Source organism: Hippopotamus amphibius, chromosome 1 (assembly GCF_030028045.1).
Source record: "Hippopotamus amphibius kiboko isolate mHipAmp2 chromosome 1, mHipAmp2.hap2, whole genome shotgun sequence".
NCBI lineage: Eukaryota > Metazoa > Chordata > Mammalia > Artiodactyla > Hippopotamidae > Hippopotamus > Hippopotamus amphibius.
Window position 1 is genome coordinate 15,457,815 of NC_080186.1, and position 71,051 is coordinate 15,528,865.

The 71,051-nt window shown below is 50.6% G+C and overlaps 1 protein-coding gene across 1 annotated transcript; it reads left to right on the plus strand.

Moving 5' to 3' along the window:
* The first annotated feature begins 17,107 nt into the window (after positions 1-17,107).
* Positions 17,108-57,918, plus strand: VWA5B1 (von Willebrand factor A domain containing 5B1). The gene is made up of 21 exons (XM_057705516.1): positions 17,108-17,246; positions 19,085-19,235; positions 20,491-20,763; positions 24,499-24,644; positions 25,557-25,688; positions 26,305-26,429; positions 30,003-30,179; positions 34,307-34,417; positions 36,684-36,886; positions 37,353-37,467; positions 39,580-39,765; positions 42,214-42,397; positions 43,260-43,450; positions 46,891-47,092; positions 47,530-47,844; positions 49,390-49,527; positions 52,178-52,291; positions 54,451-54,525; positions 55,150-55,219; positions 55,764-55,881; positions 57,424-57,918. Exons 1-21 carry the CDS (start codon positions 17,108-17,110, stop codon positions 57,916-57,918), a joined length of 3,660 nt encoding a protein of 1,219 aa, XP_057561499.1.
* Positions 57,919-71,051: the final 13,133 nt, after the last annotated feature.

A 71,051-nucleotide genomic window follows, 5' to 3' on the forward strand; every position in this document is an offset into this window, starting at 1 on the left:
GTCTGGGAAGGGGCTTAGACAATGCCAAGCAGAGGGTCACTGTAAACAAGAAGTCAACAGACTTCCCTCGGGGCATGGGGAAGAGCCTAGGGGGATCAGTGGACAAAATATGGCTCTGGGTCACCAGGGGTGCACAAATCTTTTCATCCCATTAAACTCCTTTAAGAGCATGTGCCCACTGGGCACTGCCTAGTGAAAATCCAGCTGGAACCCTTCCCTAACCTTGCTCTCTGGGGTTACTCACCCAGCAGAATGGCTGACCCATGAAACTCTCTGGGAGAGGGGCCTGGGGCTAGGGGTGCTCAATGTGAAGCCGAGAAGGCTTCCTGGAGGAGGTGATGTTACAGTGGGGACCTGGAGGAAGCGATGGAGGGATGTGGATACATGGATGGATAAAGAGGGGCAGGGAAGCTTTTATGTGTGGTCGGAGGTGTGAATACAGGCAGGGTTGGGAGGGACAGAAGGTCTTGGTCGGCTGGTATCAAGTGAGTCAGTTGGCATGAACAGAACAACCTAGGGTGGAAAGAGGGGAAGGAATGAAAATCATTCATCGCTGGGTGCCCACTTTACGCTAGGCTCTGTGCTGGGCATTGCGGTCTTAAGTGGGGAGATCAACATTAATCAGTTACCCAGGACAGCACCCATGACAAGAGCTCTTTGAGTTGAGTTCTCTTCAAGCCAGCCACGAGAGGAATGCCAAGGAGGCTTGTAACAACCTGAATCCCAGAGGTGAGGGCCAGGTGGAGATAGACAGCTGGGAGTCGTCTGCTCACACACTGGAGCAGAGCAGGGATCAGCCACTTTGGGAGGGAGCAGGGAGCAGAGAGCAGAGGAGAAGGCCTGAGATTGGACCTTGAGGAATTTTTGCCTCCAATGACCAGTCATATGCCTCACTTTAGCACTGGCCTTGAGGGATAAGCCTCCAAAAGAAACAGAGAAGAGGCAGCTGGAGGGAGGGGACCAGTCCTGAGTGTCCTTGCCTTGTGACGTCCCCTTTCCAGGTACCTTCCCAATGGTATTTTATTTCATCCCCATTTTACAGAAGATGAAACTGAGTCTTGGAGAGCTCAAAGAGCCTGGAGAGGAAGTGACACAATATGGGCCTCGTGCCATCCTTTAGAAGAGATGTTAGGACCACTCAACAGATGGTGATTCTCATAGCAGGATGTGGCTGAGTGAGGCTGTGTCCTAGGGGACTCAGAGGAGGGGGCAGTCACACCCAGATAGAGGGATCAGGAAAGGCTTCAGGGAGGAGGTGGGACTTGACAGGGCCAGGAGGGTAAGTAGGTTTAGAAACCTACTTATAGATGGCGCAATGGTTGAGGGGAAAGCATAGCAAGGACATGGAGTTGGAGGGGAGGGAAAGGGGAAGCAGCAAGTGTTCTGATTTTTCAGGAACATAGGAACATAGGGTAAGAGTGGAGGAGTGATACGGGACCAGGCTTCAGAGATAGATTGGGGGTGACTTTTACCAGGTCTAAGCTCATACTGCTTACAGCACGACAGGCCAATAATGCGAAATGAGTTGCTGGGGCAAGGAAAAATGACTTTATTTGGAAAGCCAGCAAACCGAAAAGATGGTGAACTCATGCCCCAAAGAGCCATCTTGCCTGAGTTAGAATTCAGCCTTCTTTTATACTACGAGGGGAGGGCATAAAGTCAAACACTTCCTGGTTCCCATCAGCCTCCAGAGTGAATGTGTTAATTTCTTCCTCCCTGCAGTCCTTCACAGGTGGACCTGGTCAGGATGTTTCCTGTGAGCTAAACAAAGATATTTCAGCTTAATGCTCATTACCGGAGAGGCAGGGTTTCCAGAGATGGGTCATTATGTATAATTTACACTTATGGGACTTCCCTGGTGGCACAGTGGTTAAGAATCTGCCTCACAATGCAGGGGACACAGATTCAGTCCCTGCTCCAGGAAGATCCCACATGCCTCGGAGCAACTAAGCCTGTGCACCACAACTACTGAGCCTGCGCTCTAGAGCCTGTGAGCCACAACTATTGAGTCCGTGTGCCACAACTACTGGAGCCCGCGTGCCTAGAGCCCATGCTCCGAAACAAGAGAAGCCACCACAAAGAGGAGCCCGTGCACCACAATGAAGAGTAGCCCCCACTTGCCACAACTAGAGAAAAGCCCGTGTACAGCAACAAAGACCCAACACAGCCAATAAATAAATAAATAAATTTATAAAAATAAAAAACAAAATAGCAGAAGAACTGAACAGACCTTTTTAAAAATAAATAAATAAACTTATAGGAACCTCCCTTTAGTGATTAACTTGTAATAGAATGCAAAGGTTCTTCCCTATTACATCAGGGAGATCGGGCTGACATGCAGTTGGGCTTCGGTTAAAGCTGTTGACAGTCTCGGAGCAGAGAGCACGGTGATCATGTCTGGACCTCAGGGAGGCAAACTGACAAATCTGAAGAGTTGAAATTTCACCACTTGAATCCTCACCAGGATCAGGGGGCATCCCAGTCCCTAGTCTGAAAACCCTTTGCTGAATTCTTCTCCCTCTTCCTACAACCACACTGGGGATCACGCTGCTGGACCCAGGACACCGGCTAAGTGGTTCCTTCCATGGGTGTTGCTCTGGAGATAGTGAAAGACACAGGGTCAGGACAGGCAGCTGGAGGGGGCCATGGGTGAGGGATCAGTCTACCTGGTTTTCTTGTGCAGACCCCATGCAGGGATCTGAGTAACCATTATCTGAGACCCCACACACGTGAGGCTGTAGGTTAAAAAAACAAAAGTTGTAATGGAAGAACGTTCATGAAACACCCACTTAAAAAGTAGTCCCTAGGTGAATATCTCTCCTTGCTCACCGCCAGCATCAATTCCTGCCCATCACTTAACGTCTGCCCATCAGGGCCTCTTTGGTAGCTGGGTGGGGTCAGCAGCTGACCATACGATGTTAACGGATAGCACAGTGAAACTGCAGTCCTAAGAAAGCTGTGGATTTTAATGATGCCAATCAAAGAGGCTGATGGAGGACTCTTCTAATCCCACACAAAGTCGCAGACAAAAGAGAACCTGGCAGAGGTAGGCCAGTTAGTAACATAAGGAGAGAAGATTGGCCACAATGAGTTCATGATAGGAAACTTTAATCATTATGCCGTGATAGTGACACACGAAATGAAGTCATATCATGCTAGCATATGATGTTCAAAAAAATTACCACCCTCAACCCATGCAAAACTTGCTTTGTTCTTTGTTCACTGAAAATTTTAGCATGTGGTTGTACTTAACAATCTTATTTTAATAATGTAAGTTTTTATTTTCATACTTTTAGTTTCATTTCTTTTTTTGGATAAATTTATTTATTTATTTAATTATTTATTGGCTGCATTGGGTCTTCGTTGCTGCACAGAGGCTCTCTCTAGTTGTGGTGAGCAGGGGCTACTCTTCGTTTCGGTGCACTGGCTTCTCATTGCGGTGGCTTTTCTCATTGTGCAGCAAAGGCTCTAGGTGCGTGCGGGCTCAATAGTTACGACACGCAGGCTCAGTAATTGTGGCACATAGGCTTAGTTGCTTCTCAGCATGTGGGATCTTCCCTGACCAGGGCTCGAACCCATATCCCCTGCATTGGCAGGCAGATTCTTAACCACTGCACCACCAGCAAAGTCCCTAGTTTCATTTCTTAAAATAAAATTCCAGTTGAAAACTTGTTTCCACTCACCATTTGCTATGAAAATTTCTACCCTGTCATAAGCAGATTCACTTGGCCTCTTTCTGGTCCAATTATTGGGGAATTATGTTTAATATTTGTAAAGTTTATGAATGAATGAATGAATGAGTGAATATCCCTGCAAGAGCCATGCACTTTGCTTTTTGAGTCTCTTGCTTCTGCATAGGCTGCCTCAGCTTGGGTCATTCCTTCATTTATTCAGCATTCACTGAGCTCTGCTGATTGCCAGGCACTGGGCATACAACTGTCTACAAAATATACAAAAATCTCTGCCTTCAAGGAGCTTATTCTAGTGGACTCACTGGCCGATCTCCCCTTCCCCCACCTCTTACTCCCTTCCCAGTTGTGAGGCTACTGTCCCTGGGACCTTATTTGCTTAGAGACCATGCATGGGTGGACTCGCTCAGTTAGATGAGGTGATGCTATAGTAACAAGCAGCAATGTTTTCATCCTTGCTTGTGCTCCACATCCTGGGGTCATACACATTGTCACAAAACACACTCACTTTTTGGTCCAGGACAACAGAGGCTCCTCGTGGACACATGTCTCCATGATCACCATGGCAGGGAACAAGGCATGGCCAATTACACACTGGCTTTTACAGCTTCCACCTGGAAGTGACCCACTTTACTTCCACTCAGTTCATTGGCTGAAGCAAGACACACAGCCACGCCTTCAGAGGGGCAGGGAAGTGCAGCCTGCTGAGTGCCCAGAGGAGGAGAACCAGAAATATCTGCGTAACAGCACGAAGATCACACTCTGGCTTCTCCAAGAGAGGGGCAGAGTAGCCTTTGTAAATTGCAGTTTATTCAATGCAGTTAAAATTTATTGTAGCCTTAATGCACAGAATAAAATGACTTCCAGGAAATTGGGGGAAGAGGAAAAAGGTTATCTTGGGTTGGATCCCTTTGAGCATCTTAGCCCCCAGCCCTGGCCACTAGCTCTGATCAGCAGATCTGATTACCTGGCTTCTGCAACTCTCAAGCCCCAGTTTAGCAAAGCTGTAGGTTGGTTTTAATGGTGTCTTAGTCAGCTTGTGCTGCTGTAACAAAAATACCATAGACTGAGTGGCTTAAGCAATTTACTTATAGTTCTGGAGGCTGGAATTCTGAGATCAGAGTGACAGCAAGGTCAAGTTTAGGGAGAAGGACTTATTCCTGCTTTACAGATAGCGGGCACCATCTTGCTGTGTGCTAATAGGGTGGAGAAAGAGAGCTTGGGTTTCCTCCTCCTGTATAATCTCATCATGGGGGCTCCACCCTCATGACTTCATCTAAATCTACTTATCTCTGGAAGGCCCCACCTCCAAACACCATCACATTGGGGATTAGGGCCTCACAATATGAACTTAAAGGGGGCACATTCAGTCCATAGCATAGAGGAAGCTCTGCTGCAGGAGCTCCAATTCTGTTGTGTTCCTTCCCCTCTGAGCCTCAGTCACCTGATCCTTAAAATGGGGATAATAATCTTTATTTTGCCCCTATTTAGAGAGCCCCAACTAATTCATGGTTGTGAATGTGCTTTGATTATAAATCACTTCATACAAGGCATGAATGCTCTTTACTATTACTTTTAAGGCTCAGTGGTGGATTTGAGAGGGTAAGTTGGTCAGGGATCAGAACCCCCTTCTACCTTTAATTCTATCGTTTTGATTCTTTGAACCTGGAAGCATTTTCTAAGATATCCCCTTTCTAAGAGATTCCTGACAAGCCTAATGGGAAGTCCGGCCTTAACCAGCTTTGTCCCTCATCCCATTTTCCCTGCCACAGGCCAGAGCTGCCCATTCACCTTTAAAAGTCAGTCCTGCTTTGTTCATACAGCTGTAGCTTGGCCCCTGACCCCCTAGCTGAGTCAGACACACTGTCCAGACTCGAGGAGCCCTTATCCCAGGCCAGGCACTGTGCTTGGCACTTCACACACATGGCTTCGTTTTGTCATACTGATGCTAGCTAGGAGGTAGGCCACTAATGTGCCCATTTTACAGATAAGAAAACTGAGGCTCAGAGAGGTAAAGTCACTTGTCCACGTTACTCAGAGATACAAGTCAGAGGCTGGCTTCAAACCTAACTCTGTTGGGACTTCAGAGCCTGAGCTCTTGACCCTCGGGCTGGGGACTCCCACTTACTTGCCTTTGGTTGGTTTCGTCTCCATTGCTGACAATCCCACTTTGTACCTTGGAGGGGCTTTTCTCTTGTTTCTGTGGATTTCATTAAGGCGGCATGGTAAATACAGAGGCACCGGAACCAGACTGCCACGGTTCAAGTCCCAGACCTATCACTTACTAGCTTTGTGACTTTGGGCAAGTTTCTTAACCTCTCTTAGGTTCCCCAGATCATCTGTTAAAAATAAAGAAATGAATAAAATAAAGTGACAGCTTGTTGTAAGTGTCAGGAGCCTCTAAATCCTCTCTGCTTGAGTCTGGTTGGCATGTCTGTATCCCAGACCCAGCTTCTTCAACTGTCTCCCTGCTCCCTGCTAACTGCCAGCTGGCTTTTTACCGCCTGGAATCCTCACAAGAAAAGAGACACTGCAGACCTCTGCCGAGGTTCTCCTGCAGTAAGTTGCCCCTTGAGATCCATGCGGAGGCCTCTGCATGGGTCCACTGTGGTCCATTTGCCTCTTGGTTCAGATGATTTCCAGTGGGAGTCGCCTCAATTGTGCTGACTCTGCAGGAGGAGAGCCCTGGGAGGCATCCACCATCTGTGCCCCATCCCCACTTCCGTCCCTACCCCCTCGTCCTGGAAGGGACAACAGTATAGCAGGAGCCAGTGGGATGTGGAACCTGGCGATTTTGCCCCAATCTGTGACGAGGGATCACAGCCACTCAGTAAGAGCAAGCAGGTTCCCAGGGATACTGACTGGGCCTTGGCACGTGGACCTGGCTATCAGGCAACAGGGGGACTCTGTCAACAATCCAGGTTTTGGAACCAGACTGCTGGGGTTAAAGTCTTGACCCTAACTTGACTGGCTATGTGACCTTGAGGTTTTACTTAACCTCTCTGGACCTTGGTTTCCTTTGCTATAAAGTGAAGATTATCTGCTTCATAGGGACTTTATGGGGATTAAGTGAGATAATCCTCCGAGGCACTGCTGAGATATTGAATGCTGGCTCTGGGCATAGGCTCAACCCTCAGACATGTGACCCCCTTCCACTGAGGAACCAGTGTCCAGCTTCAGTTGCCTTAGAACAGCCGGGAACCCTCAATTCCTTCTAGAGTGGACTGTGGATTGTCAATTTGGGAAAGGGGTAAGGGATTAATTCTCCAGCCTCACCTCTTCGTGCTGTTAGGTGAAGACCCCAAGACCCAGGTGGAGTTGGGAGGTGACTCATTTCATTCTGCAAGAAGTATTGGGGGGGTGATAAGGCCCTATGGCTAAGACATCAGTCTCTGAAGCTAGAGTCCAATTCCCAGCTCCACCCCTTGTATCACCTTGGGCAAGGGATGTAACCACTCTGGGGCTCAGTTTCCTCATCTGCAAAATGGGGATGAGTCGTGCCTACTTCACAGGGTTGTCCGGAGGGTTACCTGAGCGAATCATGAAAAGCATTTAGAATAACAGCTGGTAGGTACTCATTGTTCGATATATGTGAGTTGTTATTCTTTTTAAAGAACTGTTTCAGCCACTGCTCTGTGTGCTGGCAAATATAACAAAGGAACCAGATGGCTTTGGTCCCTACCCCCCGGGGCCCACACCCTCAGGGGTATTGGACAAAGACAGATACTAAGCCAACAACCGCGAGTGTTTCCGTCCTACTGGCTGTGCTGAGTGCCAGCCCTGAGAGGTGGGCACAGGCTGTGTGTGTGACAGTAGGGTCCCAGTCTGGGGCCCACATGGAGTGGGTGGCAGAGCTGGCAGTTAGGCCTGGGGGCCTTGACCTCCTGTCCAGTGGCCTCAGCCTACACAGCCTGTCTGTGCCATCCGAGGGGACAGCATGTTTAGGGGTGCAGCCTTGCAGCTCAACATAAACTGACCTTGGACCTCAGAGGGAGGCTAAGGCAATGAATATATTCTTCAGCCAACACGCAGGCTGGGCGCCCTGGGAAAGGGGGTCCCTGGGGTGGCTGGATGGCAGGGCCAGGAGCTGTGGGTGGCCATGGCCAACATGGGGAAATGCCAAAAAATGCAAGCCCAGATGCAGTCTAAGTTGGTGGGAAAGTAAAACTAGGAGGAAATCCTGACGGAAAAAGGCCATGAAAGCAATTGTCAACATTAGTTGAGGACAAGACACTGGGGTGAGCACCGTGTGTGCAGTATCTAACTTGTAATCCTCACAATAACCCTGGGGAATAAACTACCACTTTACATGCCCATTATACAGAGGGTGAAATTGAGTTTCAAAGATGTTACCAATGAGAAAGTGTTGGATCCAGAAGAGGTTCCAGGAGCAGGAATGAACTTCCCTGTCTGTCATTTCACCACTTAGAGTGTTTGGGGAGGGCACACACAAGGACCCCTAGGTAAAGCTCCGTAAGGCAAGAGCAGCTCCAGAAGGGAAAGGTTTCCAGGGTGGGTTCTAAAATAGCCTTCCAGCCACACCGTCATCTCTTGAGTTCCCAGCAGACAGGGAACGATGGCCTGGAGACACAAACAAGGATGAGGCTGAAGCCACGTGGAGAATCCATTTAGTGCCTTTCAGTGGGGCCGCAGGGATGCTGGCAGGTCAGCCGGGGCGTTCACCTTGCAAATGTGCCCCTGGAAAGATGGGCGTAAACTGAATTTGTGGAAATGGAGTCTAGTTTTCCCAGCGATGTGGGGGCTCATTTCTGAGTGAACCCCAGTGGGCGGACTCCAATGCTAGAACCTCACTAGACCCCCCCAGGGAGCAGGCATCCGTTCACCTGCCGGCCAGCACCATGTATATGTATTTAAAGCACTCTCTCCTGAAGGTCATACAACAGACTCTTGTCAGTAACTCTACCAACACCCCTCATGGACCTGGAGTTTTCAAAACCGGATGTGCCTGTTTCTCTCTCCTTCCAGCTAAGAGGCTGCAGGTCCAGACGCAGGCTCCTAGCTGGAAGCTCAGAAGGCTTGGGTGGCTTGGACCTCAGCCACGCACAGGGCTGACTGTCCTGGATGCCCGGCCTGGCTGCACTCCAGGTCCCTCAGGCAGCACAGGCACGCTGGGTGCTGTTCTGTCCTGATTGTTCCCCCAGGTCCCCACCGGAAAGGAGACTGCAGCTGTCTCTGGGATGGAATCCTCCAGGCTTTGAGTTGAAATAGAGGCATTTCCTCTACTATTCGATTCTTTAAATGAACCCATCGCCAAGGCCTCTTCCCACCCCTGCCACATCCATCCTGGTCCTTCATCCACCCGCTCTTTCATTTATTCCACGAATGGAACACCTGACGTTCGTTCATTGCGTTCATTGTTGGGCGCCCCCTAGGAGCCAGACACTGAGGAGACAGTTCTTGCCTTGAGTTCTAGGAGCTGACAGCCTCCCAGCTGGGGCAGGTAGAGTCCTTGCCTCGGGGCACAGTCCTTGTCTTCGGGTTCACCTGTGTGGCCCAGGCCCAGCACACTTGTTGAAAGGACACACAGGTAATGAGATGGTGAACGTGACAGGTGCTGATTGTGCGGGGGGTGGGGGTGGGCAATCCTGTTCCACACAGGACCCCCGAGAAGGCTTCATGGAGGTGGTGGCATCTGAGCTGGGCCTTAAAGGATGAGTCAGATCTCCTCTGGAGGAGGGGGTTGGCATGGGGATGGGCTTCCCGGCAGAACTGGCAGCATCAGAAGAGATGTGGAAGCGGGGAGAATCAGGCCCGCTTGGAGGAATTCAAGGGGTCTTAACTGGTTAGAGCATGGGGTGAACACAGTGCAGGGAGGGGGTGTCAGAAGCATGGATTTGTTTATCCACATCGGCTGGACATGAACCCAAAGTGGGGAGGTTCAGGGGCAGGAGACCAGAATTTGAGAGCCCCAGAATTCTAGAAGCTTAGAACAATCAGATCGGATCCAGAGAACCCGTCGACTCTGCCCCACTTTGATGGGAGTGTCAGTGTTGATCTGTGGGTGGGGTGGTCCTTGGAGGACAGGCTCCCCATGAGGGCATGAAGGCATGGACTTCCTAGAAGGGTCAGCGGCAGGGAAGAGGGTGAGGACCCCCAGCCCGAGGTGAGTGGGCAGGGGGGCGGGGCCAGAACTGTTGGGCCGGCTCACCACCTGTGCATAGGCCTGGCTGAGCCCACTTGGCTGGGGGCTTCTGAGGCTGTGGCCACAGTCTGGGGGTGATCTGACCGGGGTGAGGATGAAAGGCCTCCAGAATGGCTTTCCAGGCAGAGGGAAGAGGCTCGCCATGCTGTCTCTGGGGCAAAAATGACCTGGGGGTGAAAGGAGATGGGGCAGATTTCAGCTCCAAGGGCAGAATCAGAGGAGTTACTGAGATGGCACTTGGGCAGAGACCCAAGAACCCTCCCACTGGGCGGTCTGTGTGGGGTCAACCCAGCCCAGGAAGTGGCCCTCACAGGGATGGCCAATGGAAGAGGGCAAAGGGGAGAGGCCCCCAGCTCCATCAGGACCACCTCCCCACTTCCCACCCAGTTTCCTAGGAGGTGGGCACTGCCATGGTCCCATTTTACAGATGTGGAAGCTAAGGCACAAAGAGGTTAAGTAACTTGCTGAAGGTCACACAGTATGTACGTGGCAGAGCCCAGCCGAGTAATTGGCCCAAGGCCACCAGGAAGTGGCTATCCAGGAACTCTATCCCCAGGCAGTACTCTAGATCCTGGGACCTAGCTGCTACCCCACAAGCAAGTTTCTCCCTTTCCAACCTCTTCCTGAAAATCAAATATCCCCTGGCAAGGGAGGTGTGAGGCCCCGCTTCTTGACCCCAAGACCCCTGATGCAGGTGTTCTCTACTGCTACCATGATGAATGAAGCCAGGCAGGGCCCAGCACCCTTTCTCTGGCTCCTTCCCTGCACACCCTTCCCACCTGGCATCTCAATCATACTGTGCCTCCTGCAGGCACCTGTCCCCCAGCCACTGTGCTCAGCCTGGAACACCACACCCCAGGCCGTTCCAGGACAAACTGGGGCCCGGCACACAGGATTCCCCAGAGGCATCTCTGGAGCCTGGAGGATGGGTGGGGGCTGGCAGGGTTCCCAGTGCATCAGAGCAGGGGAAGCCCAGGGTTCCCGTGGCTCACAGCCCTAGTTCACCATGGTCCTGGTCCTCCCTCCTTCTCACCCTCCTTCCCTCCCACCCTCCCTCCCTGCTTCCCCCTCCCCTGTGCTCAGCATGGGCCAGGAAGCAGCTGGGGAAGGGAGTGTACAGGCTTTGGAGGAAGGCTGCTTCCTAGCCCAGCCAACCTGACCCCTCACCAGCTGTGTGATCCTGGCTTCCAGACGTCCCCCTCAGCTTCCCTACCTGTAAGGTGAGGGTGTGTGTGAGCATTAGCAAGGACAGCAAAACGCTAGACCCTGGTAGCTGCCTCCATTTCGAATCCCTCCTCTGAACTGAGCCCTGGCAGGGAGCTGGGGCACAAAGGAAGAGGGGCACCCCCTGTTCTTACCACACTCACAGACTTGCAGAGGAGACAAGCCTTTATAGATGGGCAGTTATGGAGCTTCATGATGGGCATTGTGGCAGACAAGTGCCCAAAGGCTGTGGAGGCCCCGGGAAGGGCACCTCTGATGGGCCGGGGTGTCAGGGAAGGCTTCATGGAGGAGGTGACAGTGGAACTGGGTCTTGAGCAGTGAATAGGACTTTGAAAGGCAGAGAAGACGGCCATGATCATTACAAGAAAAGGCTCCAATGTGGGAAGGGCATGATGAGAAGGTCAGTCAGTGTATTTGGAGCAAAGCGAACATGCAGGATGCGGCAGGAGGTGACACTGAACAGAGATGGGGAATCGATGGGGAAGAGCTTTGAATGCCATGCTAGGAAAGGAATGGGGGACCATTAAGCTCAGGGGAAAGGGAGGCTGCTCTGTGTGCATGTCTCTGTGTGTGTCTGTGCACACGTGTGCCTACACATGGGGAGACAGAGGGGACGGGAAGGGAAACAGCCTGGAGGTTGAAGGACCGGGAGGGTCTGGTAGAGATGGTCCAGGAGAGAGCAACGAAGCAGCCCCAGTGGGGATGGAGAGCAGAGGAGGATTTGGGGAGAGTGTTTGGGCAGAAATGTCAAGGCTTGGGGAGAAGCTCAATGCAGGAGGCAATGTAACCTCATGGTTAAGGACATAGGCCCTGTGGTCCTTCTTGAGTTAACTCCCAGCCCCATCACTTACTGGCTGGATGGCCTCGGATAAGCTACCTCACCTCTCTGAGCTTTGGTGTTTACATCTGTAATACAGGGATAGTAAAAGCACCTACTTCTGTGGGCTGCTGCCGAATTGTATATGTAAAGCACTTGGAGTGATGTCTCATCTATTTAACAAATATTTATTGAGCATCTACTATACACTGGTATTATTCTATGGGTGGCAGATATAGCCGTGAACAAACTAAAACAAAATCCTTGCCCTCATTGGGGATTATACTCTTATCTAGAGAGTTTGGGAGACACGTTAAGCAAGATACATAAGCAGAATATACAGTCTATCGGATGGTGATAAGTGCTAAGGGAAAAACAGACAAGAAAACAGAGCCAGGAAGTGTTGAGAGGTTGCAATTTTAAGAACAGCCTAAGCGCCTGAGTGACTCAGGTTTTGGAGATGGAGTGATCATGGATGGCATCTCAAGTTCAAGGAAGGAGTGGAAATGGGAGGCTGAGCTGGAGGGGCAGCAGAGGTTACTGAGATGCAGGGGTTGAGGATAAAAGCCCAAGGAGTTCGGTGCACGGATGCTGAAGTCACCCTTGGGAAGGGCAGGGCTTGGGGAGCAGAGAGAAGCGGGGACCCAGGTGCCAAGTGTTTCCTAAAAGGAGGGTGTGGTCGGGACCTTGAAGATGGCAAGCCACAAAGCAGGTGTGGGGCGTCGCCAAAAGACGTCAGCCTCCCAACCTGAGGGGTGCAAGGAATAAGCAGCCCCTCCTGGAAGGAGGGGAAGCAGGTCCTCAGGCAAGGACTGAGAGCCTCTCAGGAGCCTGCTGGCTGCCAAGTGGTGCTTGCAGAAGGCCCAGCGGAAGGTTAGGAGAGGAGGAAGATGGCCAGGGGCTGGCTCTGAGGCACAGAACAACACAGCATCCCCTATGGACGGATGGTCTGTTCAAAGACAGGTGGGGCCGCCATGCTGGTCGAGAGGGCGTATCTGGGTCCCGACTGATAAACACTGGGATGAAAACCTACACGAAGGATTGAACTCCAACATCTTCCCTGAGGAGCTGCCCTGGCCCTGGAGGCCAGCGGACGTCTCTCCCTCAGGTGGAAAAATGGGAAACCCAGAAATGGCCAGCTTTGCTCTGTGATTATACGTATTGATTCATTCGACAGTATTTATTCTCCACCTCCTCATAGTGCAAGTACTCCTCAAGGCACTTGAGATATATCGTGAGAAAAACAGGTCCCAAATCCTCGCCCTAGTGGAGGGGGGACACATGATAAGCAGTAAACATAATAAATACGTTATAGAGAGGATGTGAGGAATACGCGCTGTGGGAAAAATAAAACAGCAGGATGAGGGATCGGAAGTGAAGCTGGGGGAATAGGCTGCAAGCTGAAACACAGGACTAAGGATAGGCCACCCCGAGAAAGTGCCATTTGAGCAAAGATTGAAGGAGTGAGGGAGCTAGTCACATGAGTAGCGAGGGGAAAAGCATTCCAAGAAGCGGGAACAGCCAGTGCAAAACTCTGCAGCATAAGAGCCAGAGCAGAGTCACCAATGGGGAGATAGGAAAGAAAAAGGGCAGGGGCCCCAGGTGGGGGGGTCTCAAGGGACGTGGGGAGCTGGCAGGGGTTTGACCTCTAGAACCGCATGACTGGATCCACGACTTCAAAGGATGGTTCCGGCTACTCCATTGGGAACAGACTGTAGGGGAACAAGAGGGTGGCAGCAGTGGAGATGACAGGAGTCCGGTTTGGACTCTGTTGGTTTGCAGCTTTATTTACCATCTGTCTCCTCCATTCGTTTCTACCTCACATCTGTTTTGTTCTCCACTGTCTCCCCGGCACCCAGGTGATTGTTGAAAGTTAGTGTCCCTGGGAGGTTGCCGGCATTCACTCATTCATACTTTTCACTTTACAAATATTCATTGAGCATCTACTATGTGCCAGGCGCTGTGCTGGGTACTTTATACACATTATTCAATTTAATCTTCACAGTGCTGGTGAGATGGGAGCTACTGGCCCCTCCACTCACCTGGTTTTATAAAGGAGGGGACAAATATCCAGGGGTTACAGGGGCTCACCCACGTCTTCCTGCCTGCCCCCCCCCTTCCCCCGGCTGCTCCGAGGCCTGGTGGCCCCTCCCACCCCTTCTCCCAGCCCGTTCATTCCCCTTTCTCTTTTCTCTCACCTCACCAGCCCGTTTTCCAGATTCTGCATCCCAAAAGTCAAGGGTCTGGGAAAAGACAGGTGGTCTGGGCGATCAAGAAGGAGGGGAGGAGGGTAAACGCCTAGTGAAACATTGACCCCGGCACACTAAGATCAGCCCCTGTCACCACCTCACACCCGCTCACACCACACTGTTCCTGAGGCCAAGTCTGGCTTCTCCCGCTGTCCTGGGGATCATGCTGGTGGCTTCTTCCCTGCTAGGTCTCTCCTGGTGTTTCCCGTGGCCTGATGCCCACTGGAGGCCCAGGTTGGGATGGTTGGAGGGACGATGCCCAGCGTTACTTGCTCTGGTCCCTGTTTCTGGCAAAGATGTCCCCGGGCTCCTCCGGGAGAAAGTCCCACACACGCAACCCTGGTACCCACATGTCCTTGGGGCGCCCCAAACTCACGTGCAAAACCAGACACGTCTCTCTGAGGCCTCCATGTCCTCACCTGCAAGACAGTACACTTTATAAGGCTGTGAGAATTAAATGAGAGAATATGTGTACCTGGCACAGTATCAATTTTCAACCAATTCCAGATGCTGTTACTATTATCTTCCCCCCACCCCCACCCCACCCCCAACCCCTCTGCCTCTGGATTGTAGGTTCCCTAAGGGCAGAGCTGTGTCTTATCTTTGTATCCCCAGTGGCTAATTCAGGGCCTGGAATACAGTAGGTGCTCATCAGTCAATGCTGGATGAGTTGATGAAGACTGCATCAATTAGGCAGCGCAGAATTTCAAGTTTACTCTTCCCAAGTGGGCAGACGTTAGAGAGTCAGTGATGAGTCCGCCTGTGTTAGCAACATGGCTCACCAAGCCCCACTCCCTGGAGGAGGGTTGCCCCAGGAAGCAGGGGTGGGCACAGGGGCAGGGTGGGATGGCTGGGTTGGTTGACATGCCCTTGACAAAACTCTACCCCGAGATGAACTGAAGCTTAAGTCTAAGTTCACCGCACATCTGGATGCTGGTTCCCAATCAGCATTCTGGACAGGAGGGAATCAGGAAGAGGAGGAGGAGGGCGGGAGAGTGGATGGCAGGAGAGGCGGCTTTGTCAGGAAATGAGCTCTGCCATCTTGTTCTGCCCCCTGGCTCTGCCCAGTCCCCTGAGATGGAGAACTCCTGCAAGGAGGCAGCTGGGGATACAGCCGCTCCCTCCCAGCTCCTTATCTGCCTCCCGCTGTCAGTCGGCCCACTGCAGATAAGCCTGGGCTGAGAGCTGTCTGGGCCGGAGCCACAGAGAGAACATAATTAAAAAGACACTGCTGGCCTGGCAGAGAGGGAGGGAGCACCCGAGGATCCTGGCTTGGGGACACGAGGAGGACGTAGAAGCAGAGAGTTCCCTTCTCAGAGAAAAGGCAGCACTCACTGAACAGCCTTGCAAATAAATGGCAACAGGCTCCCAGCTTGCGGCACCTTTGCCTGGCGTGTACACCACCCAGAGGAAGGCCCAGACAGAATCCCAAATTCGTATTCCACACCCTTTGTTGGACTTCGTTTCCCAATCCCGCCCCACCTGGAAAAGGCAGGTGATTGCTTGGGAGGGTCTCAGGAACCTCGTAGAGAGTCAATACCCTGCCCTGCCCTGAGAAGCGCTCTGAAGTCATTGGTGTCGGAATGATGAGTCATCCATTCTTTTATGTATTCAGCCAGCACGGAGGATGCCATGGGAAGCAAAAATAGACCTGGCCTCCAGGAGCGTGCACTCCAAAGGGGATGACGGACGTGAATAAAGTAATCTCGCAGGAACAAGATGCATCCCTGCAAACTAAAGGGAGTGCTCGGACGGAGAGAAGCTTGGCTCTGTAAGAGGCAGAGGAAGGATGCTGGGCATGGGAAGACTGGCTTCTGTGCAAAGGGGGCCCTGAGCTGACACTGAAGGATGATGGGAGGTCACTAGTTGACGACGGGTCATGGGGTGAGCCTTCCAGGTAGTGCGTGGCAAGTACAAAGGTGGAGAGAGCACAGGACACATCTGAGGGATGGCATGGGAGCTGGGAGACTCACAAAGTGTGTTTGGGAACATGATGACAGATCAGCTGGAGAGACTGGCAGAGCCAGACCACACAGGGCCCTAGGCCAAAATTTAAAAGGTTTTGGTGTCTGTCCTAGAAAAAATAAGAAATCACTGGTGGGTGAGAGAGGGTGGTCAGGGTGATGGAAATCTGTCCAGTTTGTCTGTTCATTCTAGCCACTGGGTAGAAAATGGATTCCAGGGTTGGGGGGAGGAGTATATTCAAGAGGCCAATGAGGAGCTGTGGTCCAGGTGGAGACGGTGGTGTCTGGAACACGGATGCTGGTGGCAAAGAAGGAAAGTCATGGATGGATGGCAGGATCTTCCTAGAAATACATCAGGATCTTTGGAAATAGACTGGGCGTGAGGGTGGGGAAAAGAGGTACCAAGAACCGCCCCCAGGCTTTGGGTCTGCATTCCTGGAGGCATGGGGGCGCTCTTCACCTCAGGATCTTTGGGGGGGGGGTTACTTTTCACTTCCCTTACACCCCAAGTGTTGACTGTAGTGGGCGGATTCACCGAAGTCAGCGAAGGACAGACTTGGTAAGCTATTCCAATCCTCTCATGCTGCAAAGGAAGTATTTAAGGCTCAGAGATTATGGGAGCGACACAGGGATGGGGTCAGAGCCCCTGGACTCCCATCCGAAGCTCGGAGAGCACCGTCCCTGGAGAATCCCGGGTTGGACATGAGTCTGCCTGGGCTCTAACCCTGACGGCGCTCCCACCCACTGAGGGAATGGCGGCAGGCCACGTGCCTTCAGGCCTCAGCCTCTCGACTGTGAAGTGGAAAGAATGGAATGACCACTCCTCTTCTGAGGGGCGGTTGAGAGTCACTGTGGGAAGTGGTCGGGGAAAGGAAGCGAACGATGCTCGACTTCCCGTGGAGACTGACGTGGGAGAACCGAGTTGGGGGAGGATGGGGGGCCTCTCCCCACTTCCTGCCTTCCCGTCTCTTGTAGGCCCTGAAGGCTGAGTAGCCATCGAGATGCCTGGTCTGATGAACCAGATCACAGGGGCAGCCCTGCCCCTCACCGCGTCTGATGTCACCTCCTTTGTCAGCGGTTACGCCCTGGGTCTCACCGCCTCCCTCACCTACGGCAACCTGGAAGCCCAGCCCTTCCAGGGTAAGAACCCCTCCTGGGGCTTCCCCAGGGCCAGCTCCACGTTGAATCCCTGTTCTGATAGGTATTAGCCAATTGATATCAGACAAGTCACGTCACCTCTCTGAGTCTCAGTTTCCTCGTCTGCAAAATAGGAACACCTCTTCTGCCCTGCAGGTCTTAAAGCTGGTAGCAAGTCAGGTCAGGATTTGAACCCAGGTTTGGGTTCGGCCCCAGCACACTGTCCCAGCCCTGTTTATGTTCACAAGACGTGCCCACCTGTGTCAAATAGTCAGTCCTCCGCTTTCCCCAAGGAGCCTCACAATAGGCAAGGCGTCCAGTCTCAGTGGAAGCCAGGCGCTCCCATTCGTAGGCATGGCTCTCGTCCCTATGACCTCGGGGAAGCCACTGTCCTTCTCAACGTCAGGATGCTCCTGCGCCTGTCTGGATGCCAGGGTTTGCGAGAGGAGCAGATGAGGTAATGCGTGAGGAAGGACAGTGTGGAATGGAAAATAGTCTGCCAATATGAGTCATCAGTGCAGGCGGTCAGGAGTGTGGACCGATGTTCCCCTGCAAGAGATGTTTGTAAATTACACTCCTCTCTTTGCACTTAAGGACAGGAGTTACGGGGAGGCTGGCCAGGGGGGTTCTGTGTAAAGGCTTGTTACAATTAGCATGCCTTCTCATCCACCGTGATGGGGGCCTCCTAACCCCTAAACTTCATGTCTCAGGGCACCACCCTCCAGCCTGACCTGAGCTTCTGAAACCCTTTTGGGTCCCAAAAGAAACGTGCAAGGGAGACTTTCCTCCCTGCAGAAATCTCCTGGGCAGAGCAAATGACCCTTTTCCTCTGTTTAAGGAAACCTAGAGATGGTGGCTTAAACGGAGACCCACGGGGAACCCAGGAGACTAAATTACTTAACAGCTCTGGGACAGTGCTTTGGCTTTCCATATGCAAAAAGAACCATCTTGTAGATGAGGAAACTGAGGCTCAGAGGGATGGGAAGCTGGGATTTGTGGAGAGCTCACCATGGTCCCAGCACTCTGCTGCCCTCGTGTTAGTGGGCAGATTAAATGAGATATGACCTTGATTCTCTGAGTGTGGTCCCCCAGCCACCGGCACCACCTACAGCTGGTTAGAAATGCAGAATCTCAGGCCCTGCCCCAGAACTAGTAAATCAGAATCTGCATTTTCACCAGATCCCCAGGTGATTCACGTGCTCTTAAAGTCTGAGAAGCACTGAGATATAAAAATGTAGGACACACACTATGAGGGGTACAGCTTAATAAGTGATGGCCAGTTTTTCCATTTTCATAACAACCCTGAGTTTGGCTCTATTATCCCCACTTTACAGATGGGGCTGTGAGGCTTAAAGATGCTAAGTGTCTTACCCAAGGTCACCAGACTGGGGAAGGGGGCAGGGCCCGGATTAGAACCCTAGTCCTATTCCTCCAAAGCCTTAGCTCCTGGGTGCCACCGGTGGCAAATACCACCCAGAGGTGTCTTATAAGGCCCACACGACAGGTCACATAAAAATGCAGATTTCCACTGTCTCTTGAAAAATCAGAAGCCCTGACCATATCGGCCTCAAGGGCCAGCAGAGTAAGAGTTGGCTGGGACAGGGGAGCAGCTGTCCCTTTCCAGCTGCCCCACAGCTGACATGGAGCCTGCCACTGTGTGTATCCTGCCCAGCCCCAGAACCAGGAGGGTCCAGCCCGTGTCCTCTCTGGAGTCTTGTATGTGGCAGTGAGTCCCATCTGTCCACTCGGATGACAGGCCAAAGGCTTGGGTTCCTTCCCAGGGGTGGGGCATGTAGAGTGGGGTTGGGGCACCCCCCCAGTGCTGGGCTCTGCTCTGGCAGGTCTCTTTGTATACCCGCTGGATGAGTACACCACGGTGATCGGCTTCGAGGCGGTCATTGCCGACCGGGTCGTGACGGTACAGATCAAAGACAAAGCCAAGATGGAGGGTGGCCACTTTGATGCTACTGGCATCCGAGCTGCAACTGTCACAGGTAAGTCCCAGAAGGGCTATGGCGGGGCCTGGGCATGGCTGGAGTCTCAGGCAGACTGAAAGGGCAGCAGTGGGATACGGTAGAGAGAGCACAATACTAAGAATCAGGAATCCTGTGTGACTGGGGGCCAATAATTAACCTCTCTGAACCTCACCTTACAGTCTGTAAAACAGAGGTAATTGTTTCTGTTCTCACCTGCAAAGAGTGGTAAGGATCAAAGGAGGCAGCAGATGTATTTTTAAGATATCTCTAAAAAATAGAAAAGCATGTCATTTAAGCTCAGAAGCTGTGGAATGAGTCACACCAGAATTATCCTGTTGCTTGCAAACTTAGATAAGAAATTAAACCTTATTTGTAAAATGTAACTAATAATCATATGTATCCAAATCTCAACAAAGAGCATGCAGAATACTCATTACAGTCCCTGTTATAGAGTAAGTACTCACAGCATGGCTACTGATGCCTGCTATTGAGGTTACTGAGGCTCAGAGAAGGTGAGTAACTGGCCCAAGGTCACACAGCATGTTCGCGGCAGAGCCAAGGCTTGAGTTTGGACCAAGAATCAGATGATATAAGAGATTCTTACCATTGGATATGTGATGGAGGTGAAGTTTGTTCATCTGATCACTGAGATGTTCAAGCATCTTTTAATGAACACTCACAATGTGTAAGACGCAAAATTGCCCCCAGGATTTTAGGACTTCTCCCAGCCTGGAAGAATAGCTAGGTCATACCTGGGAATGACCACAGTAGGAAGCTGAAAGTGGCTTTGCCAAAAGAGATCCAGATAATGTCAGAGAAGGGAAAGAGGAGTCCAGATGGGACCAGGGAGGTTTTCGTGGAGGGGCTAGATGGATAGGTAAAATGAGCTAAGAAGGAATGAGGGATGGGCCTTTCAGGTGAAAGAAGAGAGCATGGATCCCGGTGAGGGGGGGATGCTCCAGTTGTGATTCTTGGAGGGACGTAAAGTCTGTGGGTGGAGATGTGACCCTCTGTTGGGGGTTTGTGGGTCCCAGCCTCCCACTCCCCACAGAGCACAGTGGAAAGTACATAGGCCTGGCATCAGACCCACGTAGGTTCAGATCCTGGTTCAACAAATTAGTTATTTGTTGAGTAACCTGAGCAAGTTGCACCCCCATGCTGAGCCTCAGTTTTCCCATCAGCAATCCAGACTTCTCTAACCTCACAGACAGCAAGCTCAGAGAAGATGAGAGAGGATGCCTGCACAGTCCCTGACTCCAGGCCTGGCGCTTGGGGAACATTCTGCTAAAGGGGGTTTCCATCATCCCTCTTTCCTGTACACCAGGAAAGGTGGCTTTGGATGAGGATTTGGAGCGGATCCTCTTTGTGGTCAACCTGGGTACCATCGCCCCAATGGAGAACGTCACCATCTTCATCAGCACCTCCTCAGAGCTCCCAACACTGCCCAGCGGGGCTGTGCGGGTCCTGCTGCCTGCTGTCTGTGCCCCGACGGTGCCCCAGTTCTGCACCGAGAGCACTGGCCCCTCCAACCAACAGGCCCACGGGTGAGGATCCCCAGCCCAAACAAGGCCAGAGTCCCGGGTGGGCAGCAGGGAGTCCTGAGCGGGGGAGGCAGGGGCGAGTAGGGGTGGGGGATGGGGGGTAAAGAATAGGAAGTGAGGTTGAGCTCTGTAGCTGCCTGCATCTTAATAACTGGCCCCTCCCCTGCTCACCTTTAGAGCACTTAACAGTCTCCCTGAAATGCCCTGTGTGGGTACTGGTCCGAAGCTTTGGGATTTGGACAGCTTGGGATGGGAATTTCCAGGCTTTATTCTTTAACGCACTCAAGGGGTATTTTTGGAGCACCAACTATGTGCTAGACACTGGGATGGGTGTTAGGAACACGGAGGGCACGAAATCCACATGATTCCTTGCCTTTTTGGAACTTGATGGGAGAGACCATTATACAACCAATAACACAACTCAATGTGAACTGTTTATGAACTTGCATGCATAATTAATTATGTGAAAAGTGCAATGAAGGAGAAGTTCATTGACTAAGAGTATAAAAGAGGGACCCAAACCAGGGGGTGGCGTCCAAGGGCCAGGTCAGGCTTCTCTGAGGAGTGATATTTCAGCTGAGGGCTGAGCTAAGAGGCAGATGGATATAGGCACAGAGAGAAGCGTTCCTATAGGTGGGAACAGCAGAAGCAAAGGCCCTGAGGCAGCAAGGACAGGGCCCCAGAGAGGAACTGAAGCACGGGTGACATGAGATGAGGCTGCAGAGATACAGGACACCCTGTGGCCCTGGCAGACTTTGGATTTGTCCCCAGAGCAACAAGGAGCCATTAAAAAGGATTTTCAGCAGGGCCGGGAGGGGACATTCCAAGATGGTTTCTCTGTACTCTCCCGCTGGGGGAGGAAGGAAGAGGGGGCGGGTCACAGCCTGAGGCACCTGCAGCTGAGATGGGGCTGCTTCCACTTTCCCATCTGTTGATGCAGGAGGAATAGTGTTTCCTCTGCGAGGAGAGAGGATGCCAGTTTTAAATAGCCTGATGCATACAGGACATGTGTTTTGAAATCGTGCATCTCATCATTCAATTCATGTCATTAAAGAAAAAATCTCTTTCACAGTATATTAGCTCCATTTTGGTAGAAAAATAACACTTGAAATTAATTGAAATTAGTAATTAAGTTGAAAACCAGTTAAACTAGTTAACCCCTCCCCCCCCACCCCAACTCTCATCCTGTATCTTTGAGCCAGGTTGAAATCTGGGTACCATATAGATCCAGGAGTTTCATACGTACTCTGGTAGGGCTCTGGGGACAGCTGGGAGCATGTGCTCACTGGGACACAGAGGACAGGATCAGCAAACCCCTGGACACCACCAGTTAAAGTGCTGTCCTCAGGCCAAGCTGGCGGGGAGGGGTCGTTGCAGCCTGCCACGTGGGGCCAGCCTGGAGAGCACTCCCCAGTCACTCCACAAATAGTAATTAAATAGCTACCATGGGGCAGGCACTGTTTTGGGTGCTGGCAATACAGCAGTAAACTAGACAGACAACATCCCTGCCCTTGCGGGACTAGCATTCTAATGGGGAGACAGGCAATAAAGAAATAAGCCCATAAACATGTCCTATGTGGGGCGATGTGCTCTACAGAGATAGATGCTACAGAGGCTGGAGAGGGACAGGCTGGGGTGGGTGCTCGTTTCACTAGAATAGACAGGTTAGGCAACATTTGAGGCCTGATCTGAATGAAAGGAGCAAGCTGTGGAAATATACTGGAGGAAGAACATTTGGGGTAGGGGACAGAGCCAGCGGTAAGTGCAAAGACCCTGAGGCAGCAACAGGCTTGGTGTGTTTTGGTTTTTTTAAAATGTATTTATTTATGTATTTAATTTGTTGCGCGGGGTCTTTTTTGCAGCAGGTGGGCTCCTTAGTTGCGGCTCACGGGCTCCTTAGTTGTGGCATTCGAACTCTTAGTTGCCGTATGCATGTGGGATCTAGTTCCCTGACCAGGGATCGAACCTGGGCCCCCTGCGTTGGGCGCAGAATCTTAACCACTGTGCCACCAGGGAAGTCCCAGTCTTCCTGTGTTTGAAGAGCAGGAAGGCTAGTATGACTATAGCAAAGCGGGAGAGGAGTGCTGGAGAGTCAGACCATGTAGGGCGTTGAAATCTAGGATAAGGACACTCGTTGGCACAACAGAGGAGCTGGTGGCACCAGCCAGTCTCAGGCCAGGGAACATCAGCTCGTATTTCACCTTTGTAAATGCTGCCATAGGTTCCAAGCCTGATGCATTTGTAAGGCAGGACCTAGCAGACCTGGGGACAGTTGAGACCTCGGTGGATCAGGGAGTAAGAGGTTTGGGAGTCCCCAGTGCCCCTGAGGTGGCCCCGATAGGCTTATTCCTGCTTGTTCCAACAGACAGAGTTAACAGGTATGCTCTTGGGAGACACCTGCCTCAAATTCTGATGAACCTCAAAGTTGCTCAGATAAGAGTGACATGAGAAAAAATGAGGAAAATAGATAATACCAAGTGTTAGAGAGGATGAAGGGAAAAGGAAATTCTTGTTGACTGCTGGTGAAAGTGGAAACTGGCCCCAGCCACCCTGGAAAGCAATCTGGCAATACTCGGGATGTGCCCTTTGACCCAGGGATCCCAGAGAAATCCTTCCATGCATTCGAAAAGGGAACACGGGTGAGGATCTTCAAGGCGGTGACATCTGTGGACACAGGGAGGTGGAGGCAAGTACAAATAAGTAGAATATAACAGATGCCCCCAAGTCATATCATATCAGCAACAAAGACTTTGGTTTGCAGACAGTCACCTGGACAGAGCTTAAAAATACAGCATTGGGTGAAAAAAGGGAAGTAACTGAATAAGATTCCTAATAAAATGCAATCTTTTCATCCATAAGTCCCTGTGTGTTTTGTAAGGATACATGCACATTCAGGACACGTATCAGACCTCAGAGGGCATGCCCATGGAGTGGAGGGAAATAGAGCAGGATGAGAAGGTGAGGGATGACACAGAAAGAGGGCCAGAGACTTGAGTGTTCAGCAGGTGACACTTTGCTAAGCTCTCACTCAAGACAGGTGTGTCAGGGACATCACTGGTTGTCCAGTGGTTAAGACACCGCACTTGCACCACAGGGGACACAGGTTCAATCCCTGGTCAGGGAACTAAGATCCCACATGTTGTGTGACATGGGCCAAAAAATAGGAGAAAAAAAAAAGACAGCTGTGTCTATTATTCCCATTCAATGGGTGAGAAAACCAAGACTCAGAGTAGAAGTGGCTTATGCAAGGATCTCCAGCTCGCAGAGGCAGAGCAGGGATTCCAGAAGTGATGGGACAGAGTGTAAACTGTTTCACGGCCAAGCCAGAGAGACTCGGGTGAGGATACATGCTCTGCCAAGTCCCGCTTGTGGGAATTTAGGCCAGTGGCCTCATCTTGCTGAGCCTCGGTTTCCCCACGTGGAAGATGGGGGCCCTGATGCCCCCCTCTGGCAGCGTGCTGGAAACACGGTGAGCCCTGTGCCTGGCGCCTGCCCATCCCTCGTAGGTAGGGGTACCTTAGGTCTGAATCCAGGCTCTCCCTGCAGTCAGACTGAGTGGGAGGGTCAGGATCTGGGATGGAAGGAAGCTCCACAGCCCCTTTTTGGGTGGGGCTGCAGGGGTCCCAGAGCTGCCTAGGACTTGCTGTTTTCTCCATGTTTTGTCTTGCTGACCCTCTGCCTCAGCCCTGACTTCCTGCCTCCTTCTCTCCCTCCTCCTCTTCTCGGCCCTCTTCCCAGCAAAGACAAGCATTGCTTCGGCCCCCGGGGCGCCGACTCCTGGAACAAATTGTGCCTGGCAACTCTCCTGGACACCCACGTGTCCAACCCCATGGAATACGAGTTCAACTTCCAGCTGGAGATCCGTGGGCCTTGTCTGCTTGCAGGTGAGAGGGAGCTGCCTGACCCAGATGGGGCTGGAAAGAAGATTCAAGGCCCTGGGGTGGGGAGAGGAAGGGGGAGGGAGGAAAACCTGGCTGGCCCAGATGGAAGATAACCTGAAGCTCATGGAGTTTTATGCCTCCCCTCCCCCATTTCCTGCTCCCCAACATGCGGCCCCAAGATGAGTCTTTCCCAAGGACAGGTTTCAAGGCTGTCCCCATCCCCACCTTAATGGCTTCCCTGGGGAAAAGTCCACGAGGGCGTGGCAGTCCGAAGTCCTGGGTCCTTGGTCCTCTCCGGGAGGCCACAGCCAAAAGCCGCTTCCTGGTCCTCCCCTTGCATAGCAGAATCAGCTGGGGAACTTCCCAAATCCCTCCACCCAGATCCTGCCCCCAAGCTTCTGGTGACAGTGGTGTGGGGTGAGTCCTGGACGTTGGAATATTTAAGAGTTCCCAGGTGACTCTAAGGAACAGCCAGAGTTGGGAACTATTGTTCTGATGGTTCCCCTCCCCCACCCAGTCAAGGTTTTAAAAGGACACTAGGATGTGGTTTCCTGTCAACGGGTGTTCTCCTAGAGCAACATGACATCCCAACATAAGAGGCGTTTACGGAGTGCCCGCCGATGGAGCGTGGAGCCCTTTCTATCTTTCTGTGCCCTATGAGGAAGCCATTCCTTTGACCCCCACTGGATCCTGAGGACAGGGCAGGAAAGGCCATGAGACCCCATCTATCTAAGCCCCCCCCCCTTTTGCAGATGGGGAAATTAAGGAGGCCTGTCCATGGTTTTACCCAGTAGGTCAGGAGCCCCTGATGGGGCTGGAGTGCCAGTTATCTCTGGCCTAGATCTCAGGGTCCCCCACCGAGCCCCTCGCTCTCTGGGGACACCTGAGCATATCCCACCTTTCTTTGCCACTCAGGGGTGGAGAGTCCCACCCACGAGATCCGAGCCGACGCGGCCCCGTCCGCACGCTCAGCCAAGAGCGTCGTGATCACCCTGGCCAACAGGCACACCTTCGACCGGCCCGTGGAGATCCTCATCCACCCCAGCGGTACTGGGCACCGAGCGGGCCCCCGGGATGCCTGCAGGAGGGAGGGGGTGCTGATCCTGCAGGGCATGGACACGTGGCCGGCGAGAGGGTAGGGGCGTGTGGGAGAGGAGAGGAGAGGAGACCAGCTGCTTGCCTCCTGGGAAACTTAGCTGTAACTGGCAGAACTCTCTCCTGCCCCATTCTATCCTGGGGCCCCAGGGTCTCATCCGCCCATGGGTGCACTTTGCCTCCAGGCCAGCTTAGCAGAGGATCTTTGAAACCCTAAGCTCAGTGAGGCCCCACCAACTCTGAACCCTCAGGGAGCAACTCTTTTATCTCTTTACGAATTCATAGAATGTTTAGAGGCAAAAAGATCAGAGCCCAGAATCACTCCCATTTTATGGATGGGTGAACTGAGGCCCAGGGAGGGGCAGTGAATCACCCACAGCCATTAGGCTTTCCTGCCTGCCAGCTAAGGAGTCTTCTCATGGCCCCACACTGCCTCAAGCAGCCAGGGATGCCACCCCCCTCTTCCAACTGGGAGTCCTCCCCACTGTGAAGATCTGCCCCTCTACCGAGGCACCCAGTATCGCCCTCACACTCGGACAAGTGCAAACAGTTGATCTCTTCTCTGCAGAGCCCCACATGCCACATGTCCTGATGGAGAAAGGGGACATGACCCTGGGAGAGTTTGACCAGCACTTGAAGGGAAGAACAGATTTCATTAAAGGGATGAAGAAGGACGCCAGTGCAGAGCGAAAGGTGAGGGTGACTGAAGCAGCATCAGTGGTGGCAGAATTGCAGTGACCCTGGGGACTCGGTCTTTGCTGGACCACTGAGGAGACAGAGCCTGAGGTTGGGGTGGGGGGAAGTGTGCAACTTGCCGAGGTCACACAGCAAGCTGGTGGCAGAGGGAAAGTGGACATCCAGATGCGATGGTCACCCTGGTGCTGCCCTCCTGACGCCTTCCAGGTCACCTGCTCCTAGTGCCACCAAGGTGCCTAAGCCAAGAAAAATTCTAGGCTGGTGGCAGAAACAACCTTGGTCTTCTCCAGGCTGATTCACCCCCAAGAGGCACCAAGGACCCTGCAGCCGGGTACCCTCCTGGCACCATCTCTACTCCTGGGCCTCCCTTTTCCCACCTGCTGAATGGGTCTCTTGCTCTTCCTTCCTCTGGGATCCTTGCTGGCTATTAGGTAAAGAATAAAGGCAGAGCAGGGATAGCCTGAGAAAGATCATTTCCCTCTGCCTGCCCGTCCCCCCATGAAGTTCAAGGATAAGGGGACCATCAGCAGGGGGCTGGGGTAGGGAAGGGGGTAGGAGGATGCTGAGCTACAGCCGCAAGCCGCCCCCACAGTCTCCCTCCTGCTCATGGCCCTGCACACCGAGCTGGGTCCTGAGTGCCAAGGTAGGCTTAAGAATCGTGGCACACTTCTTTTTATTGTCTCCCTTTTTTAGATGAGAAAACTGAGGTTTAGCACCCAAAATAACTGGTGAGCTGGGAAAGAGAGTTGGTTTTGGTGACAATGAGGCTAAATCCAGTTGTGCTGGATTTAGGGGCCCCTCCCATTCCTGCCGGCATGGCTGGCAGAGGAACAGCCAGGAACGTGGAGATAACCTACAGCTGACATCATTCCCTTTGGTAGAGATCTCACTGGAAGCCCCTGCTTGGTGGGGGGTGGGGGAGATGGTGAAGGAAAGGTGTAGATAGCTCAAAGCCCATCGCCCCCTTAGAGACCCCACTGGAAGTGCTTGTCCTCCCCTCCTCCCAGAGGTGCCCCTTCACCCAGATGAATCATTTGGGAGAAGAGGCTGGAGCCAGGCTCTCAGAGTAGGGGTGGCAATGTGGAGGGTGCCACTCAGCTCTGAGAACTGCAGCATGTGGGCAAGGGGGGTTGGCAAGGAGCCTCCCAGGCCTGCCTGCCAAGCCTGAATCAATTAGCTCTGGGGCCGCTGAAGCAAATGAGAATTAATTTGCCACCTTGGGTTGGTTAGGCAAATACCCTGTATTCTCCTGAGCTCCAGGGATGACAGCCATCAGCCCGCAGCTGCTAAGAGGTGATGAGTTTATTGTAATTGGATAATGGCAGCTCAAGGAGACAGCAGAGGATCCTGAGTCCGGGCCCCCACCCCACCCCTCGGAGAGGCAAAAATCAGGCTCCTGTCCCTGCCAGATGTGGCCGTTGCTGCCTTGGGCTCTGTCATCTAAAGGGCCAGACTGGGCAGTGGTTTGGGGCAAAGGAGCTCCCGGTGGGAGGGAGAGCATGGTCCCTCACTAGGGAGGGAGGCAAGCAACCGGAAGAATCACTCAGGAAGAGGAGGCAGGATGCACTGTCAAAACCCGTGATTTAGAAAAGAGGGGGCAAATGACATAGAGGGAGACCCTGTACAAGAGATGGAGATGCAGAGAGAAGCAGAGACAAATAGATACAGAGAGACTGGAAAAAAGAATGCACACAGGTCCATAGCAGACAAAAAGATCCACACAGATTTGTCCTTTCATTTAGTCATTCAACAAACACTAAGTACCCAATAGGTGTCAGGCTCTGTTCTAGGCACTGGGAAGACAACACTGAAAATGACACATCTTTCCCTCATGGTGCTTACATTCTAGCACAGGGAAACAGACGAGAAGCAAGCACGTGAGCAAGATCAGTTAGGAGAGGGCTGGGGACTGTGAAAGACATAAAACAGGATGATACGATAATGAGTGATGAGCACTGGGTGCTGTTTAGCCAGGTGTTTAGAGAAAGCCTGGCTGAGAATGAGACCTGGTGGGTTGTGAAGCACTGGAAGAAAGTGCAAAGAACTGGAAGCAGAATAATGGTGATATGTTTGGAAAACAGAAGGATGCCCAGTGTGGCTGAAATATGGGGCAAACATGAGGTAGGCAGGGATCAGTCCATAGGGGGCTTCATGGGCCCCGACACAAGGTATGAGGGGACACTATTCTTGTTAGAAAGATCACACTGCCTGCTCTCTGTAGAATGGGCCACAGGGAGATAAAAGTGGAGGAAAGAGGCCAGGAAGAAGCTATTGCAAAGGTCCAGGCAAGAGATGATACTGTTCTGCACTTGGGTAATGGCAGAGGAGATAGAGAGAACACAAGTTCAGAATGTATTTTAGCTGCGGAACAGGCAGTCCTCTGCTGAAGGAGTGGATGTGTGGGGTGAGGAAAAGAGAAGAATCAAGGACAACTCCTAGGTCTTTGGTCTGAACACCTGGGCGGGTGATGATGTCATCTGTTGAATTGAGGAAGGGACCCAAATAGACAGAAACTGAGAAATAGTCAAAGACAGACATGTACATGCAGAGACAGTCAGGTAAAGAGACAGAGAAGGTCAGGGTAGAGAGAGAGGGCAACAGAGTGAGGACGGAGGAAATGAGATTTGGTGCAGAGTGACTGGGAGAGTCAAGGACAGTCCAGCAGCAACGTGACAAGGCCAACTAAGAGAACTCTGGTGCTGTCCTTCCTTTAATGTTTACTGAGCGCATCTCTGTACCAAGCTCTATATTAAGCCCTGGAGATGCAAGAGACTCAAGCATGGCCTGCCTTCAATTAGCCCCCAGGCTAGAGAGGAGACAGAACAAGAACTCTCAGTGTGAGAAATGCCTGGGTCCCCACAACAAATAGTAACAGCAGCAGCAAGAGTGGTGATGGTGGCTCTGTAGAGACAATTACTCTCCTAGATAGCGGCCTCACAGGCATTGCACTTAGTCCATACAACTCAGTGAGGTATGCATGCTTGTCCTCATTTCACGGGTGAGGAAACAAAGTAATTAAGTCCACTGGGAAGATGGGGGCAGGTTTTCCAAAGAGGTAAAATTTGAAGCATGCGTAGGAAGTCATCCGTGTGAAAGAATCAGTAAACCAGAGAAATCAAGTTCACAGCCAAAATAAGCCAGAGAGTGGTGTGAAAGGGAAAGAAACCACCATTCAACTGAGAACCTGCACGTGTGCCTGGGCCTTCCCATTTGTATGCCAGCTCAGTTCATCCTCAGAACCACCCTGAGAAATGGACATTATTTGCCCCGTTTTACAAAGAAGAAACAGACCCAGAGGAGAGGATTGCCCCAGATCACACAGCTAGACGGTGACAGAGCTGGGATTCAAACCTAGGTCTTTCTGCCTCCAAAGTCCCTGTTGCTGTTGCAACCTGTGAACGTCTAGCAGAGGAGCCAGGTACGGTCAACCTGGAAGTCTTTCACACAGAGCAAGAGTGGGATCCTGACAAAACTTGGAGAGTATGGACAAAACTTGGACAAGCATGACCCCCAGGAGTAGCTCTAGACCCCTCGAATGCCCAAGTGAGAGAGTTTTCCTTTCTCCTCCAGACAGAGATCATCCGGAAACGCCTCCACAAGGACATTCCCCACCATTCTGTCATCATGCTCAACTTCTGTCCTGACCTCCAGTCCGTCCAGCCGAACCTAAGAAAGACCCATGGGGAGTTTATCTTCCTCATCGACAGAAGTGGCAGCATGAATGGGACCAATATCCACCGGGTCAAGGTACCTCTAAGAGGACCCCTACCCCCAGGATCTAGGGTTCCAGGGTAACCAACTTCTCAGCACTTTCTGTCCCAAGCATTCCTCCTTCCACACCTGAACAACTTCCTTAAATGACTACCCATGGCTAAGAGAAATGACAGCATTTTTTATATCAGTTTAAAAAGAGACCCCACCCAAACTCAACTTGCTCACAAAATAAACCCCTGAAGTGACATGAGCAGAGGTTAACTGTTGTCCACTTACAAGAGATGAAGTCATCAGTAGCTTCCCTTGGCATTCTACAGGCCTTTGTCGCATGCCTGTTCTGGCTAAAATACCTCGCTAGGTACTAAGTGGAGAGGGATACAGAGATGAGAGGAAGGAAACTAACAGTTGCTAAGGGTATACTGTGGGTCAGACACTGTGCAGCCACTTAATGCACAGCTTGGTGTTTAATCCAGATAATAATCCTATGAGGTCAGTCATATTGTCACCATTTTACAAATGGGGAAACCCATCCTGAGAGTTTCAGTAACATACCCAAGGTCATGGTCTAAAATTAAACCCATATCTGTCTGACTGTTTCCACTACATGATATTGGAGATTCATTGAACATGACCCCTGCCATCAAGGGATGTGTGGAATCCAGTTGAAATGATTTGATTCATCCTTTTTTTTTTTTTTTCAAATGCCAAATATGTGCAAAGCCCTCTGCTTGGCCATCTGGAAAGATGGCAGGTTGTAAACATAGTTCCTGCCCTCAAGGAACTCACAAGCAAGTAAGGGACATAGCCCTGTAACCAAGCATGCCTGGGGGCATGGACTTGATGCTTTGGAGAGTTCTGAAGGAGTGCAGAAGAAAGAGTGACAAAACCTCCCCCGCCCCATACACATCCAGAAGCATTCCATCTCCATGAGGACATTATTCACCTCAATTATGGCATTATCCGACTCTCCCTTGTATTTTCAGTTGTCCAGATGTCTGTCTGCCCCTCTGGAATTATCCACTCATTAAGGAAAAGGACCAGATCTTTCTCATCTATCTCTCCCCATGGGGTCTACCTCCGTGTTCATGCATAAAAAGCCATCAGTCACTGTTTATTGAACTGGATAAGGGATGATAGTTCAAGAGAACAAGGAATGAGGGAACGTGGAGAGGGCTCTGCTGTCACCTGAAATTTTATCCCTCCCCCTAGTTTGTCCCTGGAGCAAACTCTCTTGTTTCCAGGGCAACAGGATCAGCAAGGAGGGAAGGGGTTAGGTGGGATCTGTGATACCAGCTATCTCCTCAGCCTTGCTATGACAGGGTTTGGTCTTGCAGGATAACAGAGCAGTCATACATGAGATCCAAGTTCTTGTTTGAGCCTCTTGACACTGGGGTGCAGGACTGGTTGGTACCTTTTCCCCACCCCCACCCATCATCAAAGGAAAGAATTGGCATGAGGAGCTGTCCACACTGCTTTAGTGCTGAAGCGTGCTCCAGGCCTGTGTGGCCATGTGTATTCCATTCCATAGATGTATGAATTTCTAAGACATCTCTCCAATTACTGTAAAGTATCATGGGATCATAAACCTAAAACATCTCTTAGAAAGCATTTAATCCATTTTCCCTGCCATTTTCCAGGTAAGGAAACCGAGTCCCCAAGAGGCTAAGTGTTCTTGCCAACATCACAGAGCTGGTGCAGGAACCTGAGCCTTTCATATCTTGATTCAGTGCTCATTTTCCTTACATTGCCAATAGGGAATTATACAGACTCTTCCACTGAGAAAAGCTCTCTTGTCTGATTGCCATTCCTGCTACATGGCTCTATGGGAAAAACAATGCCTGGCTTCCAGGGTCAGTTCTACCACTGACTTGCTATGTGGCTTTAGACAAGTTGATTGTCAACTCTGGGCTTCATTTATTCTTTCTGTAAAATGAGAAGGAAGGATTCATTCAGGGAGGGCAAACATCTGCCACACATCCCTCTGTTCCCCTCTCCCAAGCCCAGACAGACATCAATAATTGACCGTGACATTTTTTTCATTGCTGAGCTTGGATTCCGTCTCTATATCCTTCTCATCTTGGTGTGCCAGGCAGTTACTACCAATTAAATGGAGTTGGTTTATGAGCAGAAATCCAGTTTCTGAACTAAAGACCTATTGTCAGAATTCTCTGACAATAATTTTCTCTGGCTCACCTCTCAGTCCCTTTCCCCCTGGACTTGCTCTTGCTTTCTTTTCCAGTTCAGCTCAGTGAGCGCAAGGTCATCCCTTCACAAGTGGCTTTGTATTGGCACAATCCATTCTGCTAACCATGCCCCTTTTAGAAAAAGTCACAGAAATTACTCAGGCCACACATCCCTTTCCCCACTGACAATGAGGCCATTGAGGGGTTGCTTGAGTCATTAGGTGGCCCATTAGGTTGAAGTTTTAGGAAAAACCAAGCTTCGGGAGGTAGGAAAGAATAGAAATCCTGACAGCCTTGCCAAAGGGGAAAGTTCAGCCAATTTAATTTCCTGCAGCTGGTCTCATTCTGCAGCTGCCACTTGCTGCCAAAAACATGGCTTTAAAAATTCTAATAGGTGTGAACAGAGACAGCCTGTACGGATCAGCCAAGTCTCCTGCTAGCGGCGATACCCATTCGTGGCTAATGAAAAAAAAAATAAACAGATATCGACTTCTTTTACAGAAAAACAAAATGTATTGACACAAGCAACAAAAGGAGATAGGCAGAACGCTGATGTTAATATTTACAGAGGGGGATGGGAGAGGGGCTGCAGAGCTGTGGAGCCTGGAAAGCCATATGGTGTAAAAGTTGCCAGGATCTACTTGCAGTTGTTTCCGTCTGGATTTCGGGGTATAACAGTTTGTTTCTCTGAAGCTATGCTGAGATCCCTGGGGTGCCATCAATAAACTCTCCAGGGAGGGGAAGCCCCTCATTCCTGAGCTCCGTGCCAAGGTGGAGCCAACGTGACTAAAGATCTCGGAGCTATGCTTTGAAAGCCTCAGTCGTATCCTTAGGTTTTATGGCTCAGTGCAATTCCTTAACCCTCTGAGCCTCAGTTTGCTTATCTGTAAAATATAGGTATTGATATTAGTACGTATCTCATGGGGTTGGTAATAATAACCATTTACTGAATGTTTGCTATGTGCCACGCTAAGGTTCAGAGGAGTGACATAACTAGCCCAAGGTCAAGTCAGTAACAGCAAAGGTGAGATTGAAACCCAGATATGTTTAACTTCAAAGCGTATCTTCTTAACCACTAGGCTATAAGACATGTTACAGAGATTAAGTGAGATAATTAATATAAAGTGCTCAGCACAGAGTGATTTCTTGGCATTTGTCATTGCATTGTATCATCACCATCAACACCATCATTTTCCCTCTTGTCATCTCCTCCACCTTCTCTCTTTGCCATTGTTGTTTAGAACATACCTTGGTCAAGGTCTCCTGGCATTGCATAGTTAAATAGGTTAAGACTCTTTAATGTTCACAGACTTTGGAGGCAAAGTGACACATATCTGAGTCCTGGCTGCACTATTTACTGTCTGGATGCTCACAAACAAGTCACTCCTCCTCTCTGTGCCTCAGTTTTCTCTTGAATAAAATGGGGATAATATTGTACCTGCCTCAAAGGGTTATTGTGAAGATTATGCCAGGTAATGCACATAAAGTACATCCTACGTATTCAACAAATACGAGCTAAAGAGACTGTTCCTAAGAGTTCATGATCGTGAAGGGGATTCTGATGCAAAGGCCCTGTGTGAGAGCCAGAAGCCTGCTCCATCACCAGTGGGACCTGGACCAGGCCATGTGCCTCCCTTAGATGTCAATTTTGTTTTGGTGGAAGGGAGAGGATGCTCCCTGCTCTCCTTACCTCTCAGGGTCAGTAGGCGGTGAAATGGAGCTGGCAAACTATAATAGAACGGCTTTGAGAAATCAGGCTCGCTACACGGATGAGGAGTTTTATGATGATGGCTTTGGCCCAACCTCTGGTCAACATCAGCGAATTTCTTGATCTGGGGGAGAAAAAGATGTTGGGTGCAGAGAGAGGGTGAAAGGTCCACTTGGAGGCTGCTTCTGTTCTGGTATGAGAACACTGCCCTGTGGTGGCCAAGGTAAGAACTCCTTCCTGAATCCTAAAATTCCTTTCTTACCTGTCAGGATGCCATGCTGGTGGCTCTTAAGGGCCTCATGCCAGCCTGCCTCTTCAATGTCATTGGGTTTGGATCCACGTTTAAGACCCTCTTCCCTTCCAGTCAGACCTACAATGAGGTAAGGAGGAGGCTTGGCTGGGACCAGGAGGGGTTGGGTGGTAAGAAGGAGAGGCAAAGATTGAAAATGAAAGAGGAAGTAACCCCGAGGCCTGCCCTCCTAGAACCTGTCCACCCGTATAGAGTCTAGATGATGCCAGGAGCAGAGAACCAAAGGGAGGCTATCTCCATGTAGGCAGTCTTCTGGCCTCCCCCCTCCTTAAAATAAAGAACATGTGGGGCAAAGTATGGGTGTGCACAGGGAGAGGTATGAGGAAGGAGTAGGAGAGGGTACATCTTAGGCCTCCCACTCACTGAAGCCTCCATCTTATTAGAATGGTAGGCTCATGCAAGGCTGAGCTGGAAGAGTGAATAGCAAGGGGTAGAGAAGTGAATAGGTGGGCAAATGGGCTAAGAATGGTGCTTGCATGGCTTACAAGGTACAGTTTGGAATGAGAGGTCCCAGCAGGATGTTCAAAATGGAAGTGTCCTAGGAAGCTCCCTGGTGGCCTAGTGGTTGGGGTCCCAGGCTTTCGCTGTTGTGGTTCGGGTTCAATCCCTGGTCAGGGAACTGAGATTCTGCAAGCTGTGCAGTGCTTCCAAAAAAAAAAAAAAAAATGTAGGGAGACCATCCTACCCAGGTCTAGGAACAGGAAGGAGGGAGGAAGGGAGAAAAGAAGGGAGGAAGGAAGGAACTGAGGGAGGAAGGAATGGAAGGAGGGAGGGAGAAAGAAAGGGAGAGAAAGGGGGTGGGTAGGAAGGGAGGAAAGAAGGACATAGGAGCCACTTTTCAATTAAAAATAACTTCTTTGGGGGTTTCTTAAATACAGAAATCACATATACTGATTGTCCCACAATTTTTAAATCTAGAAAATCAAAATGAAAAATTTGAAAATCTCCCATGATCATATCAGTCAGAAAAAAAAGAAAAACCACTGTTAAGAGCTTAGTATAAATCCCTTCTTGTTCTAAGCATTTACACACATTTTCAATAAAGATAGGATTAGACCTCCCATACTTCCTGTAACCTATTTTTTTAACAAAACAGCCTATCATGAGCATATGTCCATGCTAGTAAATATTAACCTGCAACATAATTTTAATAGCTGCCTACTGTTTCACTACACAGATAGACTGTGACTTATTTAACTGAACCCCTACAGTTGGGCATTTAAGTTGTCTCCATTTATTTTTCTTTTTATTTATTTGTTTTTTATTTATTTTTTTGTCTGCATTGGGTTTTCTTTGCTGCGCACAGGCTTTCTCTAGTTGTGGCAAGTGGGGGCTACTCTCCATTGTGGTGCGTGGACTTCTCATTGCGGTGGCTTCTCTTGTTGCGGAGAACAGGCTCTAGGTATGCGGGCTTCAGTGGCTGTGGCACTCAGTCTCAGTAGTTGTGGCACACAGACTTAGTTGCTCCGCAGCATGTGGGATCTTCCCAGCCCAGGGCTTGAATCCATGTCCCCAACATTGAGAGGTGGATTCTTAACCACTGCACCACCAGGGAAGTCCCTCCATTTATTTTTCTATTTAGTTATCTTTGCAGTAAAGACTTTGCATCTATTAATGATTCCCTGGGAATGAATTTCTAGCCTTGCTAGTTCCAAAGGTACATATATACATTTTAAGACTTTTGATATATTCCATTATTCCAAGTGTGGATGTTCGAAGAGCATCTTCCTGAGTTAGGAGCAGGAGAACATCTAATGTCCAGTGAGAATCTGTCCTTGTTACAGTGACATCTGTCCAGTGCCAGTAATCTTTGGCCAGTTGGGTTTCACAGTGTTGGTCCAGGATGGAGGAAAACTGAAGCCCAGATTGGGGAAATGGTTTCCTCAAAGTATTATAGGGATTTAGTGCCACTGTCAGGCCAGAACTTAAGTCTTAAAGATTTCTAGTCTAGAGGTCTTTCCAGTATACCTCCTGCCTCACTCATCAGACAAGGAAACCTCATTTGTGCTGAGCAGTTAGGGCTTGATGTGCTACCCTTTCCAGGAGTGTTTCTATTTTTAAGGAGGAACAAAGAAAGGATAACAGTAAGTTAATACACCATAAATGGTGGCATTGGGGCATTGGTAGGTGGTGTTATTGGTCAGAATCACACTAAAAAGTGGCCCTTTATTCTTCCTGTGCATGGGGCAGAGATGAAATTGGGAATGTGAGTCAACTCCAGTGAAGCTGAACTAAGATCTAGGGAAATTAAGGCTTCATCCTCCAGGGCGCTTAAAGTCTCCATGCCATATAATGACCCTGGGGACGATCTCCCTGCCCATGGCCTCTCTCTGCAGGAGAGCTTGGCCATGGCCTGTGATAACATCCAGAGAATGCGAGCCGACATGGGTGGCACCAACATCCTCTCCCCACTCAAGTGGATCATCCGGCAGCCAGTGGTCCGAGGCCACCCAAGGCTCCTCTTCCTGATCACAGACGGTGCCGTCAGCAACACCGGGAAGGTGCTGGAGCTGGTGCGAAACCATGCCTTCTCCACCAGGTGGGCACAGGGTGAAGGTCTAGGGCTTGGTTATTCTGGGCTGCCCTGGGCTGTGGATGCCAGGACCGGGGCAACATGGAAAATGCCAGAAGGAGCAATGAGGACCCACGGGTCCTACAGTGCTTTGCTTCCAGGGCCTTTTGGCTGACTGCAAGATTTGCCTTATCCCCACAACGGTTTGGGAGGGATAAGATGCCCACACCTCTGCATCCAGGTCCCCAAGAGCAGCCTAGATGGAGGAAGTCTTGCCTGCTTTGACTCTGTGCTACATGGGGGGTGATGGACTCTCCGTGTGTCAATGTGAGTGTCCACTGGTGGCCCTCTTCCTTCTCCCTCACCCTCTGCCTGAAGCCGGGGCCAGCTCTGAGACAGCTCTGCTGGATCAGGATCTGCCCCTCTCCCCATCAGGGGACAAAAATGGCAGAGAGGATGGAAAGTAGCAGCCTCTCTTCTCCCCCTCCCCCAGGTGCTATAGCTTTGGAATTGGACCCAATGTCTGCCACAGACTGGTGAAAGGGCTGGCAACTGTGTCCAAGGGCAGTGCTGAGTTCCTGGTGGAGGGAGAGCGGCTACAACCCAAGGTAGGCAGAAGGGCCTCAGTCTCTTCTGGTGCTGGAACCTCCAAGGCCCAGACTGGTCACACAGCAACTCAGTGGTGGGGCTGGGATTTCACCCCAAGTCTGAGCTTTCCACTAGGCTACACTGCACCCCAGTGAGAATCAGAGGTGGAGGCCACAGAGTGGGCACTTCCTGGAGCTAGTGCAGGACACTCGATGGCCTGGCCTCCAGCCACTGGATCACATGCTCCATCCACTGGTTGGGCAGGATTGGGGCTCCTGAAGGAGTCATTGCCTCTATGGACATGAGTTTTGTTTGGGGTCATTTCTGGCCATGTTCCTGATGATGGCAAATGATGGCTCAGGAGAATCTAAAGGGCCCAGAAATCAAGGCAGTTACAGTCTTCTCTCCATGTCCCGTATAATTGGCACAAATAATCCAACCCTTAGAAAATCCCTGTGTCAGTTCAGATCCTCCAAGAACAAGAGACAGAGCTGAAGTTAAGAGTGAGAAAATCATAATTCAAAAAGATCCATGTACCACAATGTTCATTGCAGCACTATTTACAATAGCCAGGACATGGAAGCAACCTAAATGCCCATCAACAGATGAATGGATAAAGAAGATGTGGCACACATATACAATGGAATATTATGCAGCCATAAAAAGGAATGAAACTCAGTTATTTGTAGTGAGGTGGATGGACATAGAGTCTGTCATACAGAGCAAAGTATGCCAGAAAGAGAAAAACAAATACCGTATGCTAACTCATATATTTGGAATCTAAAAAAACGGTACTGATGAACCCAGTGGCAGGGCAAGAATTAAGACACAGACACAGAGAACGGTCTTGAGGACATGGAGAGGGGAGGCGAAGTGAGAATGAAGTGAGAGAGCAGCATTGACATATATACACTGCCAAATGTAAAATAGATGGCTAGTGGGAAGCTACTGCGTAACACAGGGAGATCAACTCAATGCTTGGTGATGACCTAGAGGGGTGGGATAGGGAGGGTGGGAGGGAGGTTCAAGAGGGAGGGGATATGGGGATATATGTATAAATACAGCTGATTCACTTTGTCATACAGCAGAAACTGGCACAACAGTGTAAAGCAATTATACTCCAATAAATATCTGAAGAAAAAAAAAGAAAAGAAAAAAAAAAGAGTGTAAGAGGTTTCTTGAGGGATAAAATCTGTGAAAGAGAAAAGAAGAGGAAACAGGAAGGAAAGCTCTTTAGTCCATGTGCAGATGCAACATTTCTAAAACGGAAGGAGGGAAGCAGGATTGGGCAGGGAGAGCCTCAGACTGCAGTGCAGGTCTGGCAAGGTCTCAACCAACCCACCAGGGATCACTGGAGCAAGAATTGCCTATTAGGTCATCTGTGTTGGATGGAAAGACCAGGCACTAATACCCTTGCCATGCTCATTTGTTGCCTGGGGGCTTCCAGGGAGAGGTGTGGTCTTGATTTGAAAGCTCAGGCATTGCACATGAAGACTGTCATCTAACTGCATTCCTTGCAGCAAAAGAGCACAGTCTTTCTCGAGGGAGATTTGAGAGTACACCTCTGTGGCTACCACACTCCCCAGATCATTTTTCTCCAGCTTTGCAGTACATTTGAGGAAATCATCCTAGGGAATGCTAAACCACTGTCTAAGTGCTAAACTAGCTGTCATTTATTGAACACCTACCATGTGGCAGATACTTTAAATGCAGTATCCCAGGTAATCCTCCCAACTTGTACACTGAGAGTTGAGAATTACTAACTCCCTTTAACAGAAGGGGACACTGTGGCCCCAGAAGACAAATTGACTTGCTCAAGATCACTCTTCAGTCCTTATTTTGACACAAACTTTCTGTGTGCCTCAGGCTCATCACAGCCCTACTTTGAATTTTGGGTTTTTCTCATTTATAAAATGCTAAGCTTAGAGAAGGTGACAGCAAAGATCTGCTCCAACTCTGACATTCTAAGAGTCTAAGAAGCTCAGAGCCATGTTCACTGCTGAGCAAGCTGCCTCAAGGTCTCTTGTCACTTCTTCCTGCTACCTCCCCTCATGCTCATACCCACATGGTCTTCTTGCTCCTCATCTGTGCATATCCCCATTCACACATCCCCCCAACCTGTGTTCCAACAGATGGTCAAATCCCTGAAGAAGGCCATGGCCCCCGTCCTGAGTGATGTGACTGTGGAGTGGGTCTTCCCTGAGACCACTGAGGTCCTGATCTCACCTGTCAGCACCAGCTCCCTCTTCCCCGGAGAACGGCTGGTGGGGTACGGCATCGTGTGCGATGCCTCCTTATATATCTCCAATCCTAGAACTGTAAGTATTTTAGAAATTCCAGGGGTCAGTGGGGGTTCAGAACCCTGCCCACAAAGCCATCCCTGGCTGGAAAGACTAGTTATTCATGGCAGCTAGGAACCAGTTGGATCTGGGGTTACCTTTGTGGGGTATAGTTGTCAGGTCTTTGGCATTTTGTCTTGGTGATGCTGCTTGGGTAATTGCTACCATCTCAATATGTGGTTCTCATGCAACTAGAAATTATCATACTAAGTGAAGTAAGTCAGAAAGAGAAAGACAAATACCATATGATATCACTTATATGTGAAATCTAAAATATGGCACAAATGAAACTATCTACAGAACAGAAGCAGACTCATAGACATAGAGAACAGACTTGTGGTTGCCAAGGCGGAGGGGGAGAGGGAGAGTGATGGAGTGGGAGTTTGGGATTGGTAGATGCCAACTACTATATTTAGAATGGATAAACAACAAGGTCCTACTGTACAGCACAGGGAACTGTATTCGATATCCTGTGATAAACCACAATGGAAAAGAATATTTAAAAAATGTATATATGTGTATAACTGAGTCACTTTGCTGTGCAGTAGAGAGTGGCACAACATTGTAAATCAACTATACTTCAATTAAAAAAATTTTTTAAAGAAGGAGAAATAAATCGAACCCAAAAGAAGTAGCTGGGTGTTGGAAACTAATGTATACATTGATAAAGTAAATAAATACTGACTGTGCAAAGTAAAAAAAAAAAAATAATGTGGTTCTCAAGATCCCCTGCATCAGAAGAACTTGGAGAACTTGTTTAAAATGCAGAACTCTAGCTCCAACCCAGGTCTACTGAATAGAAATTTCTGAGGATAATACCCAGGAACCTGCATTTTACATAATTAACCCAAAGTGATTTTGATGAACAGTTCAGTTCAGAACAATGGCACTCAAGTTTCCTTCCCCAAACATTCTAGGTGGGTCATATCTCCTTAGATGAATTTGTGTTTTATTTATTTACATGGATAATTCTCTTGTATGTGGTGGCAGACGTGGAATAAAAGTGAGAAACTTCTCAAAGAGAGGTGGAATCCATGCTAAAATGCAGAAGGTTGCCTGAGAAACTATTTCCTCACCTAGCTTCCCTCTTTAGTAAGTCTCCCCACATTGCTTTAAAGGATTTGTCATCTTGTCTTGTTTTTAAGCAGGAGTCACAAACTCAATGCCTAGAGGGATGGGGCAGGTATAAAATGAATGAAATGGACTTGCTGTAAAAATTGAAGGGACAAATGTCATGAGAGATAGCAGACATTGCCCACAGAGAGGAAATAAGGGGCACTGAGGAACGCACCAAAGTGGATAGCACATGCCCCGTCTAAATGGTCAGCCCCTGCTTAGCTCTAACAGAAGGTTACTGTGCAGGGATGTGGACCCCGTGTTAAATGTGTTTCCAGTCTTTCAAGAGAAGTCAGAATTTCATCTGAAATGTCCAGATTTTAGAATATTATGCAATCTCTTAAGAGCCATGATCAGTAATGGTAAATGTGTTTTGGAGGGCAGAGTGTTCAACTGCAGGGAGAACATGCTCAACAAAATGGTGGTCAAGACTTTGCTCAGTCTAGGCCCTTCTTGGAGGTCTGGGAGCTAGCAGATCCTCCACAAACCCTACTACTAGCAGGGACTATCAAATCCATTCTCCTTTCCTTACCCATGAGACTGGCGATGCTTTCTCCTGCTACTAGAAGAGTTGTTGGGTAAAGGGTGTAATCATGGCTTACCCTCCTGGAAGGTGACCTAGAAATAAACCATGAAATTAGAAATTTATACCTTTTCAACCCAGCAAAAGAATCAAACCCTCCTAAGAATCAAACACATAGAAATAAAATGGATGTAACAGATTCATGGCCAAGGATTTATTGTAGCATTTTTTTATGGTGGCAAAAAAGAAATGGCCACAAAGTAAATGCTTAATAATAAGGGGTGGTAGAATATCGTACAGCCAACTATTAAAATAAGAGTTGATATGAAAGATTTCCAAAATGTATTAAGTGTAAAATTCAAGCTACTGAAAAATGTAAGTAATATGGTCCAGCTTTTATAATACAAGATGACCCCAAGAAGCCCTTATATTTTTATATATGTTTATGTCATGGAGAATGGAATGAAAGGAACAGATATTCAGGCTGTTATTTTTGATTATCTATTTGGAGAAAGCAGTAGCATTGAGAACTGCATTTTTTTAAAAATTCAATAAAGAATATAATTAAAAATATAAACAACATAGGTGATATGAAAACCCACTTCCATTCAACATTCTTTAAACAGAAGTTTGCCTAAATTACCCAAGCAAGCAAAAAACTTTCTTATTATTCTGGTTCTTCAAAGGTGAAAGCTCCACCATCTCCTCTCACACCCCTTGCTGCCCTTTGGCTGTCCTTCCTGACACCTAGTCTCACTCTAAGCCCTCTTTTCTCTCCCTCCCTCCAGGACAAGAGAAGACAATACAGCATGCTGCACTCTCAGGAGTCTGGCAGCTCTGTCTTCTACCACTCACAGGATGAGGGGCCCGGCCCAGACAGCGGAGACTGTGCCAAGAGCTTGGGGGCACCCTTCAACCTGAGGCAGGCCAAAGATGCCCAGCCATTCAGTGGAGACTCCACCACCAATCCTGGTTAGTCTGCTGCTCTTTGTGCTTCACTTCTTTCTCCAGGGAGGCCATGATTACTATCGATCCATTTTTACTGAGCACTTACTATGTGCTAAGCACTTTTGACAATCTCATTGAAAGATTAGCAACTGTGAAAGTGGGTACTATTAATCCAATTTTACAGATGAGGAAACTGAGACTTGGAGAATTTAAGCAACTTGGCTAAGCTCATGGAACTTGAAAGAGGTAGAGTACAGATAAAGAGTCTAGACCTGTCTTCCTCCAAAACCTCTTTGTGGTGTTAGTTTCCATTCAGAGGATATTTACTGATCACCTACTAAGGCTAGGTACTGAGCTCAATGCAGGAAGCAAAGATGACTCAAATGTGGCACCTGTCCCTCAGAAGCTCTCCATCTAGTGAGAGAGATGCAACTGGCCTTAACTCTGTTAGAAAGCAGAGTGACATGGACCACAGGAAAGTTTAACTGTGAGGATCCCAGGGAAAGGAACATCTGGTAGAGGATATTAACAAAGACATAATGAGGGCACTGGTTCTAAAAAGTGGGAAGGCATAGGAGATTCCAGGCAGCAGAAACTGCCTGAGCAAAGAGGAGAAGGTGTCATACCTAGAAAATACACAACTGGTATATTTGGAGCACATAAAACCTTGTAAAAGGAGCAGAAAGGAGAGTAGCTCAGTGGATAGCTTAGAGCTAGGTTAGGCAAGGCTTTGAATGCCAGGCAAGGTGAGGCATCTACACATATTTCAGTAGGTAAGCAGTGGAAAACTCAAGAAGTTTCCAAGCAGGAAAGGCGTATGCAAGCCCCTCTCTCTTTCCCCACTGTCCTCCACCCTGATGGCTTCCCTGTCACCACTTCTGCCCAGGTCTAGACGCCTCCCAGCGACGGCGGGCATATAGCACCAACCAGATCACCAACCCCAAGCCCTCCCCAAGGGCCCTCACAGCCAGTGACCCCACAACAGCTGCCAGGAGATATCCACTGCGGAAAACCAAACTGCAGGATCTTACCAACCAGACCAGCCTGGATGCTCCGTGGTGGCAAATTGATTTGCAGGTACCCAAGTAGGGCATATTGGAGTTGGGGGTAGCCATGGATGGGGAAGAGCTGTGTCTCCTGCTTCAACCATAAGGATGGAGCCTGACCACAATTTACACTGAAGTGAGTCACTTCTTCCTTCTTTTCCTGGATCTTCACCTGCCTGACCTCCAAAGACACCTTCCTAATAAAGATACCCATTAGAAAATGACATCACGCATTCTCTGCTCATAGAACTTCCCAGTCGGCAAGGAGTATCCCCACCTACACTGTCATCTGATTTTACGGCACCCCTTGGAAGAGAGGAAATGTGGGGGCTGGCTACCCCCATTCTGTATAAATGTGGAAATTGAGGGTCAGAGAGGTAAAGTGACTTACCTAGGGTTACACAGCCTGTCAGAGGATTACAACCCAGGACCTTCTGCCTGAAAATCTTCCTTTCCCCATCACCTTCTGCACCTTCTGAAAATCCCAAGGGTTGTACATTCATCCAGGGCAGAGATCATCTTAGAGTTAGAAGCACAGCAGAACCAGTCATCCAATGTCCAGCTAGACCAGGGTATCTCAGCCCCTACACTATTGACATGGTGATTCTTTGTTGTGGGGGCTGTCCTGTGCATTGAGAAATGTTGGGCAGCATCCCTGGCCTCTATCCAGTGGATGCCAGTAGCATTACCATCCCCGGTCAGGACAACCAAAAATGTCTGCAGACACTGCCAAATGTCCCCAAGGGGAGGGGGGCAAAATCACCAGGTTGAGAAACACTGTCCTAAACCAAATGGGTGTTTGCTATTACCTGTATGCCTCATCTCATTTTCTTAAGATTGGGTTTTATGTAGCTTTGCCATCGTGAACCTCTGGTTCCATAAAAGCAGTCTTTCACTCTCCCATTCCCACCCATAACCCCCATCCCTCCCCATCTCCACATACACATAAGCTCCCTCTGCTCCCCAACGGTGCAGACACTGCCACCTTGTCCCTGAAGGCAGTTCTCTGTGCTTAGCCAGGAACCACTCGAATGCAGTTGGAAGACACTAATCTTGGAGTCAGGCAGACTCTGCTCCTCAAGTATGTTGCTTAACCTCTCTGAGCCCCCAGTTTCTTCATCTATGAAACAGGGAGAATAGCTTGTCAGATGATTGAGCTAACAGTCATCAACAGATGTTTACTGGGAGCCAGCTGTACATGGAGGACTTGTGCAGCATTGGCTGATAAAAGATGAAGTAGCCGGTGCAGCACCTGGCACACAGTAGGAGTCCTTTAAATGTATCTCTGCTTGGTGAGGGTTCTGGGTAGCTTGGCTTCTCTCCTGCTCACTTCCGGCCCATCTTTGTTCATGTCTCCCCATTCCCTGCTTGGCTTCTCCCACAATCTGATCATCTCCAATATACTTTTGTGACTGCACATGTGCACACACACGTATACACTCCCTGCAGCCTATGGCTGGGTACCAGTTCCCACTGAGTCCATCCTAAGAGGGACTTGTCCCTTTCGGCTCCCACACCCTTGTACCATCCCCAAGACCTCAGGCCCAGAGGAAACAGGAAGGACAACGCTAGCCCCCTGCCCTAAGGAGCCCCCATCTAATGGGGAGGCACAGTCCTCTTCCCAGTAATTATTTGATAGAGATGAAAAAGACCCCATGGTTAACTGTTAGCCTAAAAACTAAGAGGCACTTTTTCTCTCTGTTACACCTAATAAATGACTTTGTTCCCCCATCCCCTCCTCCTTCCAGGCAGATGTGTGTGTTCCCAGAGGCACAAAATTTATTTTTAACTAATTTAATTTTCTTTAATTACAAAAGTAATACATACTCAGTGTTTTCAGTAAAAACGATCAAATAGCTCAGTTGAATATAAAGTAAATAAAAATCCCCCTCCCCTGTGTCCTGACCCACTTGGTTTCGGATGTTTCCTTCCAGAAATACTACACGTACTCAAAAACACACATATGCAACACACATATATGTTTTGAATAATCACTTACGCAAACTGCTGTCCAACTTACCTTTAAAATATCTTTTAATTCACTTTCTATATGCAGTAAAATTACTCTTTTTTGTGAACAGCTCTATGAGTTTTGACAGATGCGTGTAGTCACGTAACTCTCTCCACAATCAAAATATAGAACAGTTGCAATTTATTTTTTTGCAATAAATTTTATCTTGGACATCTTCCCATATTGGTATGGGAAAAAATCCACCTCTTTCATTTCAGTGTTGTATCGTGTTTCATTGCATGGAGGTACCATAATGTATTTGTCAATCCCTATCAATAGACATTTAGACAGTTTCCACATTTTCACTTTTATAAACAGTACCGCAACAAATATACAGTGCGTGCACATGGATATTTGCATCCTTGTGTATTACCACAGAATTAAATTCCTAAAGGTGAAATCACTGGGTCAAAGGAGCTTGTGCATTTTTAATGTTGACAGCACATTGCTAAGTCATTCTCCCACAAGTGTGCTTCAGTGCAGAGTCCTACCAACAGTCCATGAGAAACTCTGTCTCCTCATCAACAACTATGGGTGTCATCAAACATTTAAATATTTGCTAATCTGGAAGATGGAAAAATCATAACTTATTTCAATTTACAGCAATGCTCAAGACTAAGCATTTTTTCATGGGCTTATAGAATGCTTTTCCTGTGAACTGCCTGCAGATGCCCTTAAACCATTATTCTACTGAGTTTACCTTCTGCCTCCTCCACCCCAGTGATTTATAAGAGCATCTTCTTGAAAATGATCTTTGTCATGCATATTGCAAATATATTTCCCAGTTTATTCCTTGCCTTTTGAAGTGTTTTGTACTAGCACTAGACAGATTAAATCCACAAAACAGAACAGAAGGTCCAGAAATAAAACCAAATGTACATGACAGCTTTGTCAGGATAGAGGTGGAGAACTGATAAACTATAGGGACTCAATGAATGAGCTGTATTCAGTAAATGGTGATGACATTTGTATGATTCAGAAAATCAAAGAAAAGGCTGTTTTCTATTTCCTGACACCAAAATAAAGTTTTTGTGAGTTGAAGATTTAAACAAAAATAGAATCACAAAAAATTCTAGAAGAATTTTTTTTTTTGGTAGAAAAGACTTTTTAAGCATAACAAATGAGAAGACAGAAGGGAAAAGTTGATAATTATAACCACACACACAAAGCTTCAAACTTTATGGTCAAAAACAAAACAAAAAAAAAGTGGGTTTAGAATATTATCCATGGTATGTGATTTTCCATGGTTTTCCATGGTTTGGACTTTATCCATGGTTTGGGATTCTTTGTGTTGTTGTTTCTCATGGGAAGTGGAGAGCAGGTCATGTGTCCTTGGGTACTATAGGGGCAGCCCTCCAGGAGGAGCTGGGGTACCCAGGGAAAGAGCTGCGGCTGGGGACAGAGGGAAGGGGACCAGCCACCAGGAGCTCAGCTTCCTCCCCTTCCTCTTACATCCTTAGCCCTTGTTGAACAGTGGTCCGGACCTGAGCCAGGGCCCCAGACTCCGGGGTCCAGGGGCCCGCAGGCCCTCTCTGCTGCCCCAAGGCTGCCAGCCCTTTCTGCCCTGTGGCCAGGAGACACAGGCCTGGAGCCCCATGAAAGAGATGGATCTTGGGTCCAGCCTGAAGTCTGCCTCAGACAGCCGCAGCCCTGGGGACCTGGGTAAGTGCCCAGAGGGTCCAAGACCTGACTGGGGACAGTGAGGAATCCTAGGCTGCAGCCCAGCCTGGGTGGGGGGTGTCTGCCGTGGCCCATCCCTCCCAGAGGACCTCACCAATCCCTCTGTCCCAATCAACTTAGCCCTTGGGCTGCCTGTGAGGCTCCCAAGTGTCCTCCCTGCGGAGTGCCTCCCCCTCCAACCCTATCTGGCCCCCTCAGGTACTGGCTTCCAGGGCAGCGGGCCTGCCCTACTCTTGGGGACAAGCCCGTTTCACTCCTGCTCTCCTAAGGAAAGAGTTGTGTGTTCCCTGGGGGCGGGAGGGTGAGGGGGGCAGTCCTTGCTTAGGGATGTCTGCATCCTGGGGAGGAAAGATGTCCCCTGGGAATGGGCCCTCTGTCCTGCAGCTCAGATCACAGCCCGCTTGTCCCTCCGCCCGCAGAGCCGTCCCATTACCCCTCCGCCTTCGAGACGGAGATGTCCTCGGACTGGGAGCCCCTGGCTGAGTCCGAGGAGCGGGCCAGTCCCAGCAGGCCCCCCACCCCAGGCCCCGTGGTGGGCAAGGCGGTGGTCAAGGGCCTGCGCGACAGTCAGCATTTGCAGTGGGAGGTGAGCTTCGAGCTGGGGCGTCCAGGCCCCGAGAGGGGCGGCGCGCGCGAGCCTGACCTGTGGAGCGAGACCTTCCACCACCTGGCGGCCCGCGCCATCATCCGCGACTTCGAGCAGCTGGCGGAGCGCGAGGGCGAGATTGAGCAAGGTGAGAGCCGCGGGCCCGCCCCCTCCTCTCAGCCCCGCCCCATGCCCCTCCCCCAGGGACCGCCCTCCGTCCCTGGCTCCACCCCTTCCTCCTCCCCGCAGTCCTGCCACGGCCCAATGCTCCACTTCCCCTCCCCATCGCTGCCCCCAGGTGCTTCCCTTGACCTCGGCAGTCCCCCCTGCCCCCCAACCCCCCACACATACAGCCCATGGCTCCACCCCCTGCTGGCTCCACCCCCTGCTTGGTCCGCCCCCTCCCAGACCCGGGCTCCCCCACACCTCCCACGCCCACCGGCAACCTGTCCTCTCCTCCCTCCTTTCTCTCTCCTACTGGCCCCTCACTCGTCCTCACTTCCCAAGGCGTCTCCCTGCAGCGCCTTCTGTAGGGCCCCGGAGACAGAACCTTGGGGACCGCTCTATTCCTCCTGCCTTGCTCCTCAGGACCACACCTATCTTCCCAAGAACCCCTAGATCTAATCGGTCCACCCAGTCACCAGTGAATGCCATTTATTGAGTGCGGATCAGCTGGGAGCCAGGCTTGGGGCTGAACAGCGCAGTGACCACCACCGTCCCTGTCCCTACCTATGAGTGCTTGACAGAGACTAGCAGGGAAGCCAGCCGACATTAATCAAATAATTATACACACAACGAATTGAGTGCATTTGTCCCAATGCTATGAAGAAGAAACAAAGGGATCCAAGAAATTGTGTAACAGGGCTGGTGAGGAGGCTAATTTAGTTCAGGAATTGGGGCAAACTTTCAAGAAAGTGATTCCTGGGACCTCCGTGGAGCACCCTTGGAGAACAGATAGAGATATACATAGAGGATATTTCTATTATTTGTTATAGTTTATGCTTTATTTATATAATAATGTTACATGGTTTATATTTTATATTATTTGTATTTTTGTATATGTTATTTTTTTTTCTTCCCATGAGCACTTTACCTGACAGTTTACAGGACATTTGTCCACCCTTCATGCCAAGGAGACGTCTCACCTGCTCAGTAGGAAGAGTCTGGGCTTTGGGGTCAGACCGTCCTGAGTCCTGATCTCAGGTCCATTCCCAACTAACTGTGTGACCCTATGCTCACCACTCTCCCTCTCTGGTTTGTCTCTGCAAGACTGTCCTGTTGGGCCAGATCAGTGGTCCCCACACAGTCAGGGGACCTGTGAAATCCTGCAGCAAGATTCTCATCAGACAGCTGCAAAATGAAAATAGAAAATACTGACAACACAGAAATTTGGTTTTTTATTTTTTAATAACACTAAAGTTATTTAAGGAAAGTAACTGTCACTTTTTATTAGATGCCTTACCTCTTTTACATTAAAATATCCTTGTTTTATGAAGTGATGGTGGAGGTTTTGATAATCTTGAGAGTTTCTTTTAAATATCCTTAATGGCAAGTTGGTAACTCCTTAATTTTAAGGGCTTATTTAATTCCAAAGATGGGACCATGGATCTAGCCCTCCTTTTAGCTTCCAGAGCTTCCGTGTCAGGGAGGACTTTACAAGTCCACACGGTGGCCCCCGCTTCTCCCTCTGCAGGGTCCAGCCGCCGCTACCAAGCGAACGCTGTGCACACCAGCAAGGCCTGCAATGTCATCAGCAAGTACACAGCCTTCGTGCCTGTGGACATAAGCAAGAGCCGGTACCTGCCCACCGTCGTGGGATACCCCAACTCTGGTAAGGCAGGTGCACAGCCAGCGCTCCTCTGAGGGCCAAGCAACTCCCAAGTGGGCTAGAGGAGGGGGACTGGGATACAAAGGAGCCTAGACTGCAGGCAGGGGTTCAGGGAAGGGCCTAGAAGCCAATAGGTCCCCCAGCAGATGGTTTGGCCACCAGAGGATGGGGGGTACATGAGCCCCTATCCCACTGCTCTGCAGAGTGCTGCGAAACCATCCCACTCCCCTTTTCTCACTAAATGAATATGACTTTATTGTATTTTTCCAATTGGAATGTGCTCACTGTAGAAAATTCTAAAATATAGAAAGATGTGGATGGACCTCGAGATTATCATACTAAGTGAAATAACCCAGAGAAAAACAAATATCATATGATATTGCTTACATGTAGACTCTTAAAAAAAAGAAGATACAAATGAACTTATTTACAAAACAGAAATAGACCCACAGACATAGAAAACCAACTTATGGTTACCAAAGGGGAAGGGGGAGAGAGGTAAATTGGAAGTTTGGGATTAACATATACACACTACTATATATAAAACAGTACAGGAAACTACCAACATTTTGTAACAACCTATAAGGGAAAGAATCTGAAAAAGATCAGATATATATATCTGAATCACTTTGCTGTATACCTAAAACTAACACAATATTGTAAGTTAACTATACTTCAATAAAAAATAAATTAAAATTAAAATTAAAAATTAAATATAGAGAGATATAAAATAAAGTGACTGGAACTGACAGTTATCCAGAAATGAGTACCAATTAACCCCTTGGTGTGACCATCCTTCCAGACTTCTTCCTACAGGTATCCACATGTAGAGAAATCAAAAGACAGATCATTTTGCATAAATTGGATCATACCAATATGTGCTATATCTTACAAACTCTGGGTGCGGGAAATATCTTTCCATCATCATCATAACAGCCAATTAGACACGTTCCAAAGCCCTTTATATAGTCATTTAATCCTCAAAACAGCTCTGCAAAGAAGATACTGTTATCCCCATTTTACAGGTGGGGCAGCAGAGGCAGAGGGGGTAAGTAACTTGCCCATGGCCACACAGCAGTGAAGGGCAGAGCCAGGCTTTGACTCCCAGTGGCCTGGTTTCAGAGTCTGTGCTCTCTCCTACTCCTCTCCACTGCATCTTAAGGTTTACCAGAGCCTATTTAATCAGCCCGCTATTATTAGACCTTCTGTTTATTCCCTTTTTGATTATTGTAAATTGTGCTGCAAAGAACATCTTTGCGCACCTGTCTGATAACCTCAGGGTTAATTGACATTCAGAACTAAGGTTGCATATCAAAGAGCTGGCCCATTTTAAATTATTGTGATGTATGGTATCAAACTGACCCTGCCCCCAACGGTTGTCCTGAGGGAGATTTTCTACCCTCACTGACACTGGAAATTGTTTTATCTTTCTCAATCTACCAGTCTGAGAGGGGAGGAAAGTATCTTTGGGGAATTTCTTTACCTTCTTTGTCGAAAACCTGAAAGAATTGTGTTTGGAAACAAAATATGCCTTTTCTGATTCCTCTGCTCCCCCCGCACCCCGCTTTTTAAAAATCTGTACCAAAATATTCAACGACCCATTCCCTCCCTCCCTCTCTGCCTCAGTTCCTCTGACTTCAGGTTCTGGTCAGCAGCCCAGCCTGTCACTCCATTGGGCCTTCTCACCTACTGGGCACGGTCACCCCCTCCCACTCAGCTCTGACCATTTCTTGTAGCTTCTGTAGCCACAGTCTGCGAGTTTTAGGGACCAGCCCCGATTCTTAAGTGTTAGGGACCAGCCCCATATCTTAAGTGTTAAGCACCAGCCCCATATCTTAACCCCAGTCCCAGCTCCCTAAGATCTGGATCAGCACCTCCCAAAGTGTGTTTCAGAAAACTAGAACCCTAGTTCCGTGTCCTGTTAATGGCTATTCAGCACAAAAATAGGAAATACCAGATTAGGAAAAAACATTTCTGAACAACTGGATTAAATAGAACTTAAAAGCTTTCTTTACTGAAGAACGTCTCAGAGCCTTTAGTATATATCAACAGGCTCAGAGAATGGACTACAGTATGAAGCTTCTTCAAGACTTATTTTCCAGCAGAACTCTTTGGATTTTTAAGGAGCAACTTACAAACTAGTGTTGTCCGAGAATGGAGTTCCCCAAAACACACTGTTGGGTCTGTAACTTCATTTTCATCCCCTGACGGTGATGCTCTGGGACTCAGGACCCTGCCCTGTGGGAGGGGAAACTGGGACCTCAGTTTCTGAGACAGTGAACTGGGAGAGAAGGAAGATGGGGTGTGTCTGAGAAAACCAGCCTTTTAACTAGCTAGAAAACATTGCTGCTTTGTAAACATTATCTCAGCAATAGCATTTACCTGGCAAGGTAAGTATTATTATCCCCATTTTCCAGATAAAGAAACTGTGGCTCAGAGCAGTCAGTACTCTATCCAGCTAGTAAGAGATGGGGCTGGGGTTCAAACCCAGGTCATTCTGGCTCCAGAGCTCATGGTCTTACCTCCTGCAGTGCCTCCCTGCCTTTAGATAATCCACAGACTGAAGCCAGAATCATTCCTGCCAGCCTTGGGGAAGAGGCAAAAGACTGGCACAGTTGTACCTATCTGACCCTTTCTCCTTGTCCTCATGAAGGTGCTGCGTTGCGGATGGTCAGCTCTCGGGTCCTGACCCGACAGTGGAGGGGCACTTCTGTTGGCTTCGGGCGGTCCCAGACCATACTTGGGGAAGACTCGGCTACAGGAGATGGCAAATTTCAGAACCTAAGTAAGAGCCGCCTCGGGTGTGTTCTGAAGCCTGGGCCTCTGAGTTACTGCACCCTCATGTCCGAGGCCCTGGAGGCCTCTCTCTGAGTGTTCACTCTGGACCTTATGGGGTGAGAGCAAGGCCAGGTTTCCTGGATTCTCTGAGGCCTGTGATGGGCAGGGGGGCTCAGCATGGCCCAGGCATGGTGCCATTTACACAGTTTTGTTGGCAGAGCCACCAGGAGCCACAGAGCAGCCTTGCCTCCCTGGCCACATGCCCACACCATCCCCCTTTCAAGGTCCACCAACCCCAGTGGCTGTTCCCTGCCTCCAACCTCTGAGTCTTCCCAGGCACCGAAGGCCAGGAAACCTAAAAAACAAGGGAAAAAGCAAAGAGCAAAAAGGCAGTTTCATCCCACCATCTGCTTCTTCCAGGATTCCCTAAAGCATCCTGATTTCATTGTGCCCGCAGCTTGGGTCCTTGAAGATCTGTGACTTGACCATTTGGTGACCTTGCACTGTTTCACAGGATAACCTTAACCCTCTGTGTTCTGGATGTCTGTGTGTCTTTTTTTTTTTTTCTGTCCTGCTAAAGACAGCCTACCTGCTGCACTAGTCCTAACCCCTCCGTACGTGCCCTCACGTGTACAATGAGCATCTTCTGCCTTCTTCTCTGCTTGGGGAGGATATCAGAGGTCCCACCTGGCCACTAGCCCTGACACCCACATCATAACAATGTTTTACCTGAGGGATTGGAAAGTGCTCAGAGACATTGATGGGTTAAAAAAGGAACAGTGTGTGAAGGGGTGACAATCCTGAGAAGGATCTCTTCAGAATTAAGGAGTTCTGCCAACTCCTTGGTCCTTCAGAGCCTCCAAAACCAAGGGAACCTGCTCTGCCCCTGAGCTAAGCTGGACTCCCAGTCTAGAGGAGACTTCTGGTCTACCTTTTCCTTTCTCCATAGCTCAGCTCTTGGTGGCCCATGGCTTCCATCAAAATCACAAATCCCTTCTTTTCAATTCTCCTCTGATTCACACCCAGTATGTATGACTTTTAAACTCTTAGTCTATTCCAAGCCCTCTCCCTCCCCAAGGATGACAATGGCTAACACCCGCTGAGGGTTTTCTATGTACTGGGCACTGCTTTAATCATCTATGGCTCGTCATACCCATCTGGGAGAGTTGCTTTTATTTCCCACATTAAGAAATGAGGAAACCGAGGCTCAGAGAGGTTAAGTGATTTACACAAGGTCACACAGCAGATGCATGACAGAGCCGAGATTTGAACAAGCCATGTCTGGCTCCAGAGTCCATGAGGTTAATTAACTACCATGCTCTTTGCTTGCTGGCTGCCTCAGTCATTCAGTCACTGGTTCACTCCTGTGCTGCCCCTCAAGCATCCAGTAATAAACAGAGCTTCTTGCCCTCACAAAACTACTAACGGTCTCAGAGGTGAGCCAAGAGGCTTTGCAGGACATATCTGTGTGTGAAGCTTTTTACAAAATTTGGATCACTCCTATATAGTATACAGCCCATCACTCTCCAGCTGTAGCAATATTATAATAATCATAAGAAAAATCATCCTGATTACATATTTTGAACAAACTGTGTGCAATTATTATCCCCATTTTACAAATGGGGAAACTGAGGCTCAGAGCCCTCTGACATGTCAGTGCTATGTTCTGGTGCCTCCTGGAGAACTGGCATAAACCCACCTCTCCCCCCACCTCCAATCACCACCCTCAGGCCTCGGACCTGCTCCTGCTTCCCTGCTGGGTCTGTAGCTCAGGGCTTTTTTGAGCACTTACCATGGGCCAGGCACTAAGCACTGTCTGTGTATCATCTCATTTAATCCTTACAACAACACAGATCAGTACTGTTATCCCCAATTTGCAATTGAAACTTGTAAAGGAAATAACTTTCCTGGGGTCACACAGCTAATCATTGGGAGAGTTGGGATTTGAACACAGGCATGTCCGACTCTTACAGTGGAGCAGTGGTGGTATTTTGGGGGATGAAGGCCCATCCAGGCAGGGATGGGAACCCTGACCTTGCTCTCCCAGAGCATCCGCAGGTACTGTGAATTCAGACCAGTACCTGGGAGGAGGGGAGGTAAGGAGGAGGGCCAGGGGAGCTCAGGCCTCACTGGCTTCCTCTGTTGTAGATGTGGAGGAAAGCCCTACTGCACCTTTCAGCGAGAACATGTCCCCAGGCCGCGAGAAGTACGCTACTCCTGAAGGTGAGAGGGTGGTCTGCCAGCTTTCCCTTTAATTAAAATAGTGATAGACCTTTGGGCCAAGAGAGTATCTTAACCCAACAAAGTCCTTTGTGGTTTTTTTATTCCTCCAAACAGCTCCATGCACGATAGAGTATCCGCACTTTAGAGGAAGGAAACAGACTCAGAGAGGTGAAGTGACTTGCCCAAGGTCACACAGCAAGTTGGTGACAGACCTAGGCCAGGAATCAGGCCTCCCAATTCCCAGCTGAGAGACCATTCTACCACTTCACTCTGCTGAGAATCTTCCAGCAATTTGCCCACTGAGGAAACTCAGTGTCCCTACTTGGGGTTGAAGGGGGTGGATATGAAGCTGCCACTGTCCCCACAGGTAACCTTCCAGAAGATGCCAGGGGCCTCCAGCCAAGGGAACTTGGAGGCCTGCTTCCTTACACATGGACCCACCTATTTCACCCCTCCCCATACCAACTCGGTCAGAAACAACCCTGCGGCCCAATCATGAGCTCGGATCTCTAGGGATGTAGGCAAGTGCGGGCCCCTCTTTGGGCCTCTGTTTCCCCAGCTGAGCAGTAAGCAGCTGGACAGGGCCATCTTTCAGGCCCTAACTGTCATTCTGTGGCTCTCCAGGTCCCCTGCGTAGTCTGGCTACCAATACCCTTTCTTCCTTGAAGGCCTCAGAGACTCTCTTTGGATCCAGGTACGTGGGATTTCCACTGGGGGTTCACTCTACCACCACCCGTTTTCCCGGGAACTGTCCCTAGCTTGGAAGGCCAAAGGCAGGCCCACTCTGACATTTACACAAAAATGAACAATCTGAAGAGTGCCAGGAAGGACCTCTGCCCAGAGATAGCACTGTCTTCAGGTATCACACTGCTGAAACCACCCTGCCCCAAATTCACTTCCCATAGGTTCACGGTCTCTTTGCAAACGCAAGCACCCCTGAGAGGGCTAGCATGAGACTCTGACCTTGGGCTGAACAAGAACATGCTATTAAAAGAGAGTCCTAAAAAGAACACTACCTCACCCCTTACCCAGGGTGTTGCTAACTCACCAAGTCCCTCGAGGAAGATGCACTCCCCGGGCCTCGGCTTCCCCAGCTGTCAAATGAGGAGGTCATCTGTCAGATCCCTTCTGGCTGTGACTTTCAGAGGCTGTTGAGTGGGCTCTGGGGGGTGGGGAGGGATGACCAGGAACACCACCGGGGCGGCGGTGGTCACTCTTCCCGGGCTCCACCCACACAGGCTGAATCTCAACAAGTCCAGGCTGCTGACGCGAGCGGCCAAGGGCTTTCTGGGCAAGCCGCTGACCAAGGCTCAGGAGTCAGCCCCGGGGAGCCAGAGCTTTGACTACGTCCCACTGGTGAGTGCCCCAGACCCCAGACCTCAGCCCCACACTCAGCAGAGGGGCCGCCCACCCCTCCCCCTCCACAAAGGGAAGAAGACCTAGACCTTCCCACTCAGCAGGGCAGCAGGGCAGAGGGACTTTGCCTGAGTCCCGCCCCCCCCCCCCCCCCCCCCGCCGGGGTCTAGGAGTCTTGCTAGAAACCAGCACCAGCACCACAAAAATTCTTTGCAATCTGCCATCTTCGCTTGAAAAAGTCACGGGAATTTTGCATCCTACTCCACCACCTCTGTGTGTCTGTTCTGCAATACATAAAAAATAAGCCTTGAAATGACTCACAGGCAAGTAAAATGAACACCCCAGGGACATGCACCGTGTTTAGCAGGTGACTCTGCAGACATTCCAGCATGCAGGGCAGGGAGAGAAGCCCGGGTTGGGAGCGAGTGTCTCTGAATTGAGGTGCAAGGGAGCCTAGCCCTGCCACATCTGGGGCTCAGCAGGGTTGGGAATCAGAAGGTGCTGGAAGGAGGGACACGTTTAAGCTTCGCCGCCGCACTCCAGCCCCTGCACACCCAAGTGCTTCGTGTCACTTGGAGTTTCCAAATATCCTGGACAGTAGAGCAGGAGGCAAGTGTTCACTCCGCAAGGATTTGTTGAGCCAGGCATAGTGCTAGACCCTGGGAGACAACCTTGAACTAGGTGAACACAGTCGTTTAGCTCATGGCACGAAGTGTCTAGTGGGGACACAGCCAAAGAACCAGGTAATTCTGATCATTAGGTGCTGGTCAGGAGAGGTCGAATTTGGTGGGAGAGAATGGGGGAGGGGGAGACACCTACTCCAGGCTTGAGGTCGGGGAGGAATGAAATGTGACTTCTGGAATGTGATGGTTAAGCTGAGACCTGAAGGGTGAGGAGTTATGGCCGACAGTCTACACCTGAGAGCGAGCTTGAGGGCTGGAAAATGGGGTGGAGGGGGAAGAGTCAAGGACAAATCAGCGCTTTGGAAATCAGAGCTTGGATTTATTCTAGGAAAAAAATTGAAACTACTGAGCCGATGGCCTCCAAAAAGTGACATGGCCTGTTCCTTACAAAGACCCCTCAGGATGCAGGAAAGATGGAGTGAGGGTGGGGGGACAAGGGAGGTACGTAGAGGCAGGGACAACATGAAGTGGTAGATTGCAGAGCTGTTTAGGAAATGGACACATTGGGACTTGGAAACTGATTGATGTGGAGGGAGGAAGAGGGTGGTGCCTGCCCAGGTCTGCTGGACGGCTGTGGGTGGTCCCAGTGGCCAAGCTGGGCCCACCTGCCCAGGACAAAAGGTAGGTTTAAAGTGAAGATGTTCAGCTGGGCTTGGAAAGTCATCAGCTTGAAGTACCAGTGGGATAAAGCATGGCAATGCTCAGCTGGGCTGGGTATCCCGCAAATCCCTCCGGGGAGGCAGGGTGAGCTGTCTGGGGGAGATGAGCAGGCAGACTAGGTGCACCCAGACTTGGGCATGGCCTGGGGCTCCATGGGCTAAAAACACTGAGGCCCACTGAGGGGCTCCCCCCCACACAGGTGTCTCTGCAGCTGGCCTCCGGAGCCTTCCTGCTCAACCAAGCCTTCTGCGAGGCCATCCACATCCCCATGGAGAAGCTCAAGTGGACCTCACCCTTCACCTGCCACCGAGTGTCCCTCACCACCCGCCAGCCCCGGAGTCCCCAGATGTGCACCAGCCCATCACCTCGGCACCCCTCCCGCGACAGCTTCTCCCCAGAGCCTCCGGCCGACGGCAAGCCGGGCTGGGAGCCCAGGGCTGTGGTAGAGCACACGGGGAAGCTGTGGGCCACGGTGGTGGCACTGGCGTGGCTGGAGCACAGCTCTGCCTCCTACTTCGTTGAATGGGAGCTGGTGGCCGCCAAAGCCAATTCGTGGCTGGAGCAGCAGGAAGTGTCCGAGGGCCGCACGCGGGGCACGCTCAAGGCTGCTGCCCGCCAGCTCTTCGTGCTCCTGCGGCACTGGGACGAGAACTTGGAGTTCAATATGCTCTGCTATAACCCGAATTATGTGTAGTGGGGGAGAAGCGGGGCTGAGGCAGCGGGGGAGAGGGAGGGGACCATGCGGGCCTGGTAGGCGGGCTCTTGAAACTGTAGCCAATATATTGGTTGCTAGAAAGAGCCCTGGATGGGCAATCAGGAGGCCTGAGTTCAATGCCAACTTTGCTACCACCTAACTGTGCAACTTTAGGCCAGCCCCTCCCTCCCTTCTGGGCCTCAGTTTCCCCACCCGTAAAATAAGTGGGTGAGGCGAGGGAGTTGGATCAGATCTCTAGAACGTTCAAAGATTCCTTTCTGCCCAGACATCTGGGGGGCTGTGGCATTCACTGCCACTGGGGGGTGGGGAGAGAGAATATACAGTTTCAGCCTGAGTTCTCTCTGGAGAAGGGTCACATGGGCAATGCCCCCCTCAAATAAAGGGTGGATGAGTGGACCCAAAGCCTGAAAGTACCCAGACATCCAAGTTTGCATCTAGGCAGAGAGAGACCACGTCTGCCAGCTGCACTGTGGGATAGGCACTCGCCTCCATGGTGACCGTCCAGGACCCCAAATGCCACTTACAAACTGCCTGGAGAACCATCCTTCCCAGCGCTTTACAAGAGTCAGCCGGGGAACGTTTATTTTGGTTTGGAAGCCCTTTGTATATTTTAGTGTTGATTTGCACACTGTTAATGTGACGTCCTGTCTAAAAAGAGGAGGTGGGCAGGACAAGGAGAAGGCACCCTGCAAGCCGAAGTGTTAGCTTTAAGCCGAAGTCTATGCGAAACTAGTCCCCAGAGAAGAGCCACAGTCACAGAAGTCAGCGGAGAAACCAGATGACACCTTAAGTAATGTACACGCTTTCAGGAATTGCGTAATGCAAGCTCTGTCCACTTGTATTGAGGGGCTAGAGAGGCACCCTGCGTCAGCTGCATTCTGGGATAGTGGGGGCCCGCTCTTGCCACAGCACACAGTAAGAGAGGGGGCCTTCTCGCAACAGTGCATTTGGGGATGGCAGCTTCCGCCGGGAGCCACGATTTATTCAGTGTCATGAAGATTCTTGAAGCTTCAAAGCAGAGAGCCCCTGGGGACATCCCTCTCTCAGGCCACCATGTGTACCATGTGGGGACAGGTGTGTCCCACGTGGCTGGGGCCCAGTCACCTCTGCCCCGCAGACTCCCTCGGAGGTGCGTCTGGACCTCACCAAGGAAGCCCACCGGCTTGGGACCCCACGCTGAATCCACACCCTCTCCCACTCCATTCTCCAAGGCCTTAATTTCTCAAGGGGTCCCTTCTGGCCCCAGGGCCCTGGTGAGAAGTACCCCACCCCCCAGATGAGCCCCTTCAGGGATACCTGGGAGACCCCATAGATCAAACACCTTCATGAAGCCTCATGAAGACCGAGGAAATGCCCAGTCTTCAGCAGGCGGTGGGGCAGGGGGGTGGTTTCAGCAGAATACCCATCATATGGAGAAAGGGCAGCCCATCAGGATGTGGTACCCTGCCCCGCACACCGGACCCCCCCACCCCCCCCCCACACACACACACAATGCAGAGCCTTGCCCGGCTCTCCTGCTGTGTTGCAAAATCTCCCACAAGGGGCTTTCACCTCGCCAGCCCTTCTGAGGCTCTCCCCCAAAAGTCGGTGACCCATTGCCCCAGGGAGGGGAAGGGACAAGACTTCATATCAAGTCCCATCTGCTGCTTGGCTGGCTAGTCTACTTCAGATCTACCCCCTGGGGAGGATCCCAGCCGGGCAGTCACCTACACGAAGAGGGATGTGGGCTCGAAGCTCTGGCTCCAGACCTTGTCATCTCCCTGTGTGCCTCCTCCCCCACAAAATAACACTGTACAGTGCGGCAGCCAGCAGCGCCAGGCTCAGGGGAAGGAGGAAGGAGCGTGGCTCCCCTTCTAGGCCCCCCATGAATGGAAATATTGTCAGGCTGAGAGCTGAAACACCTGGCACTAGTTTGGGCAAGTGGCTTCTTCTCTCTAGGTGCCCTGGAGCAGAGCAGGTTGTGGGGGGGGAGGTCCCCCTGCTCTGATATTTCCAGATTCTCTGCCTCTGAGATGTTTGCCTCTTAGTGACAATGGGCTTGCTTGTCTGTATGACCTTGAATAAGTCCCATGTGCTTTCTGGGCCTCTTTCCCCCTCTAACGTGACCAGATTGGACTGAGCTGGCCAGCTTCCTGCTTAACCTGCTTCTGGGTCTCCAAGCTCAGTCTGGACAATGACCGGGGCTCAGGTGGTCCAATACCTGCCCAGTGTAAAACCAGTGCTGCAAGACCACTGAAGGAGGAATTGAAAAGGCCAGCAGGGTGGTGGGCACACCACCCCCTTCTCCAGGAAACCATCTCAGACCCTGCCCCAGTAGCAGCTGCTGGAGCCCTGGACAACTTTGACGCACAAGCGAGTTGCTGGCCTCTGCACTCCCTGGTTCTCCTGCTCAGCACCCAAAGGTACAGAGGAACAAATGCTCCTTGATTTCAGATAACCCAAGGGCTTTGGAGGACATCTGGATAAGAGACATTGTTTAAAGAACTCCAGTGGTATTGAGAGGACATGGGTCTCAGGAATCTGTCCCCAGGATTGCCAAGCAGTGGACAAAAGGGACTCGCTTTAAGGAAGAGAGAAGAACCTTAGGTAATTAGCACATGCATTGAAGCTAAAGTGGTTCCAAGTGCTCTCAAGTAGGTGAACCATTGCCCCTGCAATCAGGATTGATTTGGATTAATCTGGATTCTTTGTTAATCTAGAGCTTGCTTTCTAGGTCATGCAGAAGGATGTTTATGCCCTGCCTGGCTGAAAAATCTGGAGGGTACAAATGCTTAATGGCACTGTCCAACAAAGCCCAGACTTTAGTGGAAAGAACACTGAACTGAAAGCTGGAGAATTCAAGTATTGGTCTAAACTACACCACTAGTGTGCTGTGTGACTTCTGACAGTTTCTTGCTGTCTCTGGGCCCCGTTACATATTTTGTAGAAGGATGAGGTGACACTAGACCAGCATTTCCAGCACTATTCCTTGGTTGATATGTGAATTACCAGTTCATGAGAAACTGTTCAGTGGTCAAATATGTTGGGGAAACACTAGGAAAACAGGTTTCTTGAAGTCTAGACAATTCAGTCCCATGAATATGTAAATATGCAATGTCAATCTTCAGGAGGTGATTCAGGTCTCTCTCTCCAGGTTATTCAGTTGGGAAAATGCTGGTCTAGAGCTCCCTTCGGGTTCTTCAGGCACTAACATTCAAAAAGCCTTTATTGAGAGCCTACTGTTTGCCAGGCACACCAGGGCAGTGTGGTGAACAGATTAGGTGGGGTCCTGTTCTTTGTGGAGTTTGGTGAGAAGTATATGAAGGATGTCTGCTCCATGAACCATTTCCCCACTTCCAGGTGATCCAGGTGGATGTGTCTTGATTGGCTACACTCCCGCTCTGTGGTCCTGCTGTCTGTGGGTGTGGCCTCACACACCACAGGCACTGAAGACCACCTTAAGCTTTCTGACACTCATTGATGTGTGAGTAAAGCTGACCACTGCCGCCAAGGCGGAGGCAGCTGTGCTCCTCCTTGTCCAGTGAAGCAGGAGGAGTCCCTGCCCCAAGGGTCCAACCTGCTGCTACACACAGGCAGAACCCTCTCCCTGAGACCCCCTGAGCTGAGGAGACCAACTTTAGAACCTAGGAAAACTGGGCCCGACATAGGCAGACTTACAGTGGACTTGGAAATAAGCATGAGTTTCCAGCCAGCACTTGTGTTTTCCCAACCTGTCCCCTACTTGTGGACCAAACCAACAGCTGGTCTCCAAACCAAACCAGTCTACTGTCCTTCACTGCCATGTTGGATGAATGGAGTAGCTGGTTCCAAGACTAGCTGCTGGTGGGTTTTCACCTGCTCCTCAGAGGTTTGGGAAAGCCAGGGTTCCTCTCCTTTCATTCCAGATGTTCACTTGGAACAGCTGTCAGAAAAGAATTCTGGAAGTTTCCTTTAAATCCTGACTTGTCCCTGTTGGTCCCTACCCTTATTTGGAGGGGTATCCCGAGATCTGTGTGCAGCCTACCCCAAGGGACTGGTCACCCCCTTCACCTGCCTGGCTGGAACCTGTGTGACACTCTGGCACCTGCCATTGTGCGGTCCAAATGCTGCCTCTCGTTACTTGCATATTGGAATACAGGTGGTGCCCAGACGCAGATGCATTCTGCATCCTTAGTGCCCTGGGAAGGGAAAAGAAGGGCGCTGCTAACCCCAGGAAACAGGTTGTGTGTTCACTGCCATGGCATTTGGAAGATCTTTTATTTCCCCCAACCAATCTAGCAGGGACTAGAGAAAACAACAGAAATGGGCACATTGCTCAGCTGTAGCACGCTCCGCAGTGCCAGTGTAAAAATAACCAGGGCAGGGGCATGTGCAGCATTTTGCAGCTGGATAATCAGATCCGCAGAGATCCGTCCCAAGGTCAGGAGCTTGGCAGCATCTCCTGGCCAGGCCTCCAGCCCCCGCTAGGGAGCTCCCTGACCCAAGTGTCCACGCAGCCCCCAGCCTCTCAACAGCACTGCCTCCCAGGTGACCTGACAAAGTGGGATTTCTCCTCTTCATGCTGCAAATCTCCTTGGCTCAGAGCCAGCTGTCTTGAGCTTATAGCCGCTTCCCAAGGCAAAGCGCCTTGTCTCACTGTGGCCAAATGTGGGCACACCCGCGGTATAGTTTCACTATTTGCCCAGGTGGCTTTGGCTCAAGTGGCATGGCCGGTGCTTGTCCCCCTCAGAGCCTCAAGTGCCTACAACATGCTACCCCATCCCCTTGCCTGCTCGCCTGTAATGTCCCCATGGTGCCCATGACACTTCTTGTTCTTGGAATACACATCACCTTTCTGCCCTGTAGCCAGTTATGTAGACATTGTGGAATCCTGGACACCACCATCTAATGTCCACCAATAATTAGTAGATCATACCCTGGGGCTGTATACGTGTGCTTGTTCTCAAAAGAATGGCTTCTTTGTAAACGGTGGCTACTGTTCTCTTAAAGGCTTTTAGCTCATAAAAACAGTTGAACCTGATGATATGACAAAATTATACTTGCGTCTGCTCTTTTGTTCTCAAAGCCAATGCTCGGCTTCCAAACTAGTGACTCAGCAATCCTTTTGCCTCAGTGTGGTTACATCTGTCTTGATGTGGGTTCTCTCTCAGGTGACCAACTGTCCCCTAGTTTGCCTGGGACTTGAGGGGGGGTCCCAGGATGTAGGGCTTTGAGTTGTTAAAACTGGGACAATCCCAGGAAAATTGGGACACGTTGGTCACAGTAACTCCCCCAGGAGCAGAGCCTGAGATAAGGATTAAGTGCAAATAGTGTATTCGTGTGATTCTAGGAAACACCCTAGGCAAGCGAGGAACTGAAATGCTACAGGAAGGACATCTACAAAGGAAACGTTACTAACCTGGTTACTGATCAGAGTGTGGACCCTGATCCCCTGGGTAACTCTAGGAATGAGGGAAGAGGCACATCTCAAAGCCCACAGGGAAGGAATGAGGTATACGTGCATCGGCTCTGCTCAGCCACTGGTCGAGGGTCCCTCCGTTCCAGGAGCATTAATTCCCTGGCATGTGTGGCTGGCCACAGGTGCACCAGCCAAGCTGACTTCTGCACCTAGAGAAAGCTGCCTGGCAAAGGACGGGTGCTGGCAGATGTCCAGCCCCTGTGTGCTAAGCTGAATGGAGCTGAGGGGATACCGCCAGCCACTGACAGCACCTGCTGCAGTATCTCTGCAGGGCTGCTTTCCCCATTGCACATTTTTCTCAGAAGCCATTCGTGATCCCACAAAATATGTGTCCTTGAAAATCGTCACCAGTCACCATTTTGTCTTGGAATCCACACAGATTGACCCCAAAACCAAACACAAGGCTCATTTGGAAATCCTCCAGCAGCTTGCCTTGTTTCCCCAAAGTCAGTCATCCCTTTGCAGTGTTTAGGGAGAACAGTGGCTAAAACAGGAATTCCCAATAGGCCCAAAGCATCACCAGAACATGCAAACAGCCCTGAATAGAAATAATTCCAGGAGCCAACAGGCTGAGATTAAATGGTCAACAGAAATACTGTTCACGAGCAACCCTCATGGGAGATTTTCAGCCAGGTAATTGCTTTCACTAAGATGGACAAGCCCTTTCTCTGATCCCCACCACAGCACCAAGCTCCTGGGGGAACCCAAGGTCCCTTTAGCACCTCACTGACGTAACATGAGCTGGGCCCTACCTCCACCTTTGTAAGAAATTTGCAACTTGCTGCTCTATCCTCTTCTCCCATTGTGCATCCTGCAAAAGGCGGGGGGTGGGGCGGCGTGCACACGCACGCATGTGCACATCCTGTTGGGATGGCAGTAGGGTCTCCTAGTCCCCCATGTCATAAAAAAAAAAAAAAGCTCAGGAAAGCATGGACTCGGGTTCTCCCCAGGAACTCTGTAGAAGGAGAGGATGAAGTAAGCCCAGTGGGTCTCTAGGCCTCCTGAGTCCTCTGTCCTGTGGCTGCCAGTCCACTCCAAGGCACTGCTGGTCCCCTAAGCTCCCTTAGGCGCCATTCATCTTTATCCTGGTCTGAAAAGGCGAGAAGATACTAAGTTGAGTCCCAACCTAGCTCTGCCAAGCTCTCTTGTTCTCAGTTGCCTCCATTCCCATCCTGAGCATCACCTAGAGTCTCCCAATCATCTCTCCCTCCTGGAGGCATCCAGGCCACCTACCAAAGTCCAGCCACCCCAGATGCCAGGTTGGAGGAAGAAAGGGACACACACCCTCTGGGGCATAATGAGACACAGGTAATCTGCTGGGAGGGGGCCTTCCCATGCCCTGGGTGGAGGAGGGGTCCTGGATACCCAGGGTAATGGCCGCCCCCAGCTCCAGAGCTTCTGATAAGATCTGGGGGGCAAGTTATCTAATGTCTCCTTCAGTCACCTCAAGCAGAACTAACCTCCCCCACACTACTCTTAAGCTCTAAGGTCCTCCAGGTTGCAAATATGGACCCTCCATCCTTCATTCCTGGCTTCAGGATCCCTTCCCCAGAGCAGGAAACCAGGGGGGCTACCAGCACAAATGCCTTGGCACTCAGAGCTGTTCTGATGCTGTCCAGCAGAGGGCGCTGTGGGCATGCACTGCCTTCCAGACCCAGGGCCTGCCGAAGCAGCATTTGGGAAAAGAGGAGCAGCAGGGATGAAGGGAGGCTTTAGAAGCTATTCCTGTCCCCTGTCAACAATCTTTTTTCTCTCCTAAAAATGGGTGATTCGTGATGGCTAGGAAGCCCACTGAAAGGCTGTGCTTCACCCGTGTGTCCAGATACCAGGCTAGCTCACCTGGGACTGGAAAGGAGAGATGGCGACTTGGCCCCTCCCTGCTCTGCCCACACCCCACCCCCACCCCCACCACCACACAGAACCCCCTCCTTCCCCCAGCTCCGTGCAAACCCACTTCTTTCAGGAAGCCTTTCCAGGTCTCCCAGGAGTAGCTTCTTATGGGATATTTTATTAGTGTGTGTATGTGTGTATGTCTCCCCCATCAGAGTGGGAGCTCCCAGTCACACTTGGCAATCTCTCCCCCCAGGGCAGGGACTGTGTACCTGCACCAGACCGGAGGCTCCCCAAGGGCACAGATCTTATCTCCTCCATCAAACCAGGGGTTTTCTCAAATAGGGCTCTGTCCCCTCCATCAGTCTGTACACTCTCTGAGACAATCTTGTAGCTCTTACAGCACCTGTTTTAGGACTCTGTTCACAGACAGTGATCAGATTGAGGACAACTCTCTTCCCCACTCCTCTAACAGGGATCTGAGTTGCCCCCAAGTCCCATGAGTTGAGCACACTGGGCAAGAGAAAGATGAGATTTGATCAGGCAAAAGATCTCCACTTTGGGAAAGAAGAACAGAAAGGGGGCAGAAGAGACTTGAAAGGGACGAATGCCACTGGCCCCCCTTGTCTGCATCACACCTCTGCCCTGCTCCTGCAGGTCCTCTCCTCCATCTGCATGGTTACCCAGGATCTGGTCCTCCACGCTGCACATCACAACCAAGGTTCGTTCCTTCAAGAAACATGAATTGCATTGCCTACTAAACGCTGGCCCTATTCTAGACTAGGGATACAGTGATGAACAGAACAAAGTCTCCACCTGTATCAGCTTGCTGGGGCTGCCATAACATAGAACCACAGACCAGGAGCTTAAATAACAGAGATGTGTTGTCTCACAGTTCTGGAGGCTAGAAGTCCAACATCAAGGTGTCGGCAGGGTTGATTTCTTCTGAGGGCTGTGGGAAAGGTCTGTTCCAGGCCTCTCTCCCAGCTTCTGGCAGTTCCTTGGCTGGTGGTAGCATAACCCCCATCCTCACATGGCATCCTCCTTGTGTACATAACCCCCATCCTCACGTGGCATCCTCCTTGTGTACATAAGCCCCATCCTCACGTGGCAGCCTCCCCGTGTACATAACCCCCATCCTCACATGGCATCCTCCCCGTGTACATAACCCCCATCCTCACATGGCATCCTCCCCGTGTACATAAACCCCATCCTCACGTGGCAGCCTCCCCGTGTACATAACCCCCATCCTCACATGGCAGCCTTCCGTGTACATAACCCCCATCCTCACACGGCAGCCTCCCCGTGTACATAACCCCCATCCTCACATGGCATCCTCCCTGTGTACATGCCTGTCTCCAAATTTCCCCTTTTAATAAGGACACGAATCATATTGGATCGAGCCCACCACAATGACCTCATTTTAACTTGATTACCTCTGTAAAGAGCCTATCTCCAAATATGGTAACATTATGCGGTACTAGGGGTTAGGAATTCAACATATGGAGACTTTTTTGGCAGGGGGAGACTCAATTAAACCCATAACACTGTGCTCATGGGGCTGATGTTCTAGTGGAAAGAGACACAAGAAACATGGAATCAAATAAATATATATTGGGGTAAAAGGTAAAGCAGAAAAATGAAGTAGTATTGGGGGAAGGGGAAAAAAGGGCAGGGAGGACGCTAGGTATGTATCTGAGAGCAGCTAGAGAAGACTTCCTGAGAAAGTGACACAGGAGCAGAGACTGGATTCTGAGTGCTCCCCAAGCAAGCCATTCATGTCTGCCATGTTTTCTCTGCCTATGATGGAGGTTTACCAGAGCAAACTTCTTCAGAGCTCATTGTGGAGCCCACCTCCTCCAGGAAGCCTCCTCTGGCCTGCACCCCCCACCCCAGGGCGGACTTGACCTCTCCCACAGCCCTTTGTATTCTAGATAACAGCTATTATGAGTACTTCTCAAGGGTATTTCAAGGCTGTGTGGGTCAGGAGTCTCCCCTCTCAGACTATAAGCAATCTGAGAGCAGAGACTGGGCTTCAGTCACCTCTAGGCACCCTGTGGTGCCTGGACCGTTATCAAGGCTCCGTAAATGCATGCTGAAAAGTGCAAGGTTAGAAGGTGACCCAATCATTCTCTCTTTAGTGAAAATAATCAGAAGTTCTAATTTGGGGAGTCCTAAATGTCAGACATGATTCTAAGGCCTTCCCATTGATTCATCTCATTTTCTCCTCACAACTCTAGGAAGTATCATTCTGGTGTTACAGATGAGGAAACCGAAGTTCAGAGACATGAAGTAATCTGCTCAAGGTCATCCAGCCAGAAATTGGTGGGGCAGGATCCAAATCCAGGTCTGCCCAACTCTAGGGCCGGGCCTCTTTACTTCAAGACATTCATTCATTAATTCATTCACTCCACCTGTGAATTCACCCCATGTCTACTGTGTACCGGGTACCACAAGGCTAACTAGGCCAGATAGGGAAGGGGAGTATTTGTTACAGAGCGTTTCATTTCTCCCGAGTTAGAGGAAGAACTGCCCTTCCATGCTCAGGTCCTGGGACTGCAGGCTCATTGTCCCTTTGCCCACTAAGTCCACTCCTGCCCATACCACCGCCATAAGGCAAATACAGCCCACCTCTTCCTGCCCCTCCCCAGGAAGGCAGCCAGGGGCCAGGAGGCTTTAGACACAGGAGGAAAATGGGTGACAAATCCTCCTGCCTTTCTCTGCTCTTCACATTGCTGCTTACTGGGGCCCAAAGGCCTTTGCCTTTTCTCCACTGTTTTTTCCCCATTACCGGCTCCTGCTCCTGCCCCAAGGCGGGGAAGCAGCAGATGGGCCCTGGACTGGAGCCCAGGTCCCAGCTGCTTCTCCTATGGGCAGTCCTGACCTGTCAGAGCTGGAAAGGATGTTAGGAACCTCCAAATGTCCACAGCATCCCCACTTTACAGATGGAGATGCTGAGGTCCAGGGAGGGACAGGGCCTGGACCAAGGTCACTCAGGTCCCCTAAAACATGCCCTTGTTGGGTCTAAAGATCCTATATTACAGCTACTGTAAGGCAATGGTTTTAGAAAGGCCCACAGGAAAATATATGTGTGTGGCTAAGGACTAGGGACAGGTGACTTCAGAGAGGCAATACCCACACGTTGGATACTTAGGCTGGGGAAGTCAGGTCCTAGGGAGCAGAGAGCACTGGGTGAGGGGCAGCAAGGGCTGGAAAGAAGGCTGGAGGGCACGGTAAACAAATCTTGCCACCCTCCCCTTTCTGTAGTAAAACCCAGATCCCTGATGCTGAAATAAGATGGGGAGAGGGGCCATCCACACCTCCCAGCAATCATTCGGTGAGAATAGAGGTCATTTCAGGTGCATAGACTGTGTGCCCCTAGGTAAGTCCCTTCCTCTCTCTGGGCCTCCGTTTCCCCACTTGTTAAATGGATGTGGTGCACCAGATCAGTCCCAAGGTTTCCTCCACCTCTGAGGCTGGTGAGTTTAACATCCAGACTCCAGACTCCAGAACATTCCAGGATGAAAGGGTGGTGGGGATTGCCCCCATCCCACTCTCAGCCCCAGTGATGTTGCGTCAGGTCTCTAGAGACCAGGACTCTTCCCCTTGTTCCATAAGGCTCCCAGCATCCAGGCAGCAGCAGCACCCAGCACGGCCGCATCTGGTCCAGGGATGGAGAAATGAGCTCTGGGCACCCGGGGGACGTGCAGAGCACAGAACAAGCCCAGAGCCTCCAGCAACCACCAACCAGCCAGATCGACCAGGTTCAGTTCCAGAAAGCTCTGCAGCCACCACCGTGTCCCTCAGGGCCAGAAGCCTGATGAAATTACAGCCACCATCCATCAGAGGTTTGCCCCTGAGTAGTGGGAAACACGTGAGCTTCTGGGCTGGCTGCTCTATTCAGCCTCTGCCTGTCACTAGCTGTGGCGGCCACATCACCTCTCAGAGCCCCTGTTTGCCCATCTGGAAAATCACCATACCTACCTCAGCGGTGTTCACAGGGAAAAAGGCACTTGGCCCAATGCAGCTCAGAAGAGGGACCCGAGAAGCCCCTGCACAGCAGCTTTAAATCAGTCTTTGGGGTGGGAGGCGGGCATGTACCCTGGGTTTTATTAAACTGCAATTCCCACCGAGAAGACAGTTTTCAGAGTGACACCAACAAGGCCTGGGAGTTGGTAGACACTGTGCACACAGTACCAGCAATAAAATGAAATGAATAAATGTCCACAAGTTAACCCCGCACCCCCCCCCCCAAATGAAGAATGCTGCCTGGGATGGGGCTGTGCTAACACGGTGGGGGAGGGGGGTGTCCCGGGCAAGAACGGGGTGCGCCTCCACCTGGCAGAGGGCAGAAGCCAGCCTGGCAGCGCCCTGCTCCAGGCCTTCTCATCCTCCATCTCCCCTGTATCTGCCCAGATGTATTTTCTGTCCCGCTTCATCTGCTTCTCTCTCCCAATCATCGCCCACCCCTGTCTTGGCTTCTCTCTCCAGGGGCGCCCAGCCGGGATCTCTCTCAGGCTGTTTTGCCCGCTCCCCTCCCCGCTCCGACCAGCACCCTCCCCCGCCCCCGCGCGCCCAGCCTCCAAACCCAGCGAAGCCACATCTGTCCTTCACCCAAAATCCTGCCAATTAAACCTCTGCCTCCGGCTTCGGCGGCTGCTGCTGACGTCGGGAGAACCGAGCTAGGCGAGGCCGCCGCCTACGCCGGCAGGGTGCGGGGAGGCTAGGGCCTTCTCCCGGGGCCCCGCGGTCCTCCGTCTGTCCGCCCACAGCCAGGAGAGCCGCGAAAGGTCCAAGCTCAGCGGGTCCGAACTTCAGTCCCATCCAGCCTCGCTCTCAGAGGCACCACCTGCTCCAAGATTCCCTAGCTCGGTCCCCCGCACCACCCCAACATCTTGAGGTCCACCACCTGCCCCAAGACCCCCAGCTGGGTGCCTTTGCACCGCCCCTCCATCCCAAGGTCCCCTACCTGTTCCAAGACACCCCCCTCCCCCCCCGCATCTGGGTCCCCCGCACCCCCACCCCACTCCAAGACTCCAAATTGCGCTCCAGGCACGCCTGTCGCACCCCGGCTGCGGGACTCTCATCGCGCGCTCCCTGCGCCCCCAACTCTCCAACTGCGCGCTCCCTGAGCACCCTCTGCGCCTCGACCGCGCACTTCCCGCGCCCCCACCCCGCGCGGGCACCCGCACTCCCGGCGCCCTGCGCGCGCTGGTCCTCGGTTTCCCCGCTCCTGCGGCGCTGCCTCCGCCACCACAAAGGCGTCGCCGTGGGAACTGGGAGGGGGCACATTAAGAGCAATTAGCCCGCGCACAGTTGGCAGCGATACCTTAATAAATAATAGTCTGAAAGGCATGTAAATAAATATTAGAGCGCATTACGCGGGCAGGAGGCGCGGCACGGGGCCCGCGAGCTGATTCTGAGACGCGGGGAGATTGGCACGTGCCGGCGGCTGTCGGGGATCCCGGCGTCCCAGGGGCCTCCACCCGCGGCCAGGGGCTGAGCAGGGAGGCGGGGAGGGAGAGGCCCAGCGAAGGAGCCCAGTGGAGAGAGAGACACTTAGAAAGACGCCTAAAGCGACAGGGAAAGAGAAAGAAAGAGGGGGGAGGGGAGGAGGGAAAGGGAATAAACCGACGGAAGTGAGAACAGAAGTAGGGGAGCTCCGAGGCGAATCTAGTGCTCCAAGGATATAAAGGTGAGAGCTCCCTCTCTCCTACGTGAATCGCTCTCTTTCCTTGGATTCTCCTTCTACCTCTAATTGCTCCTGCTCAGTCCTTTGCTGGCTCCAATCCCTTAACCCTGGGGGGCCCTAACGCTCAGATCCAGGGCCCCTTACCTGCCCTCA

Bases quoted from the DNA above. Each gene is read 5' to 3' on its own strand.
- VWA5B1 (XM_057705516.1), top strand. From the start codon at position 17,108: ATGCCTGGTCTGATGAACCAGATCACAGGGGCAGCCCTGCCCCTCACC. The intron at 36,887-37,352 runs GTGGGCACAGGG...CCCCTCCCCCAG, and splicing joins AACCATGCCTTCTCCACCAG to GTGCTATAGCTTTGGAATTG. The intron at 47,093-47,529 runs GTAAGTGCCCAG...CTCCGCCCGCAG, and splicing joins CCGCAGCCCTGGGGACCTGG to AGCCGTCCCATTACCCCTCC.